The 72089-nt window shown below is 43.0% G+C and overlaps 2 protein-coding genes, 1 long non-coding RNA gene and 2 other non-coding genes across 5 annotated transcripts; 1 reads left to right on the forward strand and 4 right to left on the reverse strand.

Annotated features, from left to right (window-relative positions):
* Positions 1 to 25488: 25488 nt before the first annotated feature.
* LOC127327073 (uncharacterized) lies at positions 25489 to 28842 on the forward strand. Its single transcript, XM_051353860.2, has 8 exons — positions 25489 to 25684; positions 26628 to 26668; positions 26778 to 26855; positions 26967 to 27053; positions 27459 to 27493; positions 27865 to 27950; positions 28417 to 28482; positions 28620 to 28842. Exons 1-8 carry the CDS (start codon positions 25618 to 25620, stop codon positions 28652 to 28654), a joined length of 495 nt encoding a protein of 164 aa, XP_051209820.1. The 5' UTR covers positions 25489 to 25617; the 3' UTR covers positions 28655 to 28842.
* A 5138-nt stretch (positions 28843 to 33980) lies between these two features.
* TRNAR-ACG (transfer RNA arginine (anticodon ACG)) lies at positions 33981 to 34053 on the reverse strand. Its single transcript has one exon. It is a non-coding gene; the product is annotated as a tRNA-Arg (tRNA).
* Positions 34054 to 36673: 2620 nt separating this feature from the next.
* On the reverse strand, positions 36674 to 36746 carry TRNAR-ACG (transfer RNA arginine (anticodon ACG)). The gene has a single exon. It is a non-coding gene; the product is annotated as a tRNA-Arg (tRNA).
* A 761-nt stretch (positions 36747 to 37507) lies between these two features.
* LOC127327062 (uncharacterized) lies at positions 37508 to 38304 on the reverse strand. The gene has a single exon (XM_051353850.2). It carries the CDS (start codon positions 38041 to 38043, stop codon positions 37693 to 37695), a length of 351 nt encoding a protein of 116 aa, XP_051209810.1. The 5' UTR covers positions 38044 to 38304; the 3' UTR covers positions 37508 to 37692.
* Positions 38305 to 39879: 1575 nt separating this feature from the next.
* Positions 39880 to 41483, reverse strand: LOC127327056 (uncharacterized). Its single transcript, XR_011750378.1, has 3 exons — positions 40882 to 41483; positions 40628 to 40779; positions 39880 to 40533 (listed from the first exon to the last, which is right to left on the reverse strand). It is a non-coding gene; the product is annotated as an uncharacterized lncRNA (long non-coding RNA).
* Positions 41484 to 72089: the final 30606 nt, after the last annotated feature.

Raw genomic sequence — 72089 nt, forward strand, 5'->3', positions numbered from 1 at the left:
CAGAGGGATGATACCCAAGGGAGACTAAGCTCAAAGGTAGGTTTGAGTTCAAAACAAGTCTAAGGGGTAAAGGAGGGGTTCAGGCTACTTATATAGGCATACATGGCCAGCAAGGGCGAACAGGTACGCGAATGGATAACTTAGGCAGTTTGGTGGGTCATTCCCGTCAAACCCGGTTTGGGTCCGGTCTGACCGGGACTATGACCGGGCGGTCCGGTCCTGGGTCCGGTCTACCGGGCGCCAACCGGGAATCTGCGAGGTTTCCGGTTTCCTGCCGGTACGATGGAGCTGCGCCCGGTTGGGCGCCCGGTTGACCGGGCCTGGGACCGGGTCGTCCGATTGTGGGGCCGGTCTGACCGGGTCCTGGACCGGCCAGCTCTCTTCTCTTTCCTTGGAGCGCTTCGAGCGACGTCCGGTTCGGCTTCTTGATCATCTCCATGTCCAGCTGCTCTTCTCCTTCCCTTGACCTTGCACCGTGGGAGTTCCTTCTCTCTTGGTCCTTGTCGATGTCGGCACCTATGGACACCATGATGATAGGCATGAGGTAGCATACCATTCAAGTTGGTGTTGAGGTCAACCATAGAGAGGAAAGAGTTCACCTTGACATATATGGCGGGGGTTTGTGTTGTTGGTCCACTTGGGGGACTCCTTGGCCATGGTGTAGCGTCGACGATAGGCGGGGCTGCACTTGACGGTCTTGAGGTGGAGGTGTCCGAAGGCCACCCCACATCAGGAAGGCGTCTGGGGGGTCCACACACCAGGGGGGCGCCCCCCCTCTGGCCGCGCCGCCACCATGTGTGGCCCCCCCAGGGCTCCCCTCTGGTCCCTCTCTGGCTCTCTGGAAGCTTCCGTGAAATATAAGATTCTGGGCTTTGATTTCGTCCGATTCCGAGAATATTTCCTTTGTAGGATTTCTGAAACCAAAAACTGCAGAAAACAGGAACTGGCACTTCGGCATCTTGTTAATAGGTTAGTTCCGGAAAACGCATCAAAACGATATAAAGTATGAACAAAACATGTAGGTATTGTCATAAAACAAGCATGGAACATCAGAAATTATAGATACGTTGGAGACGTATCAGGGGGCTACACCATAAATGTCACAAAGTGTTGCAACAAACCATGACACATGCTTCAACAAAAATGTATCCATTTTTACCAAAGGATTAGATGACAACTTCCACATTTGGGGAAATTTCGAGAGAGATTCAAAATCGAGGGGAAGAAGTGAGACATACAAACAAGTTGCTCACAAGTGAAGACATGTGAGTCCCCTCTCACTCACATATTTTTTATGACCGCTCTCACATATGCCTATGCCTGTTGAATTGATGCATGCGAGTACACATTAAGGTATGTGTATCGCATAACACGTGTTTGCGGTTATACAATGTACAATAAATGACATTTACACCATGATACATGATTATTGCAAGACTCAAGGTCCTATGTCGATAATGGGAAAATTCTTGTCCTACCACTGAAACTTATCCAATTTGAGATTTTGCTTCTTTTGTGCGCAATCCCACAAAACAAAATAACACACCAGCTAGTTACCTCCACAGGTTATACCATCAGCTAACCCTTATAAGTGATATCACTATGAGGGTAGGTACCACTTCACACACATGTTACAGTGTGTTGTGATGATTCAGATTTGGCTAGAAAACAGGTAACAAATATATGACATATATACATTAATACAGTTAAGAAAATCCCTCTAAAACGCTAAAATCGATACTAGAAGTAACATGCTACCACCTCATCTGTGCATGTAAGGCATCAAGTTTTTGATTAGCATGCCTTAGGGTGCGTCTGTTCTATAATGGATATTTTATAAACATGAATATTTACACGGTTAAAAAGCTATGTAGGCGGAGGATAAAGGAGTGCAACAAGACAGGTGGCGTGCCACCAGTGAAGCGGTGAGACGACGAAGGGGAAGGAAGGCCAAACAAGTGACACATCATAGATGGGCCAGTAGAGAGGTTGGGCGGCACATACCCTTGCTTTCATTTTTCTATCGATTGATGGGAGCCGGAGGAGGCTTGTTATTTTCTCGGGATGAAAAGAAGTAGCTCTATCATGTACGACTTACCAACGGCAGTGGGTAATTTCCAGAAAAAATTGGTTTCCAACATGGTAGATGTGGGTAGAGTACAACTGACATGGGCCTCACTTTTCTTTAAAACTAAATGATACCCCGCGCGTTGCTGCGAAATTTGGTTTGTGAAACACTTAAGAGTTATGAGTTGCACTTTTGTATGACAATTAAAATACATGAAAATTTAGGATACGGTGTTAAAATTTAAAAAATGTGTTTACTTATAGATACCAATTTACGTGAACATTTTAAATTTTGTTCATAATAGGTGCATTTAGACCTATGAGTCAAAACACCGTGTCCCATTGTTTCATTATTTTCTGTCCACATGTTAACATCTTAAACAATGGGAGAGTGATATATTGAGGTGTGCCTGACATTGACGAAAGAAACCCGACCTATGCCTATCGACTATTATGTTCCAACATGTGTGAACTGAAGCTATGTTCCTGTTATGGAACATCTTAGATGTAAACATAACTGCTTGGCCATGCAAGCACGCACACCACAAACTTGTACAAATTCTTGTTATCTTTAAGTGTATAATAAACCATAACATCAATTTAATTATACATGATATATTGTACAAAGATAGAAGTAACACAGAAGAAAAAACTTGTAATAATCCGGAGTTGATACTGCAATAAACTCCTATAAAACAAAAGAAGAAGGCAATATTTAAATAAATTGAAGGGATAACAAAATTCAACATCTTTCGTATTCAGATGTATTGCTCCACATCTTTGGATATAACTTTATCTGCAACAAACGGCCAGAACCATCCAATGAGCTTTACAGGTTGGCGCTTATTACCATAGATTTAAGAACTGGTTTAAAATTATTTGGAATTGCACACCTCCTACGAGATTACTGGCCTAATTTGGTTTTCGTGAAACAGCTTGTTGACAGACATTAGAAAATAGTGCGGACAACGGACAAGTTAAGCAGTACCAGAAATATAGATCAAAGCTTCTCTTCACAAATCAGTTTCCTAGACGTTATCGATCTGCAGTAGCACGGGTGATTCAACACAAATTTGTGATGGCTACTGATTTTAAATCAAGCAGAAAATTCATGAATAATAAAAGTGACCTAAAAGTGACCTTCAGAGTTGATAAACTAAAAAGAATAAGGGATCAGGAAATTAAGGAAAACCATGAATTTTTAATACCTTGCAGACAGGGACATAGAGGTGAAGGATATATGATGCTATTTTAGTCATATCTGAGCATTTTTAATGGTCAAGAAAGATTATGAAGATAACATCTACCATACGTATGATGAAGACAAACCATAAAGGATTCCTACGGTGCTAGATAGATAGCTGAGATTCCATCAAATATATATAAATCATAAACTTACTGAACTCCTTCTGCTTCGATTTTCATCAAACACCTTGCCTACAAAGATAAAGAAGATCTGCACAAAGCATATTGTGGCAGTGGCCGCACAAATGAAAAGAAAGATTTAAAAAATCCTAAATTCATGATGCAAGTGTAGATCAGAACGCACATAAATCAAAGCATATACGACTGGAGAATTGAGATGGGGAAAAGTCGGGCATGTCGTGCAGGCCGCTGGGGTTGGTGGTGGCGTGATCAGGCTCACGTGCTTGTTGTAGATGTTGATGGAAACAACCAACAGGGACTGCCTTTTAAGATTGATGCAAGGGCGACGGCTTATGAGCTGCCTTGAGCAGTTTTCAGTGATTCAATGGTCGGATTTATCAGCTGTTTTCACGAGTATTAACTTCTCATGGGAAGGAGGAAGGACATTGGCGTTGGTGGAGGAAGACGAAGAGAGCATCAAGCGAGTCAGGCCATCCATGTAGTCTAGCAAATTAATGGATGAAGTGAGTGGGAAATCGGGCCAACGAATCAGCCCATGTTTTACATCCCATGCTGGTTTGAAGCCAGGCTAAGCAACCTGTAAGGGTATATTGCCCCTATGTGTGGTTTTGGTAATTAGTGACAACCCCTATGAACTAATATTTTCACTGAGTTTATATGAAGGAATATTCCATAGGTACTATTTGTATTCCATGTGTTGGATTCAAGTATGGATGCCATCAAGATAAAGATATACCTTGTGTATTGGCATCAAGATCATCGATTTGAAGATATATATGTGATATGATCAAGAAGAAGAAATGAAGATGGAGTTCTTATGTGGAACTCAATATTAGCCATGCTCTAGCTTATGTGATAAGCAATGAATGATCAAGAGCTTGAGTGCTTGATTCCAAGTGAAGAATTCAAGTTATGGCTCTAATTCGGTGTCATGATAGTCTCATGAGTTGAGCTATGGTGGACTAAGATTTAGAGCATGCAAAAAATGAAGAATTCTTTATACACCTCAAGATAGTACGAGAGAGCATGAGAAGATACAAGGTTGACAAATACAAAGAGTGAAGAATAGATTCAAGTTTTGTCAACACATGAAGCATGTGAAGAATGTGCCACGAGAAGTCATGTGGTATGGTAAGCCGTGTCAATCATGCTTTATGAACTAACCCATCATATATGTTCCCTTGTGTTGTCTATGTGGGTTAGGTATCTTTCCATGGGCATGCATAAAAAGTGAGATCTCATATAGCCCATGAGAGGATGACGCCATGTTATGATCGTCATCAAGGTTGAGTTGGGCAAGTTCAAGTTGAGCATCTCGAGAGGATCATATGCTTGAAGCTTGTCGTCCATTTGGTGATAATGGACACGTGAAGATGTGCATCAATGGAGCTTTCCCATCATAGTGTATGGGGGAGCATTTGTGAGTCTTCACAAAGCAACAATGATCAAGTGAGGCATTCCGGCTTGAGTGGAGCTTGAAGAGTTATCCTCAAGATCAAGCGGGGTGCGCAAGGCACAAGTATGGCCTTGATAGGTTTTCCTTTTACCGGTCTCAAGGTGGTTGATGGGAGACCAGATTATAGGATAGATAGCCGCACTATCAAGAGGGGCTTTCGGTTGGGTAACTTGATCACATCGTCTTAGGGAGATCAACCCTTTGCATACTTGCATATCCCAATTCTTCTTGGTGTTTCTCTGTGAGAGGTTCTTGAGCTTGTTTCTAGCTTTACAACAAGTCCAAGTTCATCGAAAACGGAATCCGCATGCATCTTCTATTGCGTTTTTGAGTTTGGACATCTTCACCGTTTCTTGACGGTGGGATACTCCCTCTCTAAAAACATCTAAAAATATCCTTTGATGGTTCTATTCGTTGTTATCTTTCCAACAAAAATGGTTTCATGTCAATCGGGATCCAAACGCAGAAGTTATCACAGTTTTTATATAACATGTTTTCCTGCTGGCCCGATTTCTCGCCCGGCGTGACCGACCGTCTCACCGGATGGCCCGGTTCCAACCGGCCCCTGGACTGGTGCCAGCCGGGGCCATGTTCTGTAACACACAGAAGGGTCCCGGTCATGGCCCGGTCACAGACCCGGTCTGGACCGGCCTGGTCCGGTCATGCGCCGGGTTCGACCGGGCGTTGGACCGGATGGCTCGGCGCCAACCGGCTCCTGCGCTGGTGACATCCGGAGGCTATTACTGCACGACAAATCCTGCCCCGGTCAAGGCCTGGTCCTAGCTCCGGTTTGGACCGGAAGGCCCGGTCCCTAGCCCGCTCTGACCGGCACCTGGACCGGACGGCACGGCCCCTGGCCCGGTTGACCGGCCTCCTCGACTGTGCTGAGCTGAAACTCACCCAACGGTTATATTTCTCCCTAGACTATAAAGGCCTTCTTCCACCTTGGGCTGGATAAGTTCTTACATTCTCTCTCCTCCATTGTTGACTTTGAAGAACTTGCCCTCTCTCTTGATTCCCCCCATGATTCTTGCTCATTCTTGAGGAATCTAAGAGAGAAGATCTAGATCTACAATCCCCACCAATTCATTTCTCCTCTAAGTGAGGGGAACCCTTTGGATCTAGATCTTGGAGTCATTTTTTTTATTTTCTCTTTGTTCTTCCTCTCTAATCTCATCCTAGCATTTGTTGCTTTGGTGGGATTTGAGTGTGACGGATTTAAACACCTCTAGTGTTCTTGCTTTGCATCATTACATAGTGTTGAGCTCTCCACCACGATTAGTTCGAGTGAGAGACCGTGAGCTTGTTACTCTTGGAGGGAGACCTCCTAGTTGGCTTCGTGGTTGGTGCTCCGGTGATCTCTTCAAGGAATATTGTGAAGAGGCCCGAGCTTCTCCTTCGTGGAGCCTGTGAACTCATTTTGGAGTTTGCCATCTCGGGAGTGGAGGAAAAGCTAACCACAAGGAAATGGCCATTATCCTTCGTGGGTTTGGCTCGGAGAATAGGGTGAGCCTTCGTGGCGTTGGGTAATCCTTCGTGGGGTCTTTATCCCTCCAAACGTGACGTACCTTCTTGCAAAGGAAGAGAACACGAGAATACATCCTCGTCTCCGTGTGCCTCGGTTATTTCTATACCCGAGCTTACTTTCCTTGTGATAGTCATCGTGCTTGAAGTACATATATCTTGCTATCATTTGTGCTACATATATCTTGTGCCTATCTTGCTTAACTCTAGTTGTTGTTGTTGCACTTAGTTGAGCTTAGCATATTTAGATTTTGTCCTTGTAAAATAAACGTTAGTTTAATTCCGCATTCTTACAAGCTAAATCCGTAAGAGTTTTTAAAACGCCTATTCACCCCCCTCTAGGCGACATCTCGTCCTTTCACAACCGATTTGTACAAAGCTACGCATCTGTCAAAAGCTATGCGGAGGAACGCGTGACGCTGTGCGCGACCGGTGGTGGGGAGAATAAGGGGTGACGTGACTTCACGGGAAGGCAACAAAATCATGTAGTGGGGGACTCCTATTAAGAGATAAAAGATAACACTACTGGAATCATGTTGCTTTCGTATAATGCGCCTTTCAAAACTACCCCTTTGATTAGGTTTTAGCATTTTTTCTACGGAAACATGTTTGAAAAGTAGAACCAAAGACACCATTGGGCAGATCCCGATACATCGATAAGTTTCGGCTAATAAGAATATTCCCCTGGATCTTAGAGGCTAATGTAGAGGATATTGTACAATCTCATATATAAATGCTAGTTAATTTCAAATGTTAACGACTTAATTGGAGGGAAATTTTTGGATTGGAAATTGGAAGGAAATTAAAAGGATTCTACATGAAGAAATCATTGATTAAGGAATTGATGTCGGGAGGGCATGTAGAATATAGGAAAAAAATGTCCTCCCTTAGAAAAATACTTTTGTACTTACGTCTGCTTTGAGATTTGAATAAAAAGAAAAGAGAGAAAGGAATATTTCCATCTACCACGGTGAGCATGAATCTCGAGAAATAAATGGATGGTAACATAAACACTCATATATATGCGTGTAAGTATTTCCATAACCGTCTGGTGTGCTTTGAGATTCGGATAAAAAGAGGAGAGAGAAAGTAATCTTTCCATCTACCATGGTGAGCATGAATCTCGAGAACTAAATAGATGGTGATGGAATTACCCACACCTATGCATGTAAGTACAAGATCCACTCTCTTTCCCTTACCCCTCCATGTCGTATAGAGAAGGCAACCGATATAAGTTGTACAATGCATTATCTTTATTTTTGTGGGGATAATATTGTCGTCCCTAGCAATTAATGATAATTAATTATTTTTAATTGGAAAATATGTATTGCTAAGATAAGACATGTGGTAGAATGGAGAAAATAGTCTTCCCTTCTAATATGGTGTCTACGTCCATATAGACATGAAAACATCACTGGCTAAGGATAGAATATGGCCGTGAAGGAATCAATCTTCGAGATCTGGTCTGCATGCCCTATATATAGACACACCACTAGCACAATGCATAGCACACACGTAGCTAGCTAGAGACACTGCCGGCCAGTAGGGAGAGAAGAAGGAATAGGAGGTCGACCAGTCCTCTCATGGCTCTTACCATGAACAAGGCAACACATGTGTACATGCTAGCTCTTCTCCTCGTCGTGGCGTCCACCGCTCTCCTCCCGTGCCACGCGACAGGGAGAGACATAGGTAGGTGCATCGGAGATCTTTTTCTTTGTCGACGAACAGTCCGTTCATTCTCTGAACAAATTTGACGTGGTGACTTTGTTGTGCATGCGCAGGTACAAATGACGACTATGGCAAGTACTGCGTGGGTTTCCCAAGCTGCGAACAGGCACCGGCGTGGGCCGTCAACAACTGCAAGACAACCTGCAAGTTCCTTGACTATGACCCGGACAAAAGTTACTGCGTGAAGGACTCCGGCGGCATATGTTGCTGCCTCAAGTGAACGTCGTACGTCAATGATGATGCATGGACATCGACAATGATGATGCATGGACATCGACAATACAATCTATTATTCCTTGCAATGGTGAGGCGTTAGTTCATACGCGCTCATCGATCTTCTTGTTTATGCAGAGAAAAGTCAAATATCAATAAAGATACACGGAGTGGTCTATGCAAGAATTTATGGACCCATCAAATAAACCTACACATTTATCCCTCAGAATAGAAGCCCCAACCCCCACAAGTGATTTTGAGGCAAAACCCTGGCTCACTAGGGCTCCTAGTGGATCGCTACCCCCGATCCCTCCCCCTCCTCCGGCCACACCAGTATGTGCGGGAGGGTAGCTCCCATCATGCGCGGGCGCAAATCCGTTTGTGGCCGTGGCAACTAAATACGAAGGCATATGTTTCTTCCCTGGGTCCGGCAGGACCAACATCAAGTGGTGGACCCATGGAAAAAGTGACAAGTGCACACATGTGAAAATTCAACGACTTTTTTTTTTGAGAAAGGAAATCAGCAGCACAACTATATATAAGCTTATGACCCCCCACCAGCACCACAAAAAAGGTTATGAACACCCAATTTCTTTTTGCGATGTAAACATCCTATTATGTATTTCATCCAATAGCGATATGACAAGTTTACTAATAAAGTGAACAATCAGTTTTGGACAAAAAGACAGATATCCAAATGGTTCATAGCTTGCAAAAAAGAGAACATTATTTGTCTTGCAAATAAATGTTATTACCTACGGATAGAAAACACATGTTAAGATCAACCATGCTAATACTACTGGAGATGATAAAGATAGAAAAATTGTAAGATATAAAGGTATTACATTTCATTTCATTCACTGCAATGTTTCATCGTATGGAAATGATCAACAACCACTTCATTAGTAACCGTGTTCAACAATACCTTTTCCACGTAGCAAATTAGGCTATGGCTCAAATAATCATCACTAATTTTGTTACCCAAAGCTCGTGTAGATCATTCAGTTTAGGGACAGCAGAATTATGTCTTGGTGCATTTGGGACTGAACTCTCGGTGATGGTGATGGTGGGGTTGAAATTTGCCGATTTCTTAATTAAATACCTCTATGGTATTTTCCTTCTTCTTCACTGCCAAATCATTGAGACATTACCCGTATAAGTTCATATGCTGGTAGTAGCATGCAAGCACAAAAGAAAGAATACTACTACCTCCGATCCACACACGGTAGGTGTCGTGCCTGACGCTTATTATGGACCAGAGGGAGTAATTCATTAGTTAGGTCAGCTGGATTGCATTGCATAGAAAATTCCCAAATCATAGGAATTGGGATATGGGTAGTGTGCTGATTGTAATATCCCAGGTATTGGGGTTACAAAAATAGAGGAAACAGATGTGTGCATTGCATTCATGCATAGAAAATCTGGGGAATTTTCGCGCTTTAAAGTAAAACAGTCACAGTAACTGAAGTTTCACTTGACCTTGGTGGAATTGAAGTAGCTCATCAAGTCAAGCGTTATAAACCTCAATGTGACTTTGCTAAAACCTTGTTTTGGGTAGAGATATTTTGATCTAAGGGATTAGATCAAATGGAATTAAAATCAACACAAGAACTTATTAATCAAGGATCAACTACTTGATTTTATTAAAGATCACAACATGGTATTCCTTGCCATAACATATGAACATCCATTTAATTGGAAATCAAGTAACAATAATTGGAGAAACTATTTTTCACTTATCTTTTCCATGTCTTAAACTAATCCATGTTCCTATCATAAACCTTATGAAATTCATCCTACTTTAATCTTGGAAACAAGACAAGGAGATTCAACTTAAGAAATATGTATTCTTCTCTATTCCCAACTAGTTTTACATCAAACCTAAGGAGGTGGGAGTTCTATGTTATTTATTAGAGAAGCAATGACAAACTTTGAGCTAAACCTTGGATATAAATATCCACATGATCACAACCTTATCTTCAAGAGGAACCCTAGAGTATTATCCAAGTCATTCCCAAATGAGAGAGACCATTAATACTAATCCAAGTTTTACCTATTTAAGAATAAAGGACAACCTTTGAATTAAAGTATTAGGTTGAAAACCATTTCCCTTGGAGTGGTGAGATAACCTAATGTCACATGAAAGAATACCATACCAATGAATTGATAAAGTAAGGAGTACATTAATTCAACCAAGATAGTTAAGTGGAGTCCTAGCCTAGATACCTAAGGAAATATTAAGAACACCATAAACTCTAGAATAAACCATTCCTTTATAAGAGAGCCCAAGCTATGGTGTTACACTCAAGTAGTTGAGGCAACACTTGAATGTGAGGGAGAGAACTATCCATATACCCAGATGATAATATCAACATTACTTAAGTAGAACCCTAACACAATATCTCAGGCATTCTCCTGGGATATAAACTATAGAGACAATCATAGTAGTCCCATTCAAGAAGGTAAATTAGATGTGCTATACCTTAATTGATCAAGACAATGCTTGATCATGGAAGTGAGAAAACCATTTAATGAGAGATACCTTAGGAAGCCAAACCATGATCATTATAAATTGAGTGATGATCATAAACCCTAGGAACTTGAGGTAGAAATATTAAGAACAAGTTGATCATGCCTAATCTATGATCATGCTCTTGATGTATGGGAGGGTAAGTTAAAACCTAATAGGATAAGTAGATATCATTCACCACATGAAATTATAGGGAGATCAATAGTAAGCAACCCTAGGCTTATATCCTAACTTTAATTTGTGTATCACTTGGGTGATCACAACTAAAACCTAAGTCACAATTAAATTCCAAACCATATGCCATTAGGTGAATAACAATAGAACCTTAGGATTGCTCACAAATTAAATCTTAGGCTTCAATTATTGAATCTAAGATTATCCTAGTGCTAAGTACTATAATAAAAACCATATGTGTGATCAACCACTTATCCTTATAATTTAACCACAAGACTTAATCAATAAATAAGTGCTCACATAAAATGATATATATAGAGTTAAATCCTCAGTTGTGAGATTAAACCCTACTAATAATTTATAACACACTCATAGTAGAAATACCCAACTCTACTAATGTCAAATAGATTTAATTCACAACCAAACCCAAAATGAGAGTATCAACTCATGTATATTTAGCATTTTGAATAAGGATCACCAATATGCAATGGAAGCTCATATAAAATGCTTGTCCAAGTAGAATAATAACATAATAATCGGGATGTTAAATCTTGATAAAATTAACAATTGAGAAACCTGTAAAAATAACAGAATTCAAATATGAAATTCAAATAGAAACTAAAAACAGAATTGTAAATAGAAAATAAAAGAGAAAACAGAAAGGGGCTCACCTGGCCGTGCAGCCCACGGTGCAGTCCACCAACGCGGCCCAGCAACGCAATCCAGCAGCAGCCCAACCCAGCCCGCATAACCCTTCGTCCAAAATATCGAGGACGAGCTCGTCCTCATCTTCTCCTCGCGCATGGCCGACAGCACCACGCCGTGCTCTTCTTCTCCTCTCTCGCTGTCGACCCCTCCTTCATCGACGGTGTGACGAGGCTCGCCCTGGAGCCGTATAAATCCCTGGACGAACCCTGGCCCGACCTTCTTCTTCCTCTGCTCAATTTTTGCCCAAGACCAAACCCTAGCCCGTGCGGTCTCCGACCATCGCCGCCGATGGAGACCACCCCAGGCCTCGCCGTGACCACCAACGTGACCGCCGACCTCGACTTGTTATTCCTGCAAAAGGAATCGAGCCGCCATGCTCGGAATCATCGTCGACGAACTCATCTTCTCCGACGCCGGCATCAAGCTATTCCGGCGACTGCGACCTCCCCTTGCCTCTCCGACATGCCCGTCGTGCTCACGGTGAGCTCACGCACCTACTGAGCTTCCTATTGCAGCAAATCGGCGCCTGTAGCATCCTAGCCGCGTGTGCCCGTGTCCGCCGCCGTTCGGCCTCGCCGGCGAGCGAGCTCCGGCGACCATTCTGGGGCGGCGCTAGTACCATTGAGTTCACCGCGGCGAGTTAGATCGATTGGTGTAGCTAATTCATCCACGCGAGCCCGGGAACGGCGGCGCCGTCGCCTACATCCCGCCGGCAGTGAGCCTCCTTGCCACTTTGGCGATTTTGACTTCGGTCAAAGCCACCGTGGCAGGTGACCTGGCCTATGGCCCACGCGTCAGTGACCCTGGGTGAAACTCACCCGGGTACACTCTTTTTCTCGTTTTTTTAAATTTAAATTGAATAATTACTGCAACTTCAAATAATTATAGAAAATTCAATTTAAGTCAGAAAAAGAAATATAAGATATCAAAATTCTTATAAAGATAAACCCTATCCAATAAAAATATAAAATGAAATTTTTATTTTTAATAAAAATTTAATTATTTAATAATTGTTATTTAAGCTTTTAATTTTAATTCCAAAATTAATTAAAATTCAATAATTAGTAAAAATTTCCAAAAGTAAATAAAAACTAGTAAATAAATAAAGAAAACATTAAAACTAATTGTTTCTTTATTTACCATCTGTTAAATCATTATTAGTGAAATTTAAACCCTAATTAATAATTACCTTATTATTAATTGTTTAAAATAATAAAAGTGCCAAACTCCATATTAATTTTTATTCCCAAATTATTAATAACTTCAACTTTAAATTGAAGTTATTAATCATAGAACTATATGGTGATTAAGAAACCCTAGTTCCATATGGTAGAAAACTAGGAACTCACCATTTCATGTGGGACCCTAAAACCCTAATACCATTAGGCAACCTAGCTCCATTTATTCATATGAACCCTAATTTGTTTCTAACCTAAAACCTAGGTCAGGATAAGTGATCATGATATTTTCCTTTTGATCCATAGAACCATAATTAGCAAATAAATACTTACCATGTCCACATAAAATGTAGGAGCTCTTTTATCAATCATTTAGTATCCCATATATGCATCCCTATCCAACATGGTTGATCAAATAGGGTCAACCAAATGCAAACCCTAGCTCATATCCTTAGAATTATCATCTTGAAGTAACTTTAATTATCATCACACCATTGTGATGAACCCTAATAGCAACCATCCCTACTATATTGCATTACATAACCCTGTTCCACTAAACCCTACTAGTGTGAGATACTTACGAACCATCCTATTTTGGAACCAACCATTCTCTACTTAGAGATCCAATGGCTAATACAAGCCAACCTCAACCTTAATTGTAATACTTCTTATTACTTAAGAAGTATGTTCTTCAAAAGTTATTCTTTTGAAGTAAATAAAGAACCATCATCAACCCTGCTTATAAGGACCTATAAACCCTAGCCAACTATCACCAACAAGGTATGCCACCTTGATAGCAACTATTGGTAATTAAGATGTTTAGGCTTAATTCAACAATACAAGCCTAGTAACTGAGGAATCCACCTAGGTTGTGATCCATAAAATACTTACTCCAGAAACTAACTGAAACCATAGTCAACCATAGAACCCCCTCAACCTAATTATCATACTTGTTCTTTATTTAAGAACATGTTCTTCAAAAGTTATTCTTTTGAATTATATAATAAGTAATCATCAACCATGTATTATAGGACTTAAAATTGACAACTGCTCTTTACTTATTATACATCTACTATTCCTGGTTGTGTATGATTGTTACTATTCATTTTGCCACCTGCTTATAATTCTAAAACAACACCACCCTGAATAAGAACCTTGTTTGTGAATCACTCTAAAAGTGCAACACACCCTGAACTAATCATTACAACTCACTGATCCTAAATCATCGGGGTTAGGTCACGCTTAGAGCGATTGCATCTCATTCTTATGCATTATTGCATCCTTGCCAATCTTTTAAACATCGTCCCACCAGGACGATGATGCTATTTCAGAATTTGGAGTTATTGCGTGATCGAAGACCTTGTCTCGCATAATCTTGCGATCAAGAAAGGCAAGTTCATCACTTGCTCATGTCATTTGAGTATTTTTATCAAATTACTTGCAAAGTATTATGGTTATCACTATTGCACAAAAATCAAAACCACTACTTTCATAACTATGAATATGACTATGTGGTGGGCAATGGAACCATGGATTGTGTTGATATGGTGGAGGTTCCATTGCACGGGTTTATATCCATCTAGGATTAAACAACAAATGTCATGATTCTTGTGCCGTAATACCCGTGTTAACCATAAGATCCGAGTGGGACGGAGTAGTCAAAAGTGTTTCCACCTCTCGTTCATCAACGGATGCGCTTTACCGTAGACACTTGTATCTGTCGGGGCAAGCGGTTGGCTGGGAAGCCTTAAGTCCCCACGGCATAGTCCGTAGACACTTGTCGCTCGAAGTGCAAGCGGTTGGTCGGGGAAGCCTTAAGTCCCCACGGTATTGCGGTCTATGATGGGTTGCAGCTACCGGCGAAGGAGTTTGGTTCGATCCCAAACTGTCGTCGTGGTCGGGGTCCACCCGTGAGTGGGAATAATGGGACCGGCGATGACCCAGGGTCGGGGCATGCAACAAAGGGTGGGTGTTCGAGGTAGCGGAGGAACATGATTGGCTAGACCTTATACCGGGCCTCACACCATAGGAAGTGTGGACAAGCCTGCAGCTTGGTTGGCACCAAGGTTAAGATCTCTTATGGGTAAAGCAACACACCTCTGCAGAGTGTAAAGAACCGTGACCTGTCACTCCCTGTTCCGGGATATGGAACTGCGAACGCGGCCGGAAAGGAGCTCCATGAAGTTCTAGTAAACCGGTGAAGGCTGACGGACATAGTTCTTCTGAATAAAAGCAACCTTTTGAAGAAATGGTTATGAAAACTTGCATTGGTATTAGACTTTCTGGTCTAATGCTGTAGCTAGTGCATTAAACACCTCTTTCCTATAAAGAACTTGTTGAGTACGCTCGTACTCATCCCACTCTTAAATCCCCTGCTTAGATATGGAGGCATCGAAGGAGGATCTATAGTGCAACTCGAAGGCCAAGGAGCCAACAACTACTTCACGAGACAGGACCCTGTCAGCGGAGTCAGATATGTCATCCAACAAGGAGAAAACCTAGATTAGCAGTAGAAAGGAACTAGCTTCCTCAACCTAGCTCCTACTTAGCTAGAATCTATTCTTAGCCTCTATAGCTAGTCAAATACTCTACAGATAGAGTTCGTGATAGAATTAGACTACGAGTCGTTCTTCTGGAGTTTATTTGCAGATTTACCTCATTGTAAAGTAGGAGGCTGTGCTGATCTTATGTAATAGAGTCAATGTTGTAATTCCATAGACATGCCTTGGACCCGCATATGTTTCTGTTGTACCACTCTGAGCGATATAATACTAGTGGAACGGTGTTTCATTGGTGTTATATCAGACTTGCATACTACACCATGTAGTGGTATGCCGAGTCACCACAGTTGGTATCAGAGCAAATGCTTTGACCCTAGGATTAAAACCCTTTAAAGGAGACCTATAGGATTGGTAGTGTCTATAGCAAGTTGTATTAGTTAAACCAAATATTTTTATGACTTGAGATGGATATTCACTTGAGAATAATCCTGACACACTTGAGTCAACATTTCCTACTTAACTTACCAAGATAAAGTAAAATTAGTCAGCTAATTCCAAGTAGGTAGAACACCATTAAGTTCTTAAAACAATAAATGAGTAGATCACAGTTGGTATACAATACATGGTAGTCCAAAGAGAGGATACAACTATAAGGAAGATATCCTATTGGTAGATATGTACCAACACATGTTATTGTTAAATAAGAATTACTCAGACCTGTAATCGAAGTAATATCAAGTGATAAGATAATTAAGATATCCTACTAGAAGGTGTATAACCAGACACGTAATGGGTAAGTAAGATCTATCCAAACTTGTGAAACAATGGATAGTAAGGGATGAATATAAGTTATACGAGGTAGTATAAACCATGAGGAGTCAATCATGGGAGGTAAGGAAGAGTGATAGGAATAAAATATGTCTACTTATATAATAGAGAGAGTAATCACATGTGATTCACCTGAGAATCATTATGTGATGGACTAGAACATCATAAATACTTAGAAGGAGTACAATAAGAAGACAAGTGTTAATGATAGTATAAGAATTGTGTTCCAAAACTATGGGAAGTGTGCCAGGCACCTCATGACCATAGTCTTATGATAGAAACATTTGGAAGTATAGGAGTTATATCCTAATAAATATGTATTCAGAGTAGCCATGTTAGAACTAAATGTATCATAGGAAGTAGTCCTCAATAGCATGTAAATATGGTACACTATTTTGTTAGAACTTCCAAAGAAAACTAGGTTAACTTTAACTAACCTAGGCCATTCTGTTTCAAGTTTGTCTCATTGCAAATGTGCAATTAAGATAAATGTTGAGACAAGTAGAAGAAATCCACATATTCGTGCTAAGTATCACTATACAAACCTATCTTATGTGGTGTTATATACTACACATCTCAGCCTGATATTTAGAGATGTCTTACTCAACTAGCATATTCAGGCTTATGATGGTGTGTATTATATGCACAAAGCTGAATCTTCTTGGATTTTATTGGATTTTTCATTGTTTGACTAGATCCATACATGAAGTTTGACTTTGATATGCAAATGCATGCTGCAATATCAAGTCCTTACTTGGTGCTATAGATCTAGAGAGTAATGGTAAACGTGTGAGGAAGTGACGAATTCTAGAAGATTCCGAAGACAAGATGAAGCTCCACCAGAGGAAAGGAGTAAAATTGTGAAAAGCAACCACAATATTCAGAAGAAAGTATCAATCAAAACTCATACTTAGTCTCAACAGAGGAGTACTTTAGTACATGAGAAGCATGAAGGTAAGAAATATGGTGATTATGGTAAAGCTGAAGCAGATCCATAGTCAACATAGAAGAGGGAATGCATGGGAAATCACTTAGGATACTATATTCATAGTGTCAGCTAGTGATTTTCTTGCAAAATAAACCCTGAATGAAGGAAGATGATTTATGAAACCATAGCAGATATAAGAAGACCATAGTCGATATCAGAAGACCACAATTGGTATAATATCAATACTGCGAGATAAAGTAGAAGATGTCTCGTCCAGTTGATCAGAACCTATAATAGAATCCATTTTTTAGATATCAAATAGCCACAGTTGGTATAATAACCACAGCTGGTATCAGTTGGTATTACAAATAGTCCACGATTTAATTAGTTGTAACAAAAGTTTGTGAACGTCAGCCAAATAGCTAGATCTATAAACATTTAGTCAAAGGATTCACATTGGATGTCCACAATTGAGTGGATACACCACAAAGTTTCTTAGCAAAACCTTAGAGGAATATAAATCATAAACAAGACCTATACCAATATTCTAATCATAAGTCCAATAGTTGGAAGAAAAGGAGTTGAAGACCATAAGAAAACTCTAAGGGGTAGAGTAAAGATTGAGTTGGATATACAATAACTCAATACTTTGAGCATAATAGAAGAAGAAGGTCTGAACTGAGAGGAAGTTCGATCTTATTTTCATAAGATTGTTGAACAATACCTTCAGAAGGAGGTCAGACCAGAAGCCGAGGTTCATACCTCGAGGACGTAAGAAGTGGATTATAACTTGAGCAAGTGAGTAATATCTACTCAGAAGTACTTAAGCTCAAGTAAGTCAAAGATAAAGAAGTTGGACGAAGGAAATATCAGAGACCAAATATAGCTCAAGTAGGTCAAAGACTGAAGGGATTTGACCATACCAGAATCAGAGACTACATGAAAGATTCCTTTCATGGAACCTAAATGAATCTAAAGAGTTATAGGTATCAATTATAAACCATGATTGGATGGACTAAATGAGTCTAATCCATTCTTAGAGGAATAAACCATCACGACCATTTCCATGGTAAGTACCTTACAAGTACCATTATTGCAGTTTGGTAGTAAGGGAAAACAAAGACTTATTTACCAATTAGGAGTATGTTGTTAAATTAGTCTTCAGTTGAGACTAGCAGCATCAGAATAAGTTCCAATCATTGAATCTTCAATGAGAAAGGAAACAAGCTTATAGAGTTGAAAGACTAATTAAAGTTAGAAGCCATGGCTCAGAGACAGGTATTATTAGATTCCAGAGAAAAAATCATAGAACTAGAGTAAGAAACTAATATTCAGAGACAAATACTAATGGATTCCAGGAAGAATCTGGACAAGGGATATATACAATTATATCCAGTGAGATCACACGGAGTTCGAGAAAAGTCGTAGTCTGCACAAGTCAGATCCACACTTCGGAAACGTGAGAGAGTTCAAACTTCGAGGACGAAGTTTAGTTTAAGGGGTAGAGACTGTAATATCCCAGGTATTGGGGTTACAAAAATAGAGGAAACAGATGTGTGCATTGCATTCATGCATAGAAAATCTGGGGAATTTTCGCGCTTTAAAGTAAAACAGTCACAGTAACTGAAGTTTCACTTGACCTTGGTGGAATTGAAGTAGCTCATCAAGTCAAGCGTTATAAACCTCAATGTGACTTTGCTAAAACCTTGTTTTGGGTAGAGATATTTTGATCTAAGGGATTAGATCAAATGGAATTAAAATCAACACAAGAACTTATTAATCAAGGATCAACTACTTGATTTTATTAAAGATCACAACATGGTATTCCTTGCCATAACATATGAACATCCATTTAATTGGAAATCAAGTAACAATAATTGGAGAAACTATTTTTCACTTATCTTTTCCATGTCTTAAACTAATCCATGTTCCTATCATAAACCTTATGAAATTCATCCTACTTTAATCTTGGAAACAAGACAAGGAGATTCAACTTAAGAAATATGTATTCTTCTCTATTCCCAACTAGTTTTACATCAAACCTAAGGAGGTGGGAGTTCTATGTTATTTATTAGAGAAGCAATGACAAACTTTGAGCTAAACCTTGGATATAAATATCCACATGATCACAACCTTATCTTCAAGAGGAACCCTAGAGTATTATCCAAGTCATTCCCAAATGAGAGAGACCATTAATACTAATCCAAGTTTTACCTATTTAAGAATAAAGGACAACCTTTGAATTAAAGTATTAGGTTGAAAACCATTTCCCTTGGAGTGGTGAGATAACCTAATGTCACATGAAAGAATACCATACCAATGAATTGATAAAGTAAGGAGTACATTAATTCAACCAAGATAGTTAAGTGGAGTCCTAGCCTAGATACCTAAGGAAATATTAAGAACACCATAAACTCTAGAATAAACCATTCCTTTATAAGAGAGCCCAAGCTATGGTGTTACACTCAAGTAGTTGAGGCAACACTTGAATGTGAGGGAGAGAACTATCCATATACCCAGATGATAATATCAACATTACTTAAGTAGAACCCTAACACAATCTCGCCGGCATTCTCCTGGGATATAAACTATAGAGACAATCATAGTAGTCCCATTCAAGAAGGTAAATTAGATGTGCTATACCTTAATTGATCAAGACAATGCTTGATCATGGAAGTGAGAAAACCATTTAATGAGAGATACCTTAGGAAGCCAAACCATGATCATTATAAATTGAGTGATGATCATAAACCCTAGGAACTTGAGGTAGAAATATTAAGAACAAGTTGATCATGCCTAATCTATGATCATGCTCTTGATGTATGGGAGGGTAAGTTAAAACCTAATAGGATAAGTAGATATCATTCACCACATGAAATTATAGGGAGATCAATAGTAAGCAACCCTAGGCTTATATCCTAACTTTAATTTGTGTATCACTTGGGTGATCACAACTAAAACCTAAGTCACAATTAAATTCCAAACCATATGCCATTAGGTGAATAACAATAGAACCTTAGGATTGCTCACAAATTAAATCTTAGGCTTCAATTATTGAATCTAAGATTATCCTAGTGCTAAGTACTATAATAAAAACCATATGTGTGATCAACCACTTATCCTTATAATTTAACCACAAGACTTAATCAATAAATAAGTGCTCACATAAAATGATATATATAGAGTTAAATCCTCAGTTGTGAGATTAAACCCTACTAATAATTTATAACACACTCATAGTAGAAATACCCAACTCTACTAATGTCAAATAGATTTAATTCACAACCAAACCCAAAATGAGAGTATCAACTCATGTATATTTAGCATTTTGAATAAGGATCACCAATATGCAATGGAAGCTCATATAAAATGCTTGTCCAAGTAGAATAATAACATAATAATCGGGATGTTAAATCTTGATAAAATTAACAATTGAGAAACCTGTAAAAATAACAGAATTCAAATATGAAATTCAAATAGAAACTAAAAACAGAATTGTAAATAGAAAATAAAAGAGAAAACAGAAAGGGGCTCACCTGGCCGTGCAGTCCACGGTGCAGTCCACCAACGCGGCCCAGCAACGCAATCCAGCAGCAGCCCAACCCAGCCCGCATAACCCTTCGTCCAAAATATCGAGGACGAGCTCGTCCTCATCTTCTCCTCGCGCATGGCCGACAGCACCACGCCGTGCTCTTCTTCTCCTCTCTCGCTGTCGACCCCTCCTTCATCGACGGTGTGACGAGGCTCGCCCTGGAGCCGTATAAATCCCTGGACGAACCCTGGCCCGACCTTCTTCTTCCTCTGCTCAATTTTTGCCCAAGACCAAACCCTAGCCCATGCGGTCTCCGACCATCGCCGCCGATGGAGACCACCCCAGGCCTCGCCGTGACCACCAACGTGACCGCCGACCTCGACTTGTTATTCCTGCAAAAGGAATCGAGCCGCCATGCTCGGAATCATCGTCGACGAACTCATCTTCTCCGACGCCGGCATCAAGCTATTCCGGCGACTGCGACCTCCCCTTGCCTCTCCGACATGCCCGTCGTGCTCACGGTGAGCTCACGCACCTACTGAGCTTCCTATTGCAGCAAATCGGCGCCTGTAGCATCCTAGCCGCGTGTGCCCGTGTCCGCCGCCGTTCGGCCTCACCGGCGAGCGAGCTCCGGCGACCATTCTGGGGCGGCGCTAGTACCATTGAGTTCACCGCGGCGAGTTAGATCGATTGGTGTAGCTAATTCATCCACGCGAGCCCGGGAACGGCGGCGCTGTCGCCTACATCCCGCCGGCAGTGAGCCTCCTTGCCACTTTGGCGATTTTGACTTCGGTCAAAGCCACCGTGGCAGGTGACCTGGCCTATGGCCCACGCGTCAGTGACCCTGGGTGAAACTCACCCGGGTACACTCAGTCGTTTTTCTGTTTTAAATTTAAATTGAATAATTACTGCAACTTCAAATAATTATAGAAAATTCAATTTAAGTCAGAAAAAGAAATATAAGATATCAAAATTCTTATAAAGATAAACCCTATCCAATAAAAATATAAAATGAAATTTGTATTTTTAATAAAAATTTAATTATTTAATAATTGTTATTTAAGCTTTTAATTTTAATTCCAAAATTAATTAAAATTCAATAATTAGTAAAAATTTCCAAAAGTAAATAAAAACTAGTAAATAAATAAAGAAAACATTAAAACTAATTGTTTCTTTATTTACCATCTGTTAAATCATTATTAGTGAAATTTAAACCCTAATTAATAATTACCTTATTATTAATTGTTTAAAATAATAAAAGTGCCAAACTCCATATTAATTTTTATTCCCAAATTATTAATAACTTCAACTTTAAATTGAAGTTATTAATCATAGAACTATATGGTGATTAAGAAACCCTAGTTCCATATGGTAGAAAACTAGGAACTCACCATTTCATGTGGGACCCTAAAACCCTAATACCATTAGGCAACCTAGCTCCATTTATTCATATGAACCCTAATTTGTTTCTAACCTAAAACCTAGGTCAGGATAAGTGATCATGATATTTTCCTTTTGATCCATAGAACCATAATTAGCAAATAAATACTTACCATGTCCACATAAAATGTAGGAGCTCTTTTATCAATCATTTAGTATCCCATATATGCATCCCTATCCAACATGGTTGATCAAATAGGGTCAACCAAATGCAAACCCTAGCTCATATCCTTAGAATTATCATCTTGAAGTAACTTTAATTATCATCACACCATTGTGATGAACCCTAACAGCAACCATCCCTACTATATTGCATTACATAACCCTGTTCCACTAAACCCTACTAGTGTGAGATACTTACGAACCATCCTATTTTGGAACCAACCATTCTCTACTTAGAGATCCAATGGCTAATACAAGCCAACCTCAACCTTAATTGTAATACTTCTTATTACTTAAGAAGTATGTTCTTCAAAAGTTATTCTTTTGAAGTAAATAAAGAACCATCATCAACCCTGCTTATAAGGACCTATAAACCCTAGCCAACTATCACCAACAAGGTATGCCACCTTGATAGCAACTATTGGTAATTAAGATGTTTAGGCTTAATTCAACAATACAAGCCTAGTAACTGAGGAATCCACCTAGGTTGTGATCCATCAAATACTTACTCCAGAAACTAACTGAAACCATAGTCAACCATAGAACCCCCTCAACCTAATTATCATACTTGTTCTTTATTTAAGAACATGTTCTTCAAAAGTTATTCTTTTGAATTATATAATAAGTAATCATCAACCATGTATTATAGGACTTAAAATTGACAACTGCTCTTTACTTATTATACATCTACTATTCCTGGTTGTGTATGATTGTTACTATTCATTTTGCCACCTGCTTATAATTCTAAAACAACACCACCCTGAATAAGAACCTTGTTTGTGAATCACTCTAAAAGTGCAACACACCCTGAACTAATCATTACAACTCACTGATCCTAAATCATCGGGGTTAGGTCACGCTTAGAGCGATTGCATCTCATTCTTATGCATTATTGCATCCTTGCCAATCTTTTAAACATCGTCCTTACCGGACGATGATGCTATTTCAGAATTTGGAGTTATTGCGTATCGAAGACCTTGTCTGCATAATCTTGCAGTCAAGAAAGGCAAGTTCATCACTTGCTCATGTCATTTGAGTATTTTTATCAAATTACTTGCAAAGTATTATGGTTATCACTATTGCACAAAAATCAAAACCACTACTTTCATAACTATGAATATGACTATGTGGTGGGCAATGGAACCATGGATTGTGTTGATATGGTGGAGGTTCCATTGCACGGGTTTATATCCATCTAGGATTAAACAACAAATGTCGCCAGTGATTCTTGTGCCGTAATACCCGTGTTAACCATAAGATCCGGAGTGGGACGGAGTAGTCAAAAGTGTTTCCACCTCTCGTTCATCAACGGATGCGCTTTACCGTAGACACTTGTATCTGTCAGGGCAAGCGGTTGGCTGGGGAAGCCTTAAGTCCCCACGGCATAGTCCGTAGACACTTGTCGCTCGAAGTGCAAGCGGTTGGCTGGGGAAGCCTTAAGTCCCCACGGTATTGCGGTCTATGATGGGTTGCAGCTACCGGCGAAGGAGTTTGGTTCGATCCCAAACTGTCGTCGTGGTCGGGGTCCACCCGTGAGTGGGAATAATGGGACCGGCGAGGACCCAGGGTCGGGGCATGCAACAAAGGGTGGGTGTTCGAGGTAGCGGAGGAACATGATTGGCTAGACCTTATACCGGGCCTCACACCATAGGAAGTGTGGACAAGCCTGCAGCTTGGTTGGCACCAAGGTTAAGATCTGTTATGGGTAAAGCAACACACCTCTGCAGAGTGTAAAGAACCGTGACCTGTCACTCCCTGTTCCGGGATATGGAACTGCGAACGCGGCCGGAAAGGAGCTCCATGAAGTTCTAGTAAACCGGTGAAGGCTGACGGACATAGTTCTTCTGAATAAAAGCAACCTTTTGAAGAAATGGTTATGAAAACTTGCATTGGTATTAGACTTTCTGGTCTAATGCTGTAGCTAGTGCATTAAACACCTCTTTCCTATAAAGAACTTGTTGAGTACGCTCGTACTCATCCCACTCTTAAATCCCCTGCTTAGATATGGAGGCATCGAAGGAGGATCTATAGTGCAACTCGAAGGCCAAGGAGCCAACAACTACTTCACGAGACAGGACCCTGTCAGTGGAGTCAGATATGTCATCCAACAAGGAGAAAACCTAGATTAGCAGTAGAAAGGAACTAGCTTCCTCAACCTAGCTCCTACTTAGCTAGAATCTATTCTTAGCTTCTATAGCTAGTCAAATACTCTACAGATAGAGTTCGTGATAGAATTAGACTACGAGTCGTTCTTCTGGAGTTTATTTGCAGATTTACCTCATTGTAAAGTAGGAGGCTGTGCTGATCTTATGTAATAGAGTCAATGTTGTAATTCCATAGACATGCCTTGGACCCGCATATGTTTCTGTTGTACCACTCTGAGCGATATAATACTAGTGGAACGGTGTTTCATTGGTGTTATATCAGACTTGCATACTACACCATGTAGTGGTATGCCGAGTCACCACACTGATATATCAAAATAGCGCCCAAAATATCAGTACTGAGAGGAAGTCTTTGTTCTTGCCCTAGTGGTAGTGATCTGAACTTGTCACTTTTGCTGTTCATCAGGTAGTAGTTGGAAAAACAGAAACTATCGCGCTGCCCGAACAGGCAAGACAACAACGGTTCAGCTCAAATCTCACGGCACCTCAGCGCGTGGCATGAAAGAAAAACACACATATATACATCATACTACCTCAGGTCTCCTTTAGTTGACGCGGGAATTGAGCTAGCCGCGTGCATGTATTGAACTGGCCCGCGTCGATTAAAAGGGTCTGAAGGGAGTAGAACCGAAAGACATAGAACCTCGACAGAAAAATGAAAAATGGGGGAAGAAAACTGGAAGCGAGCGGCTCCACCGAATCCAACAGAAAATTCGGCTGTTGACAAAATGAAAAAACGAACCAGGTAAAAAATAGCAAAAGTGTGAAGAAAAGCTGTACTTTCCTTGATTCGAGTAACGTCTTTTTCTCTGGAAGCGATCAGACCGGACCCGTTAGCGTAGCACGCACGGAAGCGCGCAGACACCGGGCTGACTGGGCCGTGTCGGGCCGGGCCGGGCTGGCCCTGGAGCCCGAAGAACCTCTCCGGGACTCCTCACTTCCTCCGCCAATATAACGCGCCACCCTCGCGGGAGAGCAGCCACCGTACGGAGGCAGGAAGTTGCTTGCTAGGGCTTGCTTGGAGCAGCTAGCAGTTCCCACCGCGCGCCGTCGCCTTCCTCCCCACCGCCGCCGCCGCCGCCGCCGCAGCCGCACCCATGGCGAGGGGCAAGTTCAAGGGCAAGCCCACCGGGGAGCGCACCTTCTCGTCCGAGGAGGAGCTCGGTACGTACGCAATGCTCGCTCCCTATCTCCCTGTGCTGTTGGTGGGTGATCTGTTCGACGCCGATGCGGTCTTCCTAGGCCTAGCGATTAGCGCTGATGTGTTGGCTTGGCTGCGTGAGGAAGCTGCTTGATCGACGCGGCCGTTCCCGCCGTAGGTGTGCTGTAGGTTGGCGATTTGCTCGATGACGACGATGTGGTCTTCGTAGGTCCAGCGATTAGCGCCATCGGGGTTGCTGGAAGCTGGTTGATTCTTGATTGGGTCCTCGTTCGAATCCAGGGCAAAAAGTTGGCACCAAAATCTCGTCCTTTTGGGTGCTCAAATTGGACGATCTAGTCTACTTGATTTCTTGTTGGATCCTCGGTCCCTGACCCTTTTGTAGGGGTTGCTTGCTGGATGTTTTCCGGAATCAACAGGGGAGCCATGAGCTCGATTGGTGCTGATGGACTGTGATTGGTTTGGTCATCTGCAGTTTTCCTGCTTTGTTTCCAAGTGCCACCTTAGTTTAGTACTTGCTGAGGACTCTTCCATGTTCCATCCAGGGTTCCAGAATCAGTGTGCAATGTGGGTCTATTTATCTAGCTATGTATATGTTCTTGTGGTGTGGCTGTAGGAAACCTAATCTACTTACTAACCTCCTTAGTTCTTAACTTCTTATTGCCCTGATGCGTTTTATCTTTATCCTGGAAGTTGGTTCTGTGCAATGCCAGTAGTTAATTGGTTCTGTGCAATGCCAGTAGTAGATGAGAACTGTCAACACTTGAGAATTAGACATCAAGGTGGAAATTTGGACGTTATGCTAACACTGTATAGCTGCGCAAGACTTACTGTAGGACAATTACATGTTGCTGCGCAGTTTATATTTCCTCTTTCAGTATTTTGAGCCTATTAAATTGGCCATTCCCTTCCAATCTTCTCATGGTTTTCATGTGGAACTGAATGCAGCGGCTGGTACTTCAGCAGGACGTCCAAAGAGCTTTAAGAAGGTTTGCAAAATCTCCTTTTCAACTTATTACTATCTCTTTGAATTCAATTTAGTGGGACAATCTCATTTGCTTGTTTTGGCTCTGGACTATGAAATTGTAAACCAAACAGAAGCAAGTTGAGAAGGAGGTTTATGAAAGAAGGGAGGAACCAATAGATGAGGAAGATGAGGAAGAGGTTGAGAAGACTGTAAGATATTCCCCAACTGAAAACTCAAATCAACTCTGCACCCTTCTGTCCTTCAGCGTATACGGTTTTTATTTACTTACATTGCTATCTGCCTCTGTTTTCTACTATTAGGAGAAACACAAAGGCACTGCAGGTCTTATCGAGATTGACAATCCAAACCTGGTGAAGCCAAAGGGTATTAAAGCCAAGGATGTTGATGTAAGTCTCAGTTTTTATGTGTGTTTTCTGCTTATCGCCAATATAAAATGTATTGCCATCATAGAAGGTGATGAGCTGGTCGCAGAAGTTTAGCATTCTAGAAAGAAGATTCGCGCATAACTGGATGGGAACCAATTTGAATTTCAGTTTTCAATTGGATATCTGGCAATTCAAGTGTGGAAGATTGCAGTCTTTATTAGTTATGCTAAAATGTATCTGCTCTAAGTACTTAACCTATTAGCTTTGCCTTTTAAAACGTATATTATGCCCACCGCAGGTAAATTCTTATTCATATTCTGCACACTCCTCTTATAATTTGATAAGAGATATCTGTACTTTGGTTACATTCTGAAACATTTAGTAGTTTATTTATACGGGCAATCTAACTTATTGGCACTGACACAGGTTGATAGGACGGCTGGTCTGTCCAGGCGTGAAAGGTCTGTGCATGCTTCTTTACGTACCATTGATTCTGCTACATATTTATCTCATTCAAGTGTGCAATTATATTGTTCATAGAATTGGTATAAGTTCTGGAATGAAAAGGAAACCCAATGTGAGCTGATGATAGGGCTATAGGTTTGTTGGACAGTTGTCGTTATTTTTGACACTTTTGTAGGACTTGCTGATTGCCCTTTTGTTATTATGTTGTAATGTAAGGAGCTGTCTAACAAAAAAATGTTCTAAACGATAAATAGTCCTGTCCAGAAATTAGTATGAACATGAAAGTCATATGAACCTAAAGTTTACACATGTGGCCAATGCACAACTGTCATTTTCAGTGATTTATTATGATCTTTTCCTCTTTCAGAGAGGAGATTGAGAAACAGAGATCTATATTGCACTACAAGAGGCTTCAGGAGGAAGGAAAGACAGATCAGGCCAGGAAAGACTTAGGTGAGGGTTTACACCTTGTATGTTTTGTTCTGTGCTTGTACCTTATACATCGTAGATAACGATGACATTTTGCATTATATTCATGTTTATACACCACATCAAACATTATAACTAGAAGAAATGGCCTACCACGCTGCAATTTTGAGTCCAGTGCAAGTCCATATGTATGGTAGCAGCACGTTAAGGATGTTGCTCCATTTGATGTCATGCTATACTCTTTGTGCCACCTTAATCCAAATACAAACTAATCTGTTCCCTTTGATTCTTGTTCATCTATGTGCAACAGAATCATAGTTTTATTACTAGTGGTGTTTACCAACTTTGCTCTTCTACCCATCCGTTTGTTATTGATTGTACTGGTACCGTGATTACTATTTTGCATCTTTGTTCAGTATTGGAGAGTTGTTTTTTGACTACTGGCTTAGCTGTCATGATTTTCACACCTATCCCTTTTTCTCAATTGCAGACCGCCTTTCTTTGATCCGGCAAGAGAGAGCAGAAGCTGCAAAGAAGCGCGAAGAGGAAAAAGCTGGTGCGTACACCTCTTTGCTACTGCTAATAACATGTTTGGCTTTTTTGGACATTTTCTTACTGAAAGCCTGAAACCTGTTAGAGCCAAAATAAGTGCCTGCAGTACTCACCTTGTTTACTCTGCTTTGCTGTTGGCAGCCAAAGAAGAGAGGAAGGCTGAAGCACGCAAGTGACCTACCCAAGCTAAATGAACCAGATATAACGTTGGCTTCCTGTTTACTGCCTTAATTTATCGTACTGTAGGAGTAGCATCTGGTATGCACTCTAAGTCTGTGACTATGCAGCAACTATGTAACTGCTTGTGCTGGCTTCCTTTAGATGTTGAATTCTGAACTTGGAGGAGAATATTCCTTTGCTGCTATCGGTATTTGCGCTCCTATATTGTTAAGTCTGGGCATGAGAAATTTCCCACGAAGGGAAACATACATGGCGTCTCTGCAATTCTGAATAGATAGGCTGAGTTGCGATGGAATGTCGGTAGCAAGTAATTTCATAGATAACTACTAAACGATTTAGCGATGAATGCAAGCTACACAGCCAGCATTTCATAACGCTCTTCGTCCCGAATCATCGAGTGTTCATCGATGAAGAAGATGCCTTGCTGGGCATCAATATTTCGCACAGGCCTGATGAGGGAAAAGACTGATCTTCCTGTACGGAAGGGATGGAAAAGGGCGGCGCCAAGATAGAGTGGAAGGGGAGGCGGGACTGATCTGCAAGAAGAAGGCCGATGTCTCCACTGCTGTGGGAGTCGACGCCCGTGTATCTACTATATGATAGATCTAGCGAGCGCCTGCATGCTCGTTAGAGGTTTTGAGCACACCACCTAAAATAGCAAATTTGTTATCCCTATCTGATTGGTACGGATAAAAAAGGAAAGAAATTCAATGCAGTCCAGCTTACGTGCATTAATTTCATTGCAACTTTAAATAAAAAACCATAACTTCTAAACCGGACGTCAAAACTATGATTCGTTTTCATTTTTGGAAATTTCACGATGAGCATTTCAAAACTAGACCGTATTTGCATATGTTTCAACTATTTTTTTAAGTAGCAACTTTGATGCACGACAAAATAACTTTGATGCACGATGAAGCAATTTTGATACCCGGCGAAGCAAGTTTGATGGGCGATAAAAAAACTAGGTTGACAACAATGATCGGCAAATGTGTAGTTAGCGCAACTTCACAATAACTGGTTAAAACAACTACGACACGTCTAGATATCGCCTCTGCTCTCGGTGGGCATAGAGAGCGCACCCCCAAACATGTTATGCCTAATGGGGCGAAGCAACTTTGCTGCATATTGTAAATCTACATTCACAACAAAAATTGCATCGCTGCTGGACACTAAAGTTGCTCAGCCATCCATCAAAATTTATTTGGTAACCGTCAGAAATCAAATTTGCTTTATCGAGTATCAAAGTTGCTCTACAGGACACTAAAATTGCTCGGTCGGGAGCCAAAGTTGCTCTGCAGGGTTTGAAAACTGCATCGCCGGGCACCAAAGTTTCTTCATCACACATTGAAGTTGCTCCGATGGACACTAAAATGGTTGTCGGGCACCAAAGTTGTGCCTTTGTGTACCAACAAGTGTACATGTTCGTTACACACCAAGTTGCTTTGTGGCACACCAAAATTGTTTTGCTGCACAACAAAGTTGCTCTGTCGCGTATCAAAGTTGCTTGTTAAAATATTTCGTTAAAACATATGAAAATATGGTCTAATTTCGAAGCTCTCGTCGTGATGATTTTAGAAGTGAAAATGAATTATAATTTCGTCGCACGGTTTAAAAATTACAGTTAAAAAAAAAACAGCTAATATCAGCTAGCCTACCATTTTTTTGACAGCTGAGACGTAATAACTATCGCCTAGTGCGTGTGCCCTGGACGCCCATCTGGCACGCCTCCGCCGGTAAGATTTCAGGCTACTATATTTACAGAAAAAATGGACAGCTTGCCAGCACGTACGTGTCCGAAACTGAATCCATAACTAACAAGTAACTGTTAGCAATAATCTTGCCTAGTCTAGTTAGAGTCAGTTTGGTTAGTATTTGTTTTGACAAGTTCCAATCGTGAGTCATAGTTGGCTTGCATGTCATACTCCTTTGTGTACGAGTCCTACATGAATTAGCTACGTATAGGTTCTACGGGTTTGAGTCATGTACGTGTCCGTGTTTTAGTCAGCTTGGGTTAGACATAGAGTGATTAGCTTGTTTAGGAAGGTTTGGCTTCAGTCTAGCTAGAGTTCATGTACGTGTGGTTTAGTTTTCTTATAGTCGGTTGTTCTGGTCTTGGCTGTATGTGTATATATATACACGTGAGGCTGCTGCTTGTAACAACACGGTGAGCTGAGAAAATAGAAATAAAGAAAAAGATTTGGAGGGTGCGACACGCACCCTTGGCGATAAATTTTATCTCCGCGTTTGTTCATCTAGTTTGATGTGATTGATCTGTGGGCGAATTCTAACAATTGGTATCAGAGCGAGGTTCAAGATTTGAAGCCACGCTTGCCCCGGGGAGGTGACCCGTACTAGCGCCTCGGGGTGGGCGATCGTTGTTCAGCGGAACGACAAGGAGGAGACGGCGGAGAGTTGTCATCGCAAGGTGGTGGAGCTGCGGATGATCGTTGACGGGAGAGGTGGTGCCGAGGTGCGGTACCGGGAGTCTCGTCAAGATCGTCTTCGGAGGAGTCGGATGAGTCAAAGAGTCAAGTGTGTGCACGTGTACACGTGCGGTCGTCGTCGAGTCTGTGGGTCGTCGTTGTGTCCAAGTGCTTGTCTCTGTGAGGATCTGTTGCAGTTGAAGCGTGTGGAGGTTGAGGGACTGTCCGGTGAGGGATATCACCATGGGCGAAGACGCAACAAGAGGATAGCGGGTAGCTGTCAGCGTGCCTCAACCAAGTGGTCTATGTGTCTCGACGAGAGGATCAAGGTCAAGTATGAAGGGGGCGGTAAACCAGTGAAGGGGAGTCTCTTTAATGAGGACCTGTCTCTACATGAGGCTGGAGTGGATGGTGTAGTCCACGAGGTAGTCGGCATGTATTGCGCTAGGGTGGACGGTGTGTTCCACGGTTGCTAGCGTGGCTGGGTAGTCCGGATCATGTTTGAATTGTTCCGTAAATTCTCCAAGTCAAAATTGGAGAGAGCCAATTAAACTTGTCGTGGAGCGAGACCTAGCTAGACAAGACACAGATATGCAAAGGAGTCACCAAGAGTCAAGATTAGGGAGAGATTGTTAGCAATAATCTTGCCTAGTCTAGTTAGAGTCAGTTTGGTTAGTATTTGTTTTGACAAGTTCCAATCGTGAGTCATAGTTGGCTTGCATGTCATACTCCTTTGTGTACGAGTCCTACATGAATTAGCTACGTATAGGTTCTACGGGTTTGAGTCATGTACGTGTCCGTGTTTTAGTCAGCTTGGGTTAGACGTAGAGTGATTAGCTTGTTTAGGAAGGTTTGGCTTCAGTCTAGCTAGAGTTCATGTACGTGTGGTTTAGTTTTCTTATAGTCGGTTGTTCTGGTCTTGGCTGTATGTGTATATATATATACACGTGAGGCTGCTGCTTGTAACAACACGGTGAGCTGAGAAAATAGAAATAAAGAAAAAGATTTAGAGGGTGCGTGCACCCTTAGCGATAAATTTTGTCTCCGCATTTGTTCATCTAGTTTGATGTGATTGATCTGTGGGCGAATTCTAACAGTAACAAGTCGGAGTGAAACCGGAACAAACTCTAACCCACTGCCCACCCATGATCCACCCGGCCTTATATTGTTCCAGGCAAAGCACCGCGCAGCTGCACACCTAACAAGCCAATGGATCAGCTACCCGGCGACGTGCTGGCGGACGTCCTCGGCCGTCTGGCGCCACGCAACCTCGCCGCCTGCCGTTCCATCTGCAAGGCATGGTGCGCCGTCATCGACGGCCATCGCCTGCTGCGGAAGGACCTCCTGCCGTTCACCGTGGCTGGCATCTACGTCGTCTACGACAACATTTGGGCCAAGCACTCCCCGCCGACCTTCTTCTCGCGCCCCTCCGCCGGGGCCAGGATCCAGGGGAACCTCCGCTACCTGGACAAAATCCGCCCGGGCATCGGCTGGTCGCACATCGGGGTTCACTGCAACGGCCTCATCCTCCTCAGCGAGGGCGTCGTCAACCCGGCCACGCGGCAGTGGGCGATCCTGCCGCCGTACCCCGACCGGACGCGGGTCAAGGGCTTTGGCCAGTTCGCCTTCCTCGCCTTCGACCCCACGGTCTCGCCGGACTTTGAGGTCTTCTTCATGCACTGCGTCATCCACCGGTACGGCGGCGAGAACACCAACTTATACCCTGCGAGCCCCGGCATGGAGTGGCCGCCGTCGCCCTTCGTCATGAGCGCCTTCTCGTCCAAGACGTGGCGGTGGGAGGAGAGGTCCTTTGCCAGGGAAGGGATGGCCGTGCGGTCCGTCGCGGACGTGGAGCCATTTTTGCAAAACGTCTACGGCCATGAGTCCGTGTATTGGCGGGGACGGCTCTACGTGGATCAAATTTACTTTGTTATCAGGTCTGTCTTGTTCACTCATAAATTGTTTTTCCTAGCAAGATCCTTCAAGACGAATAGGGTTTGCCATAATCTTGTAACAATTTTTTTTATTTTTTTGCAGATTAAGCTTAGAGGATAATAAGTACCGGGTAATCCACCTCCCGCCGATCAATACAGCATACTCACAGATTGATCCATATCTTGGGAAGTCCGAGAAAGGAGTGTACTATGGGTTCGAGCATGGCGGATGCGAGCTTCAGATTTGGTTTCTCAATGAATCAACTCATGATCCTGAGTGGACATTGAAGCATGAGATCGACCTCAGGCCCACACTAGCAAGCTTTCCTTGGAAAAATGGTGATGGATCTTGGTCCGTACAACATGATGTCAACCACAAAGCGAGAGAGAAAGGGGAGCCAGAATGGGATTCAGACAACGAGGATGGCACTGTTGCTACTGCTGCTGCAACTGAAGTTAATGTTCTAAAAGAGTTTGATGACTGTATTTACATACTTGAATTTCATCCTTACAAGGAGATTGTCTTTTTGTACACATGGTCGAAAAGAGTAATGGCCTATCATCTTAACAGCTCCAAGCTTGAGGAACTCGGCTGTTTGCCCTCGGGTGAGGATGATGAGATGCGGTCGTCTTGTATATACACGCCTTGCTGGATGGAGAGCTGCTTGAGAACAAATGGCTTGGAAACCAATATTAACCACTAGCGTGTATTATTTCTAACAAGTTATCAGCCCGTTTATGGTGGACTCGTTTACATCTTTGGCGTTTTAAAACTAGATGTGTTAAAGGATTATGAAAGAAGACTGTCTGGCTCTTTTGTTTCACCTAAAACAGCTCCTTTGAAAATAGCAGATTAAGTTTCATATAAAAGTATTTGAACAAGTAAAATTCGCGAGGGACAATTTTGAAAGAACACAAGATATATATAGATGATAAATGTCCAAAGGCCACACATAAAAAAACGACTCCGCTGGGGATCGAACCCAGAATCTCTGGTTTCGTAGACCAGCGCCTTATCCATTGGGCCACGGAGTCCCCGTTGTGTAAATTTAAACTTTAGTTTAACTGAAAACAAATAGACTTACATTTTAGAATCACCTTCACTCTGGAAATGGATCAGGGGTGCATAATAATACGAGTCGTCGATTTGCAGAGAGTTTTGTACACCATGTGCTGCGATTATTTGGCAATCAGATCTGACAACCGAACGGAGAACCAACAGAGCTTCCTCTTGTCACAATCGATGCCATGGCCGCGGAAGGGCTACGTTAAGGTGGATTTGACCAAGCATTACCAAAATTGTATGTTTTACCGAACCCAGAAAGATGGTCCTACTGAAAAAGAAATAATCCAAAATAGAAATAAGTTTTTTCTAATATAATTGTTTATTTATCTTTTATATTATTCCAAAATTCACCTGAAAACCGGCCACGTTGGTCTGGACACAAGATTTTTCCATTTCTCGAACAAGTTGTATATCGTGCCATAGAAGAAGGCCACATAAGCAATGACGGATGCCACGGAAGACAAAGTCGCAGCGAGACGAAACCGGAGTTAGGAAGCAATTCTACCTTTCATCACGCCTCAACCTCGTCATTCATTCTTCGAACCATGGCGTTCTTGATGGTTCGTTGTTGAAGACCATATCGTTTCTATGACGCCACAGGGCCGAGGATAGCAACACATAAGAGCTACCCACATGCCATATTCACGCCCACTTAGGATGTGTGGGTGCGCCCACTTAGGATGTGTGGGTGTGAATGGACTCAACCCAGGCTCTTAGAGTGATGTAGGAGGAGTGCAACTAGTTTTCTACACCCAATCTATGGAAGAAGATTACCCATATCTCTCACGAGAAGACACACAACAAGAGGGTATGATGCATGGACTCATCCACCTAAACATAGAGTGGGCAAGTATCCAGCCGCGACATACCGCGTTTTTGATGGTTTGTTGTTGAAGACCATGTTGTTTCTATGACGCCAAAGTACTTAGGCTACCAACGCACAAGTTGTCCACATGTCATGTTCGCCCCCACTTAGGGTGTGTGGGTGTGAACAAGCCAGACTCCTAAACCGATGTCGAGGGAGTGCAACTAGTTTTTTAGATCCCGTCTTTGGAATGTGACCCATATCTCTCGATAAAAGACACACACCGAGACGAGATGTTGCTTGGACTCATCCACTTGAACGTAGAGTGGGAAAGCATTAGGCCACGCCAGATCGCGGCATCGTAACCAGTCTACTGTTCAACATCTATTGTGTGCCATGAACCGCATGAAGAATTTGCATGGTGCGAGGGCACGAGAGCTGCACGCGACATGGACTGGGAAGAAAGCTTTGTAAGCTAAGTTGGTGGCAAGATTTTTTTCTCGGTAGCTCTCTTTTACCGGAGGGGACCAAAATATCCGGTTTCATTAAATACCGGAATTCTTGGTGTTTTACCGTTCAAGCTTATTTAAATGAATTTTGAATTTCAAAGTTTTAAACTACAAGCAAATGAAAGGGCTACACGCTGTTATTGCATCACAAAACTAATATTTTTAGCCGCTAAGAGAGATAATACTAATAAAAATGTGAAGTTGTGAGTTTTTGATCCCTCTCATGGAGACCGAAATATCGGGTTTTCGTAAAATATCGGAATTCTTCGTGTTTTACCATCCGAGCTTATTCAAACGAATTTTGAATTCCAAAATTTTCAACTACAAAGTAAATGAAAGCACTGCACCCCATGTCCCCATTCATGCATCGTACAATTATTTTTTCTAGCTATTAAAAGAGATAATACTGAGAAAAAAATGTGACTTTCTGAGTTTTTGATCCCGCAACCCTGCATGTCACCGAAAGAGGCTTGCCATCCTGCCATGGCCTAACTTGAAATTCAAATTGTTTCGAACTTTTTTTTGGCCGGTACCACCTTTCTCGGAAGGGAACACAATTTTCGGCTTCCGGCGGAATACCATTTTCTTTTTTGCCAAGAATGATACCCCTAGTTCGTGATGAACCTGCCACCACATTCCCACATAGACCTGAAACTATCCTCCCGAACCATGTCCAACTGCACTGTTGCAACCCCGTTGGATAGAACAAAATGTACCATAGTGATAAATGGCTTGTGGTAGCCAAACATTCATAACAACATTGCTTTTCAATACTTCTATTTCTTTTTTTTTGAGAGAAATACTTCTATTTCTATTTCTATACTGTGAAGCAAAGTTCGCAAGCTATCTTTGTTTTAAACTAATTCACAAGTAGAAAACAAATTTTAAGATTAATGAAAACCATTTTAGCTCTTGCACTTCACCTAAACAAGTCCTTTAGAAAGCGCGGAAACTTATGTATATAAAATTTGGAGCGAGTAAAATATATTTCATTGAGAACAAATTTCGGGAACAAGTGAAATATTATATTTAGACAGTGTTCACAAGTGTTGCCCTTTAAACAAGTTTACAAGTAAAAACTAAAATTTAAGCTTTGTGATGACCCCTTTAGATCTTGTACTTCACCTAAAAAAAGCTATTTGTAAAAACAACAGAAATTGTTTTCAGATTATAATCTTCAGGACAAGTAAAGGTTTTTCGCCTATATAGAAGATGAACAATTTGAAGAGTTCGAAGGAGTAGATGGAGGTGTGTTCAAAAGGGAGACGACAAAAACGACTCCGCTGGGGATCGAACCCAGAATCTCTGGTTTCGTAGACCAGCGCCTTATCCATTGGGCCACGGAGTCCTGCTGAATAATCACAAACGGTAACTTACATGGACTGAGATTAGGGCAGTGAAAAATTCGCATCGAACTCTAAACATCAGAATGAACCAACAGAGTGCTTCAATTTTCTGAAGATTGGTACTGGCACCTAACAGCCTTTCCTCTTGGCATAATCGATAGCACCATGGCCGCGGCAGCGCCACGTCAAGGTGGATTTGACCAAGCATTACTGAAAATCGAACGTTTTTGTAACCAAGGCACGTTGCCCTGGACACAAGATAGCACCAGTTCCCAGACTGAAGGCGATTCCACTTGATCATTTCTCCTCTTTTCTTTTCAGAACATAACATTTTGAGCCGACATGGTCGAGTATAATCGGGACTTTCTGCTCCCTTTCTCTTCTCTCGAGTCTCCTCCATGATCGTACCATGATTACCTCGTGCTTTAGCTCGACTCCATGAGTGGGTGATCAGCCCCACTTTGCGTTCAGCTCACTTATCTCCTTAGAAAAACATCGCCGTCTTCCTTGGCTCCACCGTCGTCATATCTCTTTCCCTTCCCCACCGAATTAAATCCCCCTTGTCGACGACGACGAGTGCTGTCTACTACAGCTAAATGCGCTGAGATTTAGTTCTCATGAGAAGTTGTCTTGATTCAGAAGAGAAATCACCCAAGCTAAGCTACTAGTAGCAAACTCTGTTTAGTACGTATGATTGTCCACACGATTGACAGGTCGATCAGCATCCAGTTCGTACGCGTGATAACAATTCAGACAAGGAGAATCGAGAGGGAGCCACATGGAATGCGACGCGTTCGTCACATTTGGACAGGAAATCTACACATGTTCTATACAGGCACCGATTTTCCGGTGATGAGACATCGACACGGACGTCGCAACTACCACCACCCCAAGAACAGCAGCTACAAGCGAACCAACGAAAAGAAGAACAAAAAAAAAAGTAGTCCATCATCTAGGCCTCTCAGGCGAATCGATCAGCTGCCCGGCGGCCGGGTTGTCGGCGGAGGAGGGCCGGCGGCCGTCGTCGAAGTTCTTGGCGTAGCTGTCGGCGTCGTAGCCGAATGTGATCATGGGCGCCGCCCTGGCCCTGGGGCTGCAGATGCAGCTCTTGCTCTCCCGCACCAGCCGCATGAGCAGCCGCCTCCACGCCCGCCGGCGAACGTCGCGGCCGCCGTCGCGAGACAGGAGGTGGAAGCGCGCGGGGCTCCGGCGCGCGGCCGGAAGCCACGCCGGGGAGGCCATGCAGCCGGAGAAGTAGGACGACTGGGACGGCGTGGACGGCTTGCTGTCCATGTCCATGTTGGCTGGGAAGAGCTGCAGAGCAGAGAGAGGCGCTGGAGCTGAGCCGCTGAGGCAAGTGTGTGTCTGAATGTGGGTGAAGGACTGACGGGTCGTGGTTATATATGCAGGCTTCAGAGAGATATGGATTAGGAGATATGCCGGGCACCGCTGATTTTTTTTCCTGAATACTCTGTTATTTAAGTTTTCATCAGTCTGGCAGCACGGCTTAGCTTGGAGTTGATAGAAATCCAATCAAAGCTGGGATGATTTGTCGAAAAAAGCACTCTCTCAGTCCATAAAAGGATGTCAAAAAATTATTCAAATTCGAATGTATCTATACACTAGAGAGTGTCTAGATACATTTAAACTGAGACAAACTTACGATGTCCTCTTATGGATAAAGGTAGTATCATCCTTGAGTTTGGCTCGAATTCATGCGTGGCCGAACTATTTTGGTAAGAATGCAATTTTTTCATACATACCAAATGACAAATTCTAAAATTTGGCCAAATTCATTGAAATGTATCCTCTTTGAGTTTGGCTCAAATTCATGTGTCGCCCAACTATCTGACCAGAATACATTTTTTGTAACTACTAAAATAGCTATTTTTGAACTTTGGTCAAATTCATCGAAATTGAGAACCTCTTCAGTTTAGGAGAAACTCAGCCAAGTACTCATATATGTTTTTCTAAGAAAAAAGTTGTCAATGTTAGTTTTTTACTAGTATCTATTTTGGATTTAAAGGAGACCACTTGTTTACTTCCCTTCCTTGCTGGAAAGCTGGTCACCACATCATTAGCTGCAATCATGGAAAGATTATAAAACCTCAAATACACCATTAGTGAGAGGACCACCTCAACCGTACTAGCATTGAGCTGCATACCCCGTACTACACATACTACAGCTAAAACACTTGACGTGCACCTGTAGCAAGTAGCCAAGTCCTACTACCAGCACCAACTATACCCACTAAAGTTTGTTCTTCATTACTCAAAATCAATTGGACCCAAGTACTTGTTCAAAAAAAAAAAAAATTGGACCCAAGTACACAAACCCTATAATACCCAAGAGAGTAGAAAAAAAAAATACAACTCATCTACAAATGGTGAAAGTAATTATCCACAAGGGATGTATCAGTGTTCATTCAGTCATACTATGAATGAAATAAAACAAGAAAATAACAGTTTCACCATTTACCACACTAACATACGCTAAACAAATCAGTCGAGGCTTGAGCTGTTTTGACACACGAGTCTACTTCACGTACTGACGGAAATAAATGGGCGATCTATGTCAGTGGCACGATATCGGATGGATCAACGGTGGTTGCACCCAACTGGAGAATGAGGATCGCACGGAATTTATGTTCTAGGGACGCAGCAGGTTGCTAAATATATACATGACCTGTCAGGATGTTGAGTGTCGACACGTACGCCTTGTGCGCCTTATCTCGGTGGCTGCAACTGGCCGTAAATCCCTACTTACTTAGGCTATGTTCGGTGTCCCGCAAATCTATCGGGTTTTGAAGTGTATTGAGAGGTATTAGATTCTGTTCAAGTTAAAATCTTCCCTGATAGGCTGATACTCTTCAAAATACTCCAGTTCACATGCGAAGTGGATTAACCGAACAAGGTTTTAATTATTTTTTAAACAACACACAAATCATATTTTACAAAAATACTTTATAGGCACGATTGATCACCCGCTCCTTTTTTGGGGCTCTCTTGCGCATGTTCCTGGGAGCATGGCCAAGGACTTCAGCTTAACAATTCATCTTAAGGGGGTGATACTAACTAATAGCAGTTGCCATAATAACCAATGCATCACATGCTAACCCAAAAAACTATAGCTCGTGATGCATCAAAAATTTATCATCAGAGAGGTTAGTATATATACCACACCCCAAAATATTACAGTCCAAGCACCAATTTTTTATCAGTTCCTAGCTAGTGGAATGCATATTAGAGAAGCTTCCGAAATGCATAGGACCGCAACCAATCACGACCACCATCAGACACAGCTACAAAGCGGTACCACTAAGAGTTTTGATTGCGCAGCCATGTTCAAAGCCAGGTCCTCCTCTCTGCTCCTATCATCTCAGCATAGTTGCTAACATGGACTTTGTGGTGCGCAAGGTAGTTGATAGCAACCACAAGTTTGTGGCGAGTGAAGATAATCTTGTTAAGTACAAACATTGGTTCGAAGATCATCTTCATATGCTGATAGTTCGTTATGGGTGTGTTCAACAAATCTTGTGCTTTCGGGGAATGCTCATATTGGGAAGACATTGTGTTAGTTGAGCTCACCAAATGGGAATGAACAAGTAAAACAATAAAGCAGTGACATGCAAGCTAACCATGAGGTATGCCTTCAACTTGTCCTTGTCCATCATCACGTCTGTGCTCTCCTGGCAAAACGTGACTCCTTGGAATATTCCTAATCTTGCACACGAGCGCCCTACCTCCGTCTCCACTTCCTCAGGTGGTTGTTCACCCGTGGAGGGATAACTATAAGGCATGTGAAGTTAGGAAAATCATTGCAAATACTCTTGAGGTGGTGTTTTTTGAAGGCTCGGGAACAGTCTACCCGCTCCTGACTTACTCACAAACCCTGTTGAGGTCGAACTCTAACAGACGTCCTTCCCACACCATAGGTGGTTTGGGGTGATACAAAGGTAGATCAGCCCTTGCGTTTTCAGGCACCATCCAAGACATAGAAGGCTTGCACATCATATCGGGAGAATGCGGGATGACCTACACAAGACAAATGAATAATGGTATGCATGGCTGTCGGTTGCACATTTTGTGAAATAAACCACCATGAAATAACCTTGCACAAGGGACAGAGGTTCTTACAATCAGGGAAGTAGGATTTAGATCAGAGGCCGGTGAGCTATACGGAGAAGCAGGCAGGGCAACCGCGATTGTGCTCGAAGGAGAAGAAGGAAGAACCAGAGTGGTCGTGCTCGACGATGTAGATGTCATGGAGACCTACAAAAGATTAAACACGTCACACATGAAAAATAGTTGCTTAGAACCTACGCCGGTCAATCACTACCAAATTCGTTCTATGACAAGCATGAAATAGGGTTTCATACAAATTAAATCTACCCCATCTAGGGTTAGATCTACACACATGTAGCATTATTACAGATCTAATCTACCACGTCTAGGGTTAGGGCTTTCTAACAAACACTGGCAGAGGATTCAACAGAACAGAGGTCAGGGACGATGGAGAAGGCACGCCAACGACCACCACCGCCGAGCTCCTCGTCATAGCCGGTGAAGAAGCTCATGTCATCGCCTTGGATCTTGAAAGAGGGAAGAGCTTGAATGGGGGGAAATGGTGGATTTGGAAAACTGCGGTGAGAGTAGAGCTAAATATGGGGGTGAATTTAGGCGGACGGTGACCGAAATTCTCCTGCTGCATTTTCAGTGCACCACGAGAGGTTGCGCCATCTCCATCATTTGCAGCCGCACAAATGCGGCGTTGTCGAAATAGCACCCGGCAAGGGTGTCTCGCCGTTCCCCGGAGCTTGGCCCTGAGATTTTTTGTGGGGTGCCCTGGCACTAAGTGGACGTGGGATGGACAACCAATCAGACCGTTTTTTATTATCCCCGTAGCCTTTTTCGAGCTGCCGCGGGTTACCAATGAAGGCCAATACATATACGTCCACTAGCAGATGAGAAGTTCAGTGTCATCAGAAACTAAATAGAGAGGTTTAACATGTCCGCACCTCGGCCAAGGCCCAACAGCAAAGTATGGCGCCCATAGATTTGAATGACGTGTCACCGGATTTGGTGATAGGCATGTAAGAGGTTGCTAATCGATTATTTCATGAGTGCTTAGAGTGGCAACTCATGTTTTTTGAATATTCACTCGTTGGTTTTGATGACATGATAAACAAGAGTGCTATAACAAACACACGTTGTATGTATGTGTGCCATACCCGTACATGCTCGTGAAAACGGGCATTTTCAACTTGAGCTCAAATCACTAGTGCGACGCACATTATACATTGGACCGATAGTGGTGCCGGTGACTTCAGCCCAAACTCACTGTAGGATTTCATGCGGCGCTACTACCTCAGGTGGTATCCCTAACAAACAAGGCAAGGGACTCATGCCGAGACAGAAGAATCATCAGCCATGGTAATTTTGAGCATATGCAGAGATCCAGTCTGCATTTCTCAGCTACAACGCGAATTGACAATGCAGCCATGGTAGACAGACCCTGTCCATGGTAGACAAACCCTGTTTTATAGACAATCACATATTTCAGATGTGTCCCAGTCCCAAATAACATCTTCTGAACAATCATCATTTTCCTAGTTTGTTCTTATGACAGGCTCTGAGTTCGAAAGGCCGTTAACCAAACGTTGTCTAGCTTTTTTGATAAATGAAATATATTAATTAAAAAGATACCAATTACGTCTAGCCTCTGCAATAACACAAACGACATTACTTGTGACAAACGCAACAAACGTTGTCTAGCTAGTTGGCCTCAACGGTGGGGACGATCTCTGCACTAATGTGTTCCTCAGAAAAACTCAGCATTGCTTGCGAGGAGCTTCACAGTGTTGCCTTTTAAATTCAAAGGCTAGGAGAATGGTCTGCATGTGCGGCAATTCAAGCGTTGCAGGATCAGTCCAGTAAACACTTGTGGCTTTTCAAAAACATACATAACACTGTAATGTTAAGTACGTTTACAAGTTTTTTGCAATGTGTGCAGCAGCTAACTAAAGGTTTTTTCGATGATAAATCCTCATTTTTTGGCAGCAAGAACAATAGTAGATGCTAGAGAGATATGAGGTGGAACACCCCAGAGTACAAAGGTTCACACACCTAAATTCTGACTATAAGAGAGGAAACAATACGTAGATCATCTTGGAGTAATTTCTTTAAAAATGGTTTAGCAATGATAAGTCTTAAAGAATGAAAACTCCCAGAAAGAACCGCTGGCTTGGCTTTGATATACTCCGTTGCATAATACAAGATGTTATTACGACCATATATAGTAATAGCATTATATATTGCAGCTAAGTTGATGTGGCAAGCACGAGATCCCACATACAAAGTATATATCATTGTCGACTATTCATCATCTACATTTCCCTAGACTGGCAATTATTATAAAAAACATGAAGAAAGGTCTGGAACTAAAACTCTAACTCGCGAGCTAAACGAGTAGCTCGCAACTCGGATTGGCTCGACTCGAACTTGGCATAAAATGAGCCAAGTCGAGTTTCAATTTCAGTCGATAAACGAGTTTGATCTAAACAAGCCAAGTTTATAGAGTATTTGCTTAGCTTGTTTAACTCGGTAAAGATAGAGGCAACAATGCCCTTGTGGTGACCCGGCATACCACTGCATGGTGTAGTATGCAAGTCTGATATAACACCAATGAAACACCGTTCCACTAGTATTATATCGCTCAGAGTGGTACAACAGAAACATATGCGGGTCCAAGGCATGTCTATAGAATTACATACAGACTCTGTTACATAAGATCAGCATAGCCTCCTACTTTACAATGAGGTAAATCTGCAATAAACTCCAGAAGAACGACTCGTAGTCTAATCCTATCACGAACTCTATTTGTAGAGTATTTGACTAGCTATAGGGGCTATGAATAGATTCTAACTAAATATGAGCTAGGTTTAGGAAGTTAGTTCCCTTCTATGGCTAAACTAGGTTTTCTCCTTGTTGGATGTGGTGTCTGACTCCTCTGACAGGGTCCTGTTTCTTCATGTAGTTGTGTTATCACCAGATTTTAACCAAATCAGAGGTGGGCCGTGATTGAGATGGGCTTAGCAAATATACGTAGAAAATATTCATGAATCGGCCTTGTATAAAATATTCATGATATGGCTTCCCAAGCAGAGTACAAGGCCGATTCATGAATATTTTCTACGTATATTTGCTAAGCCCATCTCAATCACGGCCCACCTCTGATTTGGTTAAAATCTGGTGATAACACAACTACATGAAGAAACAGGACCCTGTCAGAGGAGTCAGACACCACATCCAACAAGGAGAAAACCTAGTTTAGCCATAGAAGGGAACTAACTTCCTAAACCTAGCTCCTATCGTCAGCAGATCCAAATGGCGATAGAACAAGGCCGTCTAATTTTCAGCCAGTACGCCATGAAAGTTGACACGCACCCCTTCCCTGCCGTTAACATGGTGGAGTGCACTTACCCTGGGAGGTGCCAGCCAGGTTTCTCGATCAGCATCAACATGGTAGGACCTGTGTACCACCCTGGTAAGGACAAAGGCGAGAGCAGCCGCTCTCGTGGCAAACAAAAAGAGGAGGCCGTTCCACGTGACCGGCCCCAACGTAGTGACAAGCGCTACATCACAGAGGAGCAAGTGAGGAACGTACGATACCAGCGACCTCTCTCCGAGTACATTCTCAACAAATATGAGCGTCAGTACGACCAGCGCCGTCGATACGACAGCGACGACGAAAAAGATCGTCGGTCTAGCGTGGATCACAGGAAATATCGTCGGTACGATCAAGACGACGAAAGGTATGAACGCCGTGCCAAGGAAAAGTCAAGAGAGCAGGACGATGTGGACAGACACTGGGATTGTCCTTTCTTCAAGCATTGCTGGGATTCAGGGATGAGCCGATTGCCTACAATCGGCAACTGCCCAGAGTGTAGACAGAAAAAGAGGGACGCAGGAGATGTGTCAGTGTTCAAGCGTCTAGGGCCTCTCCCATCTCGGAGCAAGCAAGCTGAGTCCTCTCGGGTGGAAGATCTCGAGGAGTTAGAAGATGACGATGAAGAGGAAGATAGATACCACCGGCCAAGGTGGTGCCCTGATGGACTCAGCCATTCTCAAAAGTGTAGGGTTCAGCGACTACGTAGCGTAGAGGAAGCCGAGAGACGATACCTACACGCGTTAAGGAAGGCGCGGCCTGATTTGGCCGCGAAAATTCAGCAAACTCTGGATGAGGAGGGTCGTCCACAGAAGAAAGAGTGGCGCCCCAAACAAAAGAAAGCCGATGATACGACATCGGCTGGCACGAACATGGTGTTCATTCTTCCATCGGAGTTTTGTGCTCCAGGAATAGAAGAGGCACCTATAGCTCAGCTCGACTGCGGCCCACGGCCAGTGATCTTTGAGAAACCACGAGAAAGGAGCTACAGGCATCTGAAAGCCCTATACTTAAGAGGTTATATCAACGGGCAGCCTGTCAATAAGATGCTGGTCGACACGGGAGCGGCAGTCAATATAATACCATACTCCATGCTATGTCGCTTGGGACGCTCTAGTGCAGACCTGATCAAAACCAACGTCACTCTGAACGACTTCAACGGCCAAGCATCAGAAACACAAGGCGTTCTGAACGTGGATTTAACTGTAGGCCGAAAGACCGTCCCTACGTCATTCTTCATCGTCGACAGCAAAAGCACTTACGCTGTCCTGCTAGGGAGAGATTGGATCCACGCTAACTGCTGCATTCCATCCACGATGCACCAATGCTTGATACAGTGGGACGGAGATGAAGTTGAGGTCGTCCATGCAGATGATTCAGCCGAAATCTCAACAGCTGGCATGAACATTTGGGAAGCGGGAGGCCAAGAGCCGCTCTCCGGAATCAATCTGGACGGCTGCGAGTTCATCGACGTGACAAAAAACGGAGTGAGGCTGGTCTTATCCACCGGCCTGACAGTATAGCAAGAGTAAAGGCAACGGACATACGTGGCAATGCCGATCCCTGCGATCGGCCCCAAAAAATAAAAAGTGGTGATCTCATCTCAAGCATGTCACGTAGTCACAGTAAAGCACGAACAAGATGTAAACCTTCCTTGAGCAATGCAATGAAAATGGGGGCCGATTCCAGCAATCGGCCCATACTATCCTCGCCATACGTTTTGCCTGTGTTTAACATCGATCTGGCAGGTGACGGAAAGCTAGGGTATGGGTTTACATCGGCTGATGAGCTAGAAGAGGTTGACATTGGTCCTGGGGATAAGCCACGACCAACTTTTATCAGCAAAAAGCTAGATCCACATCTCAGGAGCCAAATGATAGCTCTGTTAAAAGAATACCCGGATGGCTTTGCATTGGATTACACAGAGATGCCTGGGTAGACAAGAGCATCATGGTGACGCTAGAAGAAATCAAGGGAGTGTTGGATGCCGGGTTCATCAAGCCATACGGGCAGGATGACTGGAAAGCCGATATCTTCAATTACTTGGAAGATTCGGCTCGGGGGGCACATAACCCATGAACAATGAAAAATCGGGGGCCGATGCACAAAAAATCGGCCACCTTGAGAAAATATGCGAGACAATAGTATATAGGTACAGCCGATGCACAGACATCGACTTCAGAATAAAAAAGCCGATGCATAGCCATCGACTCTAGAGGTACAAGTTCAATGAAGCATTTATCAGTTACATGGAAAGGCTCTACTGAAGGAATACGTTGAGGGCATGAAGGGCATCAGCGCGTATACGATCCACCTCGGCAATCTCAGCCTTGTCATCCTCGTCTTTGCCCGTCACCAGCTAACTGTCCAGAGCACGAATTTCAGCCAGATCAGCCTTCAGTTCAGCTGTGAGGCCTTTTGCTTCCTCTCGAGAGCGGGAAATAAGAGCTTCCTTATCTTGGATGAGCTGCTTGGTCACCCTGACCCTCTCTTCAAGGTCCTCCAGGTCCTTACGTAGGGTCTCGAGTTCGGCACCGCTGACAGAGGTGTCAGTTTTGGCGTCCAAGGCAGCCTTTTTCTCATTGAGCCGTTGACACTTGGCTGCAATATCGGCTTTCAACGGTAGCTGGGCGTGGCGAAGGTCAATTCTCTGATGAGCCAACTGCACCCTTGACCTGAAGGCCGACAGGGTCACAGCTGGCCAGAGTTTCACCTGCAGTGTCACCGGGAGATGGGGCTGAATGTCTTCAAGAATCCCCTTTACTTCCTCGGAGTTTTCAACCAATGTCTCAACTGGGGAGGAGAGCAAAGCCTTGAGACGCTGGAGTTGACCATGGGTCGTGCTAGGTCTTGGCTCTTCACCTGCCCTGGAAGTAGCTGGTTCGATGGACTCAGGGTCGAACGTCAGCAAGCTTGAGAGGTCATAACCCTGACAGACAAACACGAACAGCGTCAGTATGCAGCAAAAGGAAAAGGTAGAACCAAGGGAATGAGGTATACCTCTCCTAAGACCGGAGGGGCAGCCGATGTTGTGGTGATCGACTTTTCTGTGGGCTTGGTTAGGTTGGCCACCTTGTCAGCCACGCTCTTTGAAGGTGCTAAATCCAGGGTGGCGGATGGCATCGGTATCTCTTCAACGTCCCCACTAGAGGTGCCATCAGTCTACAAAGGAAATGGTTAGCCGATCCGAGTAGCGATGGGATAGTATGAAATATGAACCGGGGGAGATGATTACATCTGAAACCTCCTGGCTTGGTGAAGAAGCTCGCGGTTCTTTGCGAGCCCTCTTGACACATCGACTCTTCGTGCGTAGCCCTGCTCTGATCGGAGCTTGAAAAGCAGTAGGTTCGGGAGCTGACCTTTTCTTGGAAGCCGACGTTGGCAAGTTTGTCTGGCTCTGTGTGGTGGTTCTCCCTGAATTACCTGAGCTCGAGTCCCTTCGACTGGACTGGGTCTCCTCGCTGGAGTTCTCCTCGGTGGAGGTCTGTAAAAGGAACACAAGCATGTTGCAGAAGCCTACAAGGACAAATGAAATTAGTCAAGGCATAGATCAGCTTACGTGCAAGCTTTCTTGAGCGGGAATGGGGGCTTGGCGCGTCAGGGTCTTCCTGGCCGCTACTTTCCTCACTGCTTTCCTCGCCTGGATTGAGGCTCGGGGGGCAGTTGTCCCTGAGGATGCTTTGCTCTTGGGAGCCGATTTCGATGAAATCGGCTGGCTCTGCATCATAACCTTCTTCAGGGGTGGTGAGCTCTTGCAGAAGAGAACCACTGGAGCTGGTGGAAGGAATTTGAAGGAGGAGCCGTCAGCCTGCACAGGTTCTGGACCATCTTGTTGCTGCGAGGAAATAGAGCTAGGTTACAGACAATCATTGTGAGCCACTACAAGAAAATTGTAAGTGGTGGTACCTGTTCTGCAGGAATGTCGTATTCAGCATCAAGTTGCTTCAGCAACGGCCCTAGAGCTCTCTTGAAGGCGTGGGTCTTCCACATTGACCACCAAGTCTCAAACCCATCGGTAGTGGTGGTGAAGCGAAGGTTGTGAGGGATTGGAATGGCTAGAGCATCAAAGAAGGAATAGCACCTCTGGCCTGTAAGGATATCAGGCAGCTCAGCTCTGCTTTCTGTCAAGTGGTGTAGGAAGAAGTGTGGAGCCACTTGCCCAAGACCAAACTGCCGGGCCACTACCACCGGTTGATAAGATTCATAACCGGGTTTGATGATCCTGTTGGAGGTACTCATGCCAACTAGGAGGAAGCAAGGACGGATCATGATGGAGTACAAGTGCCGAAAAGTCTTTGGGGTCATCGGCAAAACTGTCCAACCTGAAGGAAACTGGATTCTCAAAATTTTCAGCTTCAGTGTAAGGAAAGAACAGGGGACTGTCTAGGCCTTGGAAGAAAATTCTGAACCACTCTGACGCTTCCTTAGGGATCAGCCTGCTACCTGGAAGGCTATATAAAGCTTGGCCGTAGCTGGTGCATCGGATCTGCTTCCCATTAGCATATGGGAAGGTGCAAGTGGCCAGAGGTGGGGAGTTTGGGACCTGGTTTCGGAAGTACAGTTGAGCCCATAACTGAATAAACCACCAGGGGCCTCCTGTTTTAACTGTCTTTTGGGAAAACAGTTTGACAGACATCAGTTGGAGAGATCGATAGACCTCTCCAAGGAATATTTTGCCGATGCCAAGCTGGGTGCCTTTGGCAAGTTCATAGGCCAGGGAAAGGTAACTCTTGGTTGGGGCGAGTGATGGGCCACAGAATATGAAGTGTTCTAACCAGAAGTTCAGGAAGGCTGTGTGCTCTTTCTCTGTCACAGGCCCTTTGGTTTTCATGTAACGCCTAAGGTAGGCACCCAGTGGTACACTCTGTTTTGGAGGAGAGGGTGAAAGGAACCTTTGGCAGCATAAAAGCAGAGGGGCTTGGGGATGCAATATCTAGACCTGTGATCATGGCCACGTCCAGCAAAGTTGGTGTCATGGGACCATGGCCAAACATGAAGCAATTCAGTGCATCAGACCAGAAGTAGCCGATGGTTTTCAGAAGGTTTTCGTGTTTCTCAAGGGGAGACAATGACAATGACAAGGCATCGGCTATCCCTATAGTTTCCCATGTGGCATGGTGAGTTTTGGATACTCTACTGTACCATGCCACCCAACCCTCAGGAGGATTAGGCCAGGCTCGTAGGAAGTCGGCCCAAGAAGTCAGATCTAAATGGTTTACGAAGGGAATTCTGTTGGCCTCGCATGAAATTAGATGAGCGGGACTCTCGGAAGAACGAGGGCCAAGACACAGAGAATTTGGGAGAGAGGGATGCGGCAGCAGGATGTCTGAAACCTAAAATTAATAACGAAATAGGACATTAATTCAGGTGTTTGCTGTTAAATCCTAACATTTACTCGGATGGCGAGGAGCGGTTGAGGATTACCTTCAGACCGGAGACCATAGCATTGGCGTTGGATGATTCCGCCATTGGATGCGCTGTGGAGTTGGTCTGGCGCGGGTGAAATCTGAGATTCGTGTGGCCGGGAGTTGGATCTATTCGAGCGGCGATTTGGGGATCTGAGCTTACTCTCTCAGACGGAGGTTGCAGGTTACCGTTTGAAGAGACAACTGATGGGGCTTTACTCGCGTTTTATGGTAAAGGCCGATGCGATGCCATTGGCTCTTTGGGAGTTGACTGACTTTTACTATCGGCAAGATTAATTGGAAGCACTTCTTCATTAATAAAAGGGTTTTTTTTACAATGAAGAGCCGATTGCTCAAGGAGGGAAGAACAAAAGAAGAGTCGATTGCTCAAGAACTACTACTAATCCTATACTAGTAGTTCCTATTCTAAGGGCCGTCGCTGGCCTCGTCGTCGACGTCGTAACTGCCGTCGGCGCTGCTTCCGGAGAACTCTTCGTCGCTGCTGCCCCAGCCCTCGGCCGGGGCTTCTTCCTCCTCATCTTCATCATCGTCGTCGTCTTCCGACCAAGCGCGGAAGCGCTTTGCTGGCGGGTACCCGGCGGAGGAGGAGTCATCCTCCTCCTCTTCCTCCTCTTCCTCCTCTTCATCCTCTTCCCCTTCCTCGTCGTAGGAGGTGAAGCTCACCCAGGAGTAGAGGTCGTCCTCACTCTCTCCCTCCAGTTCCCCGTCGACGAGGAACCGGAGGTCCGCCTCCCCATCGGTCATGGACAGGTCGTCGTCCGACCCGACGGCGGCCAGGGGAAGGTCATCATTCACCCTGACGGTGAAGTCCCACTCTTCATCGTCCCAGTGTTCGGACTGAAAAGAGAGACCCGACGAGGCGGAGGAGGAGGAAGAGGAAGACATTGCTACAGGAGATGGGGGTTTTTTGGTGCCGATGGCTAGAACAGAGCAAGGGGATGAAGAGGCGAACTGTTCGGCGCGGTTAAATAAAAGGGGATATAGTGGAGATTTAATGCCACAGCAGTTTCCGAGGAAGTGGTGCCAAAAGAGAAAAAAAAAATTGTCAGATCACACGGAGAAGTTGAGAAGGCAAGGCATCATGATGAAGGATACTGCGACGTTTCTGCTCTGCCACGACATGACCCGACGAGGAAAAAACAGAGTGGTTTTGGAATTATCATTACCAAAACCAGGGGGGCATGTGTTATCACCAGATTTTAACCAAATCAGAGGTGGGCCGTGATTGAGATGGGCTTAGCAAATATACGTAGAAAATATTCATGAATCGGCCTTGTATAAAGAGTTTGGGCTAAATTGCCCGTGTATCTGTAAATATAGTAGGATACGTGTCGGTTAGGATTAAAAGGTAGAGTTTAGCTCGTACACGGTTGGGATTATTCCCACGTTAGAAAGTCTACGGACTATAAATATGTATCTAGGGTTATTGAGAAAGAGGACGATCACGTTCACAACAAACCAATCTAGGCGCATCGCCACCCCTTGTTTCGAGGGTTTCTTCCGGGTAAGCGCTATGCTGCCTAGATCGCATCTTGCGATCTAGGCAGAATCTTGTTTATCTGTTGTTCATGTGTTGCTCGTACTGAAGCCTTTTTGATGGCGAGCAACACCGTTATCATGGATATGTTAGGGATAGCATCGGTACTTTCTCGATGTATTTGACTAGTCATGCTACCCCTGGATATCTAGCCACCCTTGTACCGATCTTAGGTGCAAGGGTGGTACCTTGCTTAGTCATTGTTTAGTAGATTCGATCCGTTACGATTGCTCCTTGTTCTTCAAGGATTAGTTTGATATCTGCATAGTTAGGCCTTATAAACGGGTTGAAGGATCCAGTAGCACGTAGGGTATAGTTTGCTAGTCCTAGAGAAGATGTTCCGGGAATCAACTCCACGTTGGTTTTTAGGCCTTGTCTAGGACTGGTTTATGATCATCTTTTGTGTCTGCCAGGCTCAATCACGTGTAGGACGTTCCGGTTATGTGGTGAAAACCCTAGATCGTCGTAGATCGTTTTAATTAATATTGATCAAGCAGGCTCACCATGTTATCGTAGATCTCATACGAATCATGGGTGGATCGGCTCCTTGAGCCGATTCACAGGACAACCTGAGAGCCGATCGAGGCTCGTATTTAATGTTTACGTGTATGCCATGCAGGAAACTAGTCGAAGCAATTCATCACCTTCCTGACCAGGTATAGGTCAGGTGGCACGCCCTTGCACCAGCATCGGACGTGCGTGCCGGAGCTTTGCGGGCCGTCGCCGAGGGACCAGGGCCCACCAGCAGTCCTGGGAGCCTCCCGGCTCTTCGTGTTGCCCGTCGCTGCTCGTCGGTGGGTTTTGGTGGTCAACAAGTTGTTGACTCCTCGGCCTTTGAGTTGCACTATAGATCCTCCTTCGATGCCTCCATATCTAAGCAGGGGATTTAAGAGTGGGATGAGTACGAGCGTACTCAACAAGTTCATTATAGGAAAGAGGTGTTTAATGCACTAGCTACGGCATTAGACCAGAAAGTCTAATACCCATGCAAGTTTTCATAACCAGTTCTTCAAAAGGTTGCTTTTATTCAGAAGAACTATGTCCGTCAGCCTTCACAGGTTTACTAGAACTTCATGGAGCTCCTTTCCGGCCGCGTTCGCAGTTCCATATCCCGGAACAGGGAGTGACAGGTCATGGTTCTTTACACTCTGCAGAGGTGTGTTGCTTTACCCATAAGAGATCTTAACCTTGGTGCCAACCGGGTGATCTTCCCGTCCACACTTCCTATGGTGTGAGGCCCGGTATAAGGTCTAGCCAATCATGTTCCTCCGCTACCTCGAACACCCACCCTTTGTTGCATGCCCCGACCCTGGGTCCACGCCGGTCCCATTATTCCCGTAGATTTCAGGGTGGACCCCGGCCACGACGTCAATGCAGGGCTCTACCATACACTCCTACGCCGGTAGCTGCAACCCATCATAGACCGCAATACCGTGGGGACTTAGGACTCCCCAGCCTCACCGCTTGCTCCTTCGGGCGACAAGTGTACTACGGACAATGCCGTGGGGACTTAGGACTCCCCAGCCTCACCGCTTGCTGATACGTCCAAAACGTATCTACTTTCCCGAACACTTTTGCTATTGTTTTGCCTCTAATTTGTGTATTTTGGATGCAACTAACACGGACTAACGCTGTTTTCAGCAGAACTGTTCTGGTGTCTCGTTTTTGTGCAGAAATCCAACTTTCGGGAAAATCCTCGGAATTTATGCAGAAGGCCCTATTTTCCCAGAACTCGACGGAGCAGAAGGACAAACCAGGTGGAGGCCCGAGGGCCCCACACCATAGGGCGGCGCGCCTGTGGGGCCCGCGCGGCCATGTGGTGTGGCCCCCTCGGCCGGCCTCCCGACGCCCTCCTTCGGACTACTTATTGGCCTCGACCTAAAAACGCACGGGGAGAAGTCGAAGTCGCCAGAAACCCTCCAGAACGCCGCCACATCGCGAAACTCCGTCGCGGGAGCCAGAAGTCTCCGTTCTGGCACTCCGCCGGGACGGGGAATTGGAGGAGATCAACGCCATCATCACCGCCAACGCCTCTACATCAACCAGCCATGTTTCCCCCATCCATGTGTGAGTAATTCCCCCGCTGTAGGATTGGTCATGTAATAGCATAAGATTGTTAGGGCATAGTGCCTAGTGTCCGTAATTGGTACTTTGATGATATTGTTGCAACTTGTTATGCTTAATGCTTGTCACTAGGGCCCGAGTGCCATGATCTCAGATCTGAACATGTTATTGTTTCATCATGATATTCATTGTTTATTGATCTTACCTGCAAGTTGTATACACATGTCGCTGTCCGGAACCGATGGCCCCGAAGTGACAGAAATCGGGACAACCGGAGGGAATGGTAGCGATGTGAGGATCACATGTGTTCACGGAGTGTTAATGTTTTGCTCCGGTACTCTATTAAAAGGAGTACCTTAATATCCAGTAGTTTCCCTTGAGGCCCGGCTGCCACCGGCTGGTAGGACAAAAGATGTTGTACAAGTTTCTCATTGCGAGCACGCACGACTATATATGGAACACATGCCTATTGATTGCTTTGTACTTGGACACCGTTTTATTATTATCTGCAAATGCCCTGCTATGATTGTTACATGAGTTTCTCTCATCCATGCAACGCCCGTCATCCGTCCCCGTGCCTACAGTATTTTAATCCTGCTGTTTACTAAAATCACTACTGCTTGTCTCGTTACTCTGCTGCTGTTATTTCACTACTGCTATCGCTATAAAATCACATTACTATCGATAAACTCTTGCGAGCAAGTCTGTTTCCAGGTGCAGCTGAATTGACAACTCCGCTGTTAAGGCTTCCAAGTGTTCTTTGTCTCCCCTTGTGTCGAATCACTAAATTGGGTTTTACTTCCCTCGAAGACTGTTGCGATCCCCTATACTTGTGGGTCATCAAGACTATTTTCTGGCGCCGTTGCCGGGGAGCATAGCTTTATTTGGAAGTTCACTTGGATTAATATTGTTCGCTGCAAATTCTCCATCATGGGTAAACCTCGCGATACTAAGATCGCCATATTACCATCCACTACAAGAAAAGGTACAATTCTGAGTACCTCCGCTACACTTGATTCACCATCTGTGATTGATAAACTTGTTTCACCGCCGCATGCTTCACATGCGGGTACTTCTGCTGAATCTGAAAACTCTCATAATATTGATAATATTTCTGCTGTGCTTGATGATAGTGGTTCATTGGGATCTTTTCTAGATGCTACGATTGCTAGGTCTAGACAAATTGAAAATACTGAAACTCCTAATGCTACTACACCTGTTAATTCACCTGAACTTGATTATTTTAGTGATGATCCTGATGAAGATTATGTGGAGCTTAATGATGATTTTATTGAAAAATGCAATGCTACTACTGATGCAAGAAAAATTAAAAAGTTGCTTGCAGAACATGCTGTTAGATATAAACTGTCTCCTGATCCTAAGTTTGCCACATCTCCTATAAACATTAAGGATAAAGATTATGATTTTTCTCTTGATCTATCTCATATAGCTATTGTTGAGAAAACGCCCTTTTGTGGTACTGAAAAAGAGAGTGCTGTTGAACACATGATTGAGTTATCTACTCTAAGTAGCTTGTTTTCTGATGATGTCAAGATGCGTACTTACTTTGTTGCTAAAATCTTTCCATTCTCATTAAAGGATGACGCTAAAACTTGGTATAATAGTTTGCCACCTAATTCTATTAAAAGTCCAAAAGAATTGCTTGATGTTTTCTTCCGTAAATACTTTCCTGCTAGTGCTCAACATATAGCTTTGCAGAGAATTTATAATTTCAACCAGGAAGATGGAGAGAAATTGCCTGAGGCTTGGGCGAGATTTTGCTCTCTTATTAGAGCTCGGCCTGATCATGATTTGGAAAAGCATGATTTACTTGATATATTTTATAGCGGACTAACCATTGAGTCTAGGGCATACCTGGATAGTTGTGCTGGTTGTGTTTTCAGGAAAAGAACTCCAGACGACGCTGAAGAATTATTGGCTAAAATAGGCCGGAATCATGATGATTGGACTACGCCTGAACCAACTCCAACGCCAATATTGAAGAAGAGGGGTTTAATTAAATTGAATGATGAAGATATGAGGGAAGCCAAGAAGTCTCTCAAGGAGAAAGGTATTAAATCTGAAGATGTGAAGAATCTTCCTCCCATAGAAGATATATGTGAGATAATTCCCCCTTCATCCATGATTGAGGTAAACTCCCTTCAACGCTTTACTAGGGAGGATATTCCGTATTCGAAGCCTCCTGCACAATGCTTAGATGAGTTTGATAATTATATTGTTAAGCAAGAAAATTTTAATATGAGAGTAGAGAATCAATTAATGGAAAATTCTCGAGCTATTAGTGAATTGCATGATATTGTAGAGAGAACCTCCAATGATGTTAAGATGCTTGTTAAACATTTTCATATGGTTCAAACTCAAATTGATCAACTCACTAAAGTGCAAAATGACTTGTTGGGGAATAATTCTAAAAAGAAACATGCTTATGAAGTAACAACTAGAGGTGGTGTCTCTACCCAGGATCCTCTATATCCTGAAGTTCATCCCAAAAGAATTGAACAAGATTCTCAACACATTGAACCTAGTGCTCATTCTAAGAAGAAAAAGAAGAAGAAGCATAAAAATGTTGTAGAATCCTCTGAACCTGCTAATGATCCTAATAGTATTTCTACTTCTGATGCTGAAACTGAAAGTGGTAATGAACATGATAAAGATAATGATAAGAATGATGCTCCTGATAAAGAAGAGGTTGAAGAAGAACCTGAAAAGCATGCTAAAAATAAAAAGTACACTAAAGAAGATTTTATTGCTGAGAAACATGGTAATGAAAGAGAACCTTGGGTGCAAAAGAAAATGCCTTTTCCTGCTAAGAAACTAAAATCAAAGGAAGAAGAACACTATAATAAATTTTGCGATTGGATGAAACCTTTATTCTTGCAAATCCCTTTGACTGATGCTATTAAATTGCCTCCTTATTCAAAGTATATGAAAGATATTGTTACTAACAAAAGGAAAATCCCCAATGAGGAAATTTCCACTATGCTTGCTAATTACTCTTTCAATGGCAAAGTTCCGAAGAAGTTGGGCGACCCAGGTATACCTACTATTCCTTGTTCCATTAAGAATAATTATGTTAAAACTGCTCTATGTGACTTGGGAGCCGGTGTTAGTGTTATGCCTTTTTCTCTTTATAAGAGACTTTATTTAGATAAGTTGATACCTACTGATATATCTTTACAAATGGCTGATAAATCTACTGCTATTCCTGTTGGTATATGTGAGGATGTTCCTGTTCAAGTTACTACTAACTGCTTGATATTAACTGATTTTGCTGTGTTGGAAATGCCTGAAGATGATAATATGTCTATTATTCTTGGGAGACCTTTTCTTAACACCGCAGGGGCTGTTATTGATTGCAATAAAGGAAAGGTTACTTTCAATGTTGATGATAAAGAGCATACCGTCTATTTCCCCAAGAAGATTGATAAAGTATGTGGAGTCAATACTATTTTTAATGTGAGAACTATCAAAGTGGGAACTATTGATTGTCCTATATATGAGCCTAAAGAAGAATATCAAACTCTCGTGATTGGATCCATATCAATACAATTCAAGGTAACATGATTGATTTGAGGTTTATTTCTTCTTATGCTATGTAAAATTTATTTGGTGGCAAGACTTGATCAACCTTGTTAACGAATACTTTTTATATGCATAGAGGAGGTAAACAACATCTCTTTCTTCCTCCACTTGCTCTAGTTGCTGTAGCATTTTTAATTTGCAAAGTTCCTTAGTTAATTGGAGATTTCAAAATTTTTCCTGGCCAGTAATAATAAACTTAATACCCAGAAATGTGCATTTTTCAAAGTTTTCAAAAATTCGCAAAAATTATACCGTTGGTCCTATTTTTCGACGAGGCACCTGGGGGCACCAGAGGATGACCTGTGGGGCACCAGAGGGTGCCACACCACAGGCCGGCGCGGCCAAGGAGGGGGGCGCGCCACCCTGTGGTGTGGGCCCCTCCTTGCCCCACTATCTCATCTCTTTCTCCCAGCACCTTCTCTCTCCCGAAAAAACTCGTACCAGGTTCCTCTCACTCGCGTTTTTGCTCAAGAGCTCCAGATTTCTCGATCTCTTTGTTCAGCCCAGATTTCTTGCTGAAATTTGGCACATTTGCTCCTTGGTATGTGACTCCTCCACCCATCCAAGTAGAATTTTGTTTGGTTGAGTATATCTTGAATATTTTGCTGCTGTAGGTAACATGTTTAGTGAGCTTGCATGCTTGTTCTAAGTGGTAGAAACTAGTTTTGATGCATGATTAGTACTCTAGCAAGTTCCTATGGTAGTTTCCCTCAATTATATGTCACCAAATCAAATTTTATATTGTTTGTTGAAAATTTCAGAGAAGAGATGAAGAAGTTCAACTTTGGAGAGTTGTTCAAGAAAGGAACAACCAGCACCGGGAGGCCTTCTAGGGCCGCCACCCGGCTTAGGCGATCGTACAACGAGGATATCATCGCGCCTAGCTTCGCGCCCGAAGAGGACAACGGGGCTCCTAATGCTTCGTCTTTTCCATGCTATGATTTTCTGAGGAATGCAGGGATATTGGAGGATTTCTTCACCCTTGTCAACAGGGCGGGCTTAACCACCTATGTGGGAGATGAAAGGGAGCAATACTACATGCTCACCAAAATCTTCGTCGAGAGCTTCAAGTTCCACAACAAGCAATATGAGCCGACAGTTGCATTCAAGATCTATGGTAATCCTGTTACTATGGGATTGGAGGATTTTTATCGTGCATTGGATATTGCCCCTGTAGGTACAGCAAGTAGGATTGATGACAACCCCCGGGACTTGTTGGAGCTCTATCGAGGGATTACCGATGATGATTGTCGCACCATTCAGCGTGGCAAGATAAGGAACATTCAACTCCCCGCCATTAAGTATTTTGCATATTACATTGCTACTAGCATTCTTGGTAGGGAGAACACTAGCAATATTTCTAGTTACCATCTTGCTTTCTTGAATATTGCACTTACTGGTCGGACATCTTATCACCTTGGTTCTCTTATTGCTCGCCGCCTGTCTAATAGAGGGCCTATTTTTGGAGGAACTATTGCACTGCGCGTTTTAACATATCTAAGGCTTCCTCTTGATCCTAACGATGTGCCATTGGCCCCTAGGAAACTTGATATTGCTGCTATGAAGAGTCATCATTTTGTTACCGCTGATTCTACTGTAGATAATATGGTCTATAGAATGTTGTTTTCTGATGGGGATGAGAAGGAAATCCCTCTTCCCCAACCAGGTTTGTTCAGTATTGACAGGCAATCATGGTCGTGCACTAAGGAGGAGGTGGATGAACATATGAAGATACAAGACTTCCACCAGCAGCATGACTCCGAGGACGCCGAGGCCTCCCACGACTACACCGTCACGTATCCGGGTGCTTCTTCTAGCACATACCCGGAATACGATCCATCTTCGTCATACTACGGAGATATTACCTCATGGGATCGATGGGATTGAACTCCACTTAGGCCAAAAGCCTAAGCTTGGGGGGAGGTATACCGGCATCACTCATTCTTTGCATTTATGGTTGCTGGATACTTGTACATATTTGTTTTGTTCGTTTGAGTGGTTTTCTAATGAGAGGAAGATGATATTTGGGGAAGTGCTGCCTGAAAACAGATTCTGGACTGTTACTAGAAAAATTCGTGCGCACAGCCAGAGCGTTATTTTGAGCTGCCAATTTTTGTGCAGGTTCCCCAGGTTGTTATCTAACTTTCATTAGTTGAACACTTTTCGAGCTGAGCAACGTAAGATTTTTGTAAAAATCGATTTCTGTACTGCTGTCAGGTTTTGGCAGATTTCTGCCATCTCGCTTTTCTGTGTTTCTTTTGGTTTGCTATTTCTTGTTTTTGCTTTGTTTCTTTTCCAAAACACAAAAGACCAAAAATATTTCTGTTGTTTCTCTTCACCATTTGTTTGCTTTGGTTTCTTGCATTTGTTTCGCTTTATTTGCTGTTGCTAGTTTGCTACAAGAAAACCCAAAAAGATTTTGCTTTGTTTGTTTGTTTCCTCTTGTTCTTGTTCTCAAATTCGAAAACACCAAAAATATTTGCTGTTCTTCTTTGGTTTTGTAAAGTTTATCTTGAGTTCAATGGTCTTCGGTGGCTGGAGCGTGGTTTTCATTTCATATTATCCAAGGTACACAAGTGAAAAGGCAATAATGACGATCTACGACAATTTGATTGTGGTGAGAGGCTGGTATGAACTCTATTTGTTTTCATTTTTGTACATATACTCATCCATGTGAGCATGCTTAGTTGGTTCATGTGAGGTATATGTTATTTGAGAAAGTCTAGTAGTTTATGATCTCTCATGTTTAGCTCCAATCTATTAATATGAGTAGCATGTCATGGATGTTTGCTTGCATTGTTTTATTCATAAGTAAGTATGGCATTGTGGTATCCTCCTCTGAATAATTCATTTATATCGACTTGGCACATGCTCACGCATGCATATGACTGAACAAAAAGTCAATTAAGCCTCGATGATCTATATTGCTTCAGAGTTCTTGTATCACTTTTATGCCTCCGTTAATTTACTTTGCCGCAAGCATGATTATGACGATTCTTTGCTCTCTTGATTTGTCGCTCCCTAGTCTATTGCTAGCCTTCACTTGTACTGAGCGGGAACGCTGCTCGTGCTTCCAAACACATGAAAACCAAGTTGTTCCAAAAGTGTCCACCATAAATACCTATGCATGGCATTTCAAACCATTCCAAGTAAATTCTCATGCGCTACCTTTAAAACCTTCAAAATGCTTCTCAATTTGTGTTTATGTTTCATAGCTCATGAGGAAGTATGTGGTGTTTAGCTTTCAACCTTGTCATTTACTTTTGACGGACTCTCATATGGACTAGTGGCACATCCGCTTATCCAATAATTTTGCAAAAAGAGCTGGCAATGGGATTCCCAGTCCCGAATTAATTAACTTAAATAGACACTCCTCCATGGTTTGTGATTGTTGGACGGCACCCGAAGGATTCGGTTAGCCATGGCTTGTGTAAGCAAAGGTTGGGGGGAGTGTCATCATCATAATAAAAATAAAATAAAAAGGCACTCCTTCATGGTATGAGATTGTTGGCAGGCACCCGAGGATTCGGTTAGCCATGGTTTGTGTAAGAAAGGTTGGAAGGAGTGCCAAATAAATATGCAAATAATTCATGGGAGCCGCTCTTGAAAGTCCGGTTGGCGAGGTAGTTAGTGTACCCATTACCATTCGTTGACAACAACAAACACCTCTCAAAATAATTTTACTCCTGATTTAAAAAATGAAAAGCTCTAGCGAATGTTAATCCCTGCTTCCCTCTGCGAAGGGTCAATCTTTTACTTTTATGTTGTGTCTCCATTATTTCTTTGAGCACTATCTTGAGAGCACAACTGTCATTCTTAGTATAATATGCTTGTCTCAAAATATGATTGATTGTGGGATCCCTTTGATGCTTTTATCTTTGACAATCACTACTTCTAGTCTTTCTATGAACTCCAGAGGTGCCCGGGCAGTTATGTTTTGCCAATCAAATACATGTGCAAGCGAGAGACCACTGTATCAGCCTCTCTTATGAACATTGCAATCCTGCTTATATACATGATTCATGATGCTTATTATTAATTGTTGGTACCTCTCCATGATTGACATAGCTGTTAGATGATCTTATTTGCATGTATCTCATTATGAACTGCTTAAGTATTAGCCATAGCATGAGAATATATACATCATATGAGCAAATGTGTTCGTGAAAGTTCTTTTATCGCTCAGTTGTTAACTGAATTGCTTGAGGACAAGCAATAAGCTAAGCTTGGGGGGAGTTGATACGTCCAAAACGTATCTACTTTCCCGAACACTTTTGCTATTGTTTTGCCTCTAATTTGTGTATTTTGGATCAACTAACACGGACTAACGCTGTTTTCAGCAGAACTCGTTCAGTGTCTGGTTTTTGTGCAGAAATCCAACTTTCGGGAAAATCCTCGGAATTTATGCGGAAGGCCCTTTTTTGCCTGTGAACTGTGGGCGCGGGAAGGCCATACCCGGTGGAGGCGCGAGGGGCCCACACCCTAGGGCGGCGCGGCCCGGGGGGCCCCCGCGGCCATGTGGTGTGGCCCCCTCGGCCGGCCTCCGACGCCCTCCTTCGGACTACTTATTGGCCTCGACCTAAAAACGCACGGGGAGAAGTCGAAGTCGCCAGAAACCCTCCAGAACGCCGCCACATCGCGAAACTCCGTCGCGGGAGCCAGAAGTCTCCATTCTGGCACTCCGCCGGGACGGGGAATTGGAGGAGATCAACGCCATCATCACCGCCAACGCCTCTACATCAACCAGCCATGTTTCCCCCATCCATGTGTGAGTAATTCCCCCGCTGTAGGCCGAAGGGGATGGTAGGGATTGGATGAGATTGGTCATGTAATAGCATAAGATTGTTAGGGCATAGTGCCTAGTGTCCGTAATTGGTACTTTGATGATATTGTTGCAACTTGTTATGCTTAATGCTTGTCACTAGGGCCCGAGTGCCATGATCTCAGATCTGAACATGTTATTGTTTCATCATGATATTCATTGTTTATTGATCTTACCTGCAAGTTGTATACACATGTCGCTGTCCGGAACCGATGGCCCCGAAGTGACAGAAATCGGGACAACCGGTGGGAATGGTTACGATGTGAGGATCACATGTGTTCACGGAGTGTTAATGCTTTGCTCCGGTACTCTATTAAAAGGAGTACCTTAATATCCAGTAGTTTCCCTTGAGGCCCGGCTGCCACCGGCTGGTAGGACAAAAGATGTTGTGCAAGTTTCTCATTGCGAGCACGCACGACTATATATGGAACACATGCCTATTGATTGCTTTGTACTTGGACACCATTTTATTATTATCTGCAAATGCCCTGCTATGATTGTTACATGAGTTTCTCTCATCCATGCAACGCCCGTCATCCGTCCCCGTGCCTACAGTATTTTAATCCTGCTGTTTACTAAAATCACTACTGTCTCTCATTACTCTGCTTGTTATTTCACTATCGCTATTGCTATAAAGCTATTATCGATAAACTCTTGCGAGCAAGTCCGTTTCCAGGTGCAGCTGAATTGACAACTCCGCTGTTAAGGCTTCCAAGTGTTCTTTGTCTCCCCTTGTGTCGAATCAATAAATTGGGTTTTACTTCCCTCGAAGACTGTTGCGATCCCCTATACTTGTGGGTCATCACTTGCCCCCTTGGATTACAAGTGTACTACGGTAAAGCGCATCCGTTGATGAACGAGAGGTGGAAACACTTTTGACTACTCCGTCCCACTCCGGATCTTATGATTAACACGGGTATTATGGCACAAGAATCACTGGACGATATTTGTTGTTTAATCCTAGATGGATATAAACCCTTGCAATGGAACCTCCACCATATCAACACAATCCATGGTTCCATTGCCCACCACATAGTCATATTCATAGTTATGAAAATAGTGGTTTTGGTTTTTATGCAATAGTGATAATCATAGTACTTTGCAAGTAATTTGATAAAGATACTCAAATGACATGAGCAAGTGATGAACTTGCCTTTCTTGACTGCAAGATTATGCAGGCAAGGTCTTCGATACGCAATAACTCCAAATTCTGAAATAGCATCATCGTCCGGTAAGGACGATGTTTAAAAGATTGGCAAGGATGCAATAATGCATAAGTATGAGATGCAATCGTTCTAAGCGTGACCTAACCCCGATGATTTAGGATCAGTGAGTTGTAATAATTGGTTCAGGGTGTGTTTCACTTTTAGAGTGATTCACAAACAAGGTTCTTATTCAGGTGTGATTACTTGGTATCATAAACAGGTTTTTCAATATATCATAATAATAACACTAATAGCACCCAACAATAAAATTTGGTGTAATCCTAACCTGTAATGAATAGTGGTTGGTTTTAGCACTATATGGCATGGTTAATGATTAATTATCATATACTTCAAAAGAATAACTTTTGAAGAACATGTTCTTTAATAAAGAATAAGTATGATAATTAGAGTTGTGGAGTACTATGGTTTATTATGGTTTCATCTAGTTTCTGGAGTGAGTATTAGATGGATCACAACCTAGTTGGATTCATCAACACCAAGGGCTTGTAAGACTGAGTTAAGCCTAGGTATCCTAAGAAATTATTATTACAAGGTTGCTATCAAGGTTGGTTCATCTTATTGGTGATAGCTAGCTAGGGTTTATAGGTTCTTATAATCAGGGTTGATGATGATTCTTTATTTTCTTCAAAAGAATAACTTTTGAAGAACATACTTCTTAAATAATAAGAAGTATAACAATTAAGGTTGAGGTTGTCTTGTTTTAGCTATGGGATTTCTAAGTAGAGAATGGTTGGTTCTTAGATGGGATGGTTCCTAAGTATTTCACACTAGTAGGGTTTAGTGGAGTATGGTATGTAATGCAAGATATTAGGTATGATTGCTATTAGTATTCATCACAATGGTGTGATGCTAATTAGGGATCAATAAGGATGATGTCTTTGGTAATAGGATCTAGGGTTTTCACTTGGTTGACCCCACTTGATTAGTTAGGTCTGATGAGGATGATCACATGGGATACCCATATATTAGTGATAGGTCTTCTACATTTTATGTGTACGAGACAAGTATCTAGTTGCTACTATGATTCTATGATTTGGAAGTAGGTACCATGATCACATGTTCTAACCTAGGTTTTTAGGTTTAGGACAATTTAGGGTTCACATGTACTAATGGAACTAGAGTTCCTAATGGAGTTAGGGTTTTAGGATTACTCGTGAAATGATAGGGTTGTAACATCATTTCATGTCGAATTTAGGGTTTGCTAATTACAATTTAATTCTATGATTAATAACTTCATGTTAAAGTTGAAGTTATTAATAACTTTGAAATAAAATTAATATTGCATTTGATATCTTATTATTTTTGAACAATTAATAATGAAGATAATTATTAATCAGGGTTGAATTCCTATTAATAAAGATTTAATAGGTTCCAAATAAAGAAGATTAGTTTTAATGTTTTCTAGATTTACTTTACTGGTTTTTATTTATTTTATACTTTTTTTAATCATTGAATTTTAATTGAATTTGGAATTAATAATTAGGGCTTAAATAAGAAGTATTAAATAATTGAATTTTTATTAAAAATAAAAATTTCATATTATATTTTTATTAGTTAGAGTTTTCTTTTCTAAGAATTTTAATATCTTATTTTAATTTTTCTGAGTTAATATGAATTTTCTATAAATTTGGTAAAGTGATACGTCTCCAACGTATCCATAATTTCTGTTGTTCCATGCTTGTTTTATGACAATACTTACATGTTTTGCTTGCACTTTATAATGTTTTTATGCGTTTTCCGGAACTAACCTATTAACAAGATGCCACAGTGCCAGTTCCTGTTTTCTGCTGTTTTTGGTTCCAGAAAGGCTGTTCGGGCAATATTCTCGGAATTGGACGAAATCAACGCCAAACCTCCTATTTTTTCCGGAAGGCTCCAGAACACCGAAGAAGAGTCGGAGAGGGGCCAGAGGGCCACCACACCATAAGGCGGCGCGGCCTGGCCTGGGCCCGCACCAGCCTATGGTGAGGAGCCCCCAGGCACCCTCCCGCGCCGCCTCTTCGCCTATAAAACCCCTTTCGACCTAAAAACACATGACCAATTGACGAAACTCTAGAAAGACTCCAGGGGCGCCGCCGCCATCGCGAAACTCCAATTCGGGGGACAGAAGTCTCTGTTCCGGCACCCTGCCGGGACGGGGAAGTGCCCCCGGAAGCCATCTCCATCGACGCCGCCGCCTCCATCATGCTCCGTGAGTAGTTCCCCCATGGACTACGGGTTCTAGCAGTAGCTAGTTGGTACTCTCTATCCCATGTACTTCAATACAATGTTCTCATGAGTTGCCTTACATGATTGAGATCCATCTGATGTAATCGGTGTTGTGTTTGTTGGGATCCGATGGATGATACATTATGATTAGTCTATCTATAAAGTTTGTGAAGTTATTGTTGCTGCAATCTTGTTATTCTTAATGCTTGTCACTAGGGCCCGAGTGGCATGATCTTAGATTTAAGCTCTATACTTATTGCTTAGATTGTATCTACAAGTTGTATGCACATGTCACTGTCCGGAACCAAAGGCCCCGAAGTGACAGAAATCGGGACAACCGGAGGGGATGGCGGTGATGTGAGGGACACATGTTTTCACGGAGTGTTAATGCTTTGCTCCGGTACTCTATTAAAAGGAGTACCTTAATATCCAGTAGTTTCCCTTGAGGCCCGGCTGCCACCGGCTGGTAGGACAAAAGATGTTGTGCAAGTTTCTCATTGCGAGCACGTACGACTATAATTGGAAAACATGCCTACATAATTAATAATCTGGATGTTCTGTCTTAATGCTTTGATTCCTATCAATTGCCCAACTGTAATTTGTTCACCCAACACTTGTTACTTGTTATTGGAGAGTTACCACTAGTGTAGATCGCTGGGAACCCCGGTCCATCTTTCATCATTATATACTCGTTCTATATGTCATTGGAAGTAGTATCAACTATTTTCTGGTGCCATTGCTCTCATATTGCTATTACTGCTGCTGTGTTACTGTTACTACTGCTCTCATATTACTGCTACTTTCACATCACCCCTGTTGCTAGTGCTTTTCCAGGTGCAGCTGAATTGACAACTTAGTTGTTAAGGCTTATAAGTATTCTTTACCTCCCCTTGTGTCGAATCAATAAATTTGGGTTTTACTTCCCTCGAAGACTGCCGCGATCCCCTATACTTGTGGGTTATCATAAAGCTGCAGCAATTTTCTGAATTTAAACTAAAGTGAAATCTGCTAAATACACCCGGGCTAGAACTACCCAAGGACACTGACATGTGGGCCAGTGCCACGCTGGCTGCCACTGTGGCGTCGAGGTGGCAACCCTGGCCACCACCGGCGGCTAGCCATGGACGACGCCGGCGTTCCCGGGGTCCCGCTGGGGCGTGCAGGGGCGCGTTGGAGAGTGCTCTCCGAGGCAAACCAACTAGTGGTGGCGCCGCCACCAAATGGTTGCCAGAGCTTGGCCGGCGGCGGGTTCGAGCGGCAGAACTCGCGGTTTAACCGGCGCGGTGGAGCTACGGTGGTGAATCGAGCAAAGCGAGAGCGCCATGAGCATCAGCGACTCACCAGGAGTACGCAGGGCTTGACGGCGTGACCTATGGTGGTCTGAATCGACGGCGGCAATGATGGCCGGCATCGGGGAAGACGAGGTCATCGACGGCGATTCCGGGCATGGCGGCACGATTCCTTCTGCAGGCTAGGCATGTCGAGGACGGCGGTCACGTGGGTGGTCACAGCTTGGCCTGGGGAGGTATCCATCGGCGGCGATGGCCGGAGGCAGTACGGCTAGGGTTTCGGTATGGAGGAAATGTGAGGCAGAGGAAGAAATCCCGAGCTGCTGTGCTTCGCTAGGCTTTTATACGGCGGCAGAATTCTCCTCGTCACGCTGCCGAGGAAGGAGAGCTCGCCAGCGCCGTGACGAAGATGAGCACGGCGTCGTGCTGTCGACCATGCGCGGGGGAAGGGATGAGGACGACCTCCTCCTTTTATTTTTCTGCCGAAGAGGTAAGTTGGCTGGGCTGGGCTGCTACTTGGGCTGGTTTTGGGCTCAGGCTTGGGCCAGTGTTAGGCCACTCCACGGGCTGCACGGCCAGGTAAGTGTTTCTCCTATTTTTCTTTTCTGTTTTTATTTTCCTGTTTTATATTTATCAATTGAAATTCATATCTGGGTTTGGTTTACTTTTGCAGATCTTTCAATTATGCTAATTTCAATCAAGATTTAGTTTCCTGTCTTTCATATCAGTATTATATTGGAATAATTATTTTAGATGAGATTATATTGCATAATAGTGACTTATTCAAAATAACAATTTAATCATAACTTGTATGTGTTCCCTTTAATTCTCCTTTTACTATGCAATCAATTCTATTTAGAATTATGAGAGTGGATACTTGCATCTCAAAGTTTTTCAGAGATTGTTATAATGTCTTAGTTTCCATTTGAGGAATTAAACACTTGCATAATATTTCATTTGAGCAACATTTTATTAAGGTTTTGTAGGTTTGATGATAACCCATGTTAAAACTAACATTAGTGTTATGGTTTCATAATCCTTAGAAATACCTAGAGTAAATATTGCCCTCATCATGGTTTGGTCTTGGTTATAATGATAAGTGGTTGAGAACCACACATGATTTAACTAAAGGGTTTCAACTAGGTTTATCTTATGCTCCATAATTAAGTATAGGTTTTAACTAGAGTGCAATTCTGGGGTTCTAATTATGTTTACCTACTAGCAATTGGTTTGAATCTTAATTATGGCCTGGTTTTATATTAGGATCATCATAGTGATACACAAACTAGGGTTGAGATATAATTCTAGGTTGTAGCTATGGAATGACACCATTTTGCATTGGCTAGGGTTTAATCTCCCCTAACTAGGGTAATATGGTTATTTGCTTAATTGTTTCTGTTCTCCTTTAATTACTAAGGACTTGAGAATTGTTTGCATCTTATACCAATAGATTTCTATTATATCCTTAATCTATTGTTAAAGTAACTAAAGTTGTTATAGTTCTTTTTATAGTTAACTTTGGTTATATGGATGGATGGTTTCTCCCCATACAAAATATAGGGTTTACTTCTAAGTGTTCTTAGGTTCTGAATATCCTCCACCTTGAGTTCTTAGGGTTAATGATCCCTACACAATTTATAATGATCAAGGTTATTCCTAAGTTATCTCTGAAGAGTTAGGTTTCTCACTCTCAAGATCAAGTCTTGTCATGATTAGCTAAGGTATAGTACTTCTCTTATAATTCCTTAGGTGGACATGGTCATGGTTGTCTCATTGGATTGGTATCCCAGGAATTGCCTGAGGTATATATTCACTTAGAATTCTCTCAAGGAATGATGATTTAACCACTTGAATATATAATAGGTCTCTCCCTAAAATCCAAGTGTTTCCTCAACTAACTTGAGTGTAACACCATATCTTGAGCTCTCTTATATAGGAATGGATTATTCTAGGGTTTATGGTGTACTCACAAGATCTCATTTGATAGTAAAGGTTTAAGTCTCCACCTAGATGCTTAGTTGGATTAGTTACTACTTTACTTCATCAATTCATGGATATGATCTTACTCCATTTGGTATTGGCTATCTCACCACTCCCAGATGAAATGGTTTATCTCTTAATACTTTAGTGCAATGGTGTCCTTGATTCTTAAATAGGTAAAGCTAATGTTGGTATGCTTGGTCTCTCTCTCATTTGGGAAAGGACTTTAACACTAACCTAAGGTTAGGCTCCATAGAGAATGATGTGATCATCAATATCTATGTTTAACACAATTGGGTTCTCTCTCTAGGGATGGTCTTGAATAATATCCTATGGTTTTTCTTACAGATGATTATTTGAATACATGGATGCATATCCAAGGTTTAGCTCAAAGTTTGTTAATGCTTCTCTAATAATTAGAATAGAACTCTCACCTCTCTAGGTTTGATGCTTAACTATTTGGAATAGAGAAGGATATATATTTATAAAGTTGATCTTCTTGTTATGTTTCCAATAATGAACTAAAATGAACACCATGAGGTTCATGGTAGGATCAAGGATTAGTTTAAGACATGGAAAAGATAAGTGAAGAATAGTTTCTCCAATTATTGTTACTTGATTTCCAATTAAATGGATGTTCATATGTTATGGCAAGGAATACCATGTTGTGATCTTTAATAAGATCAAGTAGTTGATCCTTGATTGATAAGTTCTTGTGTTGATTTTAATTCCATTTGATCTAATCCCTTAGATCGAATTATCTCTACCCAAAACAGGGTTTTAGCAAAGTCACATTGAGGTTTATAGCGCTTGACTTGATGAGCTACTTCAATTCCACCAAGGTCAAGTGAAACTTCAATTACTGTGATTGTTTTACTTTAAAGCGCGAAAATTCCCCAGATTTTCTATGCATGAATGCAATGCACACATCTGTTTCCTCTATTTTTGTAACCCCATTACCTGGGATATTACAGCCCTTCGAGAGGAAATACCTCATCTAGCCCAAGCGAATCACAACTTAGCCTGCGCTCCTCTATGATGTTGCATAATGTCATTTATTGTGGTGATTATTACATCATATATGCCCAAGTAAAACAACTGTATAGATAAGTTATGATATTGCATGTTAACAGTTTTGCCGAGCAAACGAGCTGAAGGAGCACAGGCGCGAGGTTCACGAGTCGGGCTGAGTGGGCTGGTTAGTTGAAACAATCGAGCGGGAGCTAACTCCTTACTTGATCAAGCTTTAACTAATGAGACTCGGCAAGGCTGTGACCTGCAGGAATGGTGGTGCGCTGCAAGAGCCTTGATGGCGACAAGGGACATAAGGGGTTTTGATACGCTGGTACTCCTCACAGCTTGGTCAATTTGGAAGCAAAGAAATGCAAGAGCTTTCAACAACCTGAACCAACAGTGGAGCACTCATCAGCCCCTAGTCGAGAGGATCAAGGAGGAATTCAAGCTCAATAGGCTTAGGGCTTTGGGTGGGTGTTTTGGAGGGTGCCAGCGCATCTGTTCGCATATGGTGCTTGCTTTCTTGTAAACTGTTTGCTTTTTTCTATAAACATTTGGTACCCCTTTGGCGTACCCTCGAAAAAATAGACTCGGCTAGGCTAGAATTTTAGGACTACATGAAGATTCGAGAATACATCCTAGAAGGTGTATCAATCATATATAAGAAAGGCCAAGACGGCTAGTACAACGCCACTCCACGGTACAACGCCATGCCACAATACAATGCCAAGTGGCAAACAACGAACCCTTTACAAACCACATGATAATTTGTTGGCCTTGCCCAACATTCTACCACGAATGGCGACAAGGGGAGCACATGGATTCATGGCTGCCTCACAAACCAAGTAATACAAACCATAGTATGGCCTTGACTCCAAGGCAACTCGGACCAACCTACTTCCCGTTATGAGCCTAGACGAATCGACAAGGAAAAGGCAGGATCCAGACTGACTCGGGTGAAGACATCGATGCTGATGTGTCACTATGTCGTACATTGCGCCCCTGAAGAATAAGCCCATAGCAATAGCCAACACCGGTAACACCTCATTTCCCCCAGTCTCCAATTGTTGCATAGACCCCTCCCCTGATGGCCAAGACGATGTCTTCATGAAGATGATGATATTGTGGTGCCTCCGCCTTGTTCGGTCGCCGGACCTAGGGTTGCATCTAACGGGAGGACAGTGAAGGCCATGAACACGCCTTCAAGAAGGAAATGATGCCCTCAGGCGTCGCCATGCTCAGCTTCGGCCTCCGCCAAGCAGGGCTTTTTCCCCGACCAATCATTGTGACCACACTGCCGAAGCTGGACCTGGAGATGGATGTCGATGATGAAAACCACTAGCTTGGCCCACCACCACCGAGAGAGAGGAACACCGCCGTAGGAGAAGGGCACCGACCACCACCGGCACCTCCATGTCCACTGAAGCTTAGACCGTCATCGCTAGCACCCCCACAGTGCTAGCTAGCCGCCGCGACCAAGCACTACCGGCCCCACCACTGCGCATGCCTGCCACTGGGTTAGATTTCCCTTATGGTTAGCTTTTCCTCCACTCCGGAGATGGTAAGCTCCACAACCAGTTCAGAACCTCCACGAAGGAGAAGCCTGGGCCTCTTAACAATTTTCCACGGAGAGATCACCGGAGCACCAACTGCCAAGACAACTAGGAGGTAACACCTCCAAGAGTAACAATATCGCGATCTCTCACTTGAACTAATCGTAATGTTGAGCTCAACACTTATTAAAAAGCAAGAACACCAAGGATGCTAAGATCCTTCACACTGAAATCCTACCAAAGCAACAAATGCTATGGATGAACTAGAGAGAAAGAACAAAGAAGGAAATTAACAAATGAGTCCAAGATCTAGATCCCAAGAGCTCCACTCACTTAGAGGAGGAATTGATTGGTGGAGATTGTAGATCTAGATCTTCTCTTTCAAATCCCTCAAGAATATGTAAGAATCATGGGAGGGATGGAGATGAAGCAAGCTTTTGAGGTTAAACAATGGAGTAGGAGAGAGAGAGCAAGTGTAATGGTTGACCTTACCTCCTTAAGGAGGAAGAAAGACTATTTATAGTCCAAGAGAGAAAACTAACCATTTGGGTGGTTTCCTGTGAGGCAAACCAGAAGTAAGTAAGCAGTGTCGGGCTGTACACCGGACGAACCGGTGCCAGTGCCGGCATGCCTGGTTGTTTGCCAGACGAACTTAAGCTACGACCGGCATGCCGAGCTGTGCACCGAAATAGCCCGCGGATACCCCTTCCAGCGGTCACAAGCAAGGGGCCCGGTGCCCGGCGCCATGCCGGTCGGTCCGGCGTGGGAGCCGGGGATGCTGGTCTCCCAGTGCCAGTTTTGTTATAAACCTCTCGAACACAATTTTCTCGAAAGAGCTTAACTTTGACAAAGTTCCTGAACTCCGATTAAGATGAAACCAATTTTGTTGGAAAGATAACAACGAATAGAACCCCCAAAAAACATGTGTTATATTAAGACCCACCACAGAAAGATTTTACATGATTGTAGAGAGGAAGCCTTCCGATGTCAAGAAACAATAAAGACGTCCAAGCTCGAAAACACAATAGAAGATGTATACGGATTCTGTTTTTGATGAACTTGGGCTTATTGAAAAGCTGGCAACAAGATCAAGAACCTCACACAGAGAAAGACCAAGAAGCGACAAGAATAGGGATGCAAAGTAAGTAAAGGATTGACCTCTCTAAGATGATGTGA

This window comes from Lolium perenne, chromosome 1 (genome assembly GCF_019359855.2).
Source record: "Lolium perenne isolate Kyuss_39 chromosome 1, Kyuss_2.0, whole genome shotgun sequence".
Taxonomy (NCBI): domain Eukaryota; kingdom Viridiplantae; phylum Streptophyta; class Magnoliopsida; order Poales; family Poaceae; genus Lolium; species Lolium perenne.

Bases quoted from the DNA above. Each gene is read 5' to 3' on its own strand.
- LOC127327073 (XM_051353860.2), top strand. From the start codon at position 25,618: ATGGCGAGGGGCAAGTTCAAGGGCAAGCCCACCGGGGAGCGCACCTTC. The intron at 27,054-27,458 runs GTAAGTCTCAGT...GCACTGACACAG, and splicing joins TTAAAGCCAAGGATGTTGAT to GTTGATAGGACGGCTGGTCT. The intron at 27,951-28,416 runs GTGAGGGTTTAC...TCTCAATTGCAG, and splicing joins TCAGGCCAGGAAAGACTTAG to ACCGCCTTTCTTTGATCCGG.
- LOC127327062 (XM_051353850.2), bottom strand. From the start codon at position 38,043: ATGGACATGGACAGCAAGCCGTCCACGCCGTCCCAGTCGTCCTACTTC.